This window comes from Diprion similis, chromosome 12 (assembly GCF_021155765.1).
Source record: "Diprion similis isolate iyDipSimi1 chromosome 12, iyDipSimi1.1, whole genome shotgun sequence".
Classification (NCBI taxonomy): domain Eukaryota; kingdom Metazoa; phylum Arthropoda; class Insecta; order Hymenoptera; family Diprionidae; genus Diprion; species Diprion similis.
The window spans coordinates 2,480,468-2,552,556 of record NC_060116.1 but is presented as its reverse complement, the minus strand read 5'-3'; the positions used below and the strand labels follow the sequence as shown (position 1 = coordinate 2,552,556).

Below are 72,089 nucleotides of genomic sequence, written 5' to 3'. Positions count from 1 at the left end.
AGTTAAATCGACCAGACGAATTGGTGTTATAAAATGTATTACGTTTCAGGTTGTTTCCAAAATTCCGAGACTTTTTTACGCTTCCGCGGGCTGTCGACAACGACCCTGATTAACGGGACACCGTATATTTCCAAATTTTCTGAAAATTGCTTTCTAGCGGTTCGGTGAACTTGAACAAGCATTACCAATTTCCGTTTGAGAAAATCTATATGATGACAATTTAACTGGAATCAAGATTCGTGATAATGTCACAAGTCAAAGTTAAGTTTTAAGTAAGTGATACAGGTCAACGTTTTTGGGTTAGATAGTATCGTTACATGATTACGGCATCATTTCGGCCGAGGTTACATAACCTCTAAATTGGTTTTTAGCTGCTTCAAAGGTAAAAACTCGAGGAATGGTATTTTGAGGGTACGAATAGAGTTGTACTAATAAAATCAAATTCTGTTAGAATATCCCTATAAAATTGTCCACAATTTCGACTTCGAACTTTTCGTTCTATGAATGTTTGATAAAGTTAGTAAAATTTCAGCAATCATTTTATCCCATGGACATATTTTTTTCAAAAGTTCCTAGAGTACAAAGTTTGCGCTTTTCGATGACCGAGGTTATGTTTCGGAGAAAAATAGATGTAAAAGTATTACCCAACCAAAAGAAATTGACCCCCATGACTTGTATCTCACTATTTCACTGTAACAATTGAAAAAATCTCTTAATTCAGAATGTGACGACGATAAAGCAATAAAATGACTACTTTACAATTAACCAACGATTTTGAAAGAATTAAATCTCATATAATTTCAGAATAAGGCCCAAGCTATCGATCGAAGATTCGTAAATTCCACGGGGGCCCCGGGATTTCCAGGACTCCCGGACACGCGCTTCGGCCTGGCAGGTAGAAAAAAAATCGGAATCTCTCCCGGATGGTCGCGAACTTCCATCGCCATCCCGATATCCAGCCAGCTCTCGTCCCCACCGCGCTACTCGTCTTCGCCTCCCCTTCCCGCCTAGCCGCGACCTTTCATTTTCTTTTCCTCCGACAAAACGACACCCCCTGTTCAACCGCCGTTGTATTTGCGGCGAGAACGACGCGCCTCGTGCGAATGGCGTTGTATCGATCTTCTGCAGAGAACGGCGGCGGCGGCGGCGGCGGCGGCGTGGAGGAAGAGGACGCGACGGCTAGGGTAGCTCGCAGACTGAGGGGCCCGGAGGGGTAATACGATGGGGGTGAAAGCGAGGGTGGTTGAAGCACAGACTAGCTCGACCCCCCTCGCCCCCCTCAGCGGCATCGACCGCAGCCCAACGCTGCAATGCGACGTTGCCACCCCACCGAGTCTGCAGAGGTCGGAATCCTGGCCCGTTTTCAACGCTTAGATACTATCCTATCGTTTTCTTCCGCAGCGTTTAGTTGTGGGATTTTTTTTCTGACACAGGGATAGCGTCGTTGTTTTTAACATTGGTGGAATTGAACCGCCTGCACCGAATCTGGAAGGCTGTTTCCAGAATTCTAGCGCAACTTTCAATCTCAGGTTGATTAGGGTCGTTGCGGACAAGCGCCATCTTCAAACCATCGTCTTCGTGTTAAACATCTACTCGACTTAGTATAGCTGACATAAATTTATTATTGGAAGTGTGGTAACCGCAAGGGTGCAACAGTGTTATAGCTGGCATCGTTAGTTAGAGAAGAGTTATCCACACAGAAAAAAGTGGCATCATTACAATATTTAATGATTACTTATATTTTAGAGTGATTACGAGAGATTATTTAACAAATAAGTTTCAATTTGAACTGCTAATGCAGAATTTTAATATAATATCACTGATTTTCAGTGTGGTTTTATAAATTACGAAATCAATTCGAATGATAGTGACGCCATGATTACCCGAGCGGATGGTCTCTCGTTAGCTAGCAAGTTTCATACACGTATATACGTGATATACTCACAAATGTCTCTTGCGATCACCTCATTCGAAGATATTACAGGCCCTATTAAGATTATTTGTTTTTTGAATTTATTTCTAAAAGCTGTACTATTTCGCATTTTTTTTTTTTTTTGCACATACGGTTAAGGATTGTTGCTTATACCTTTACAGTGACCACACCCCAAATTTATTCTCGACGTATCACGATTTGAAAAACAACAATTGCCCAATCGGGCATAATGTTTGCTGTGATTAAAAGTCTGGAAGAACTACAAACACGGACCAGTGAAGTGGAATGGATTCCTGTACCGTTGTTCTTCATTTCTATTTTTCGCAAACAAATATGACAATTTTTTCGAATCGATTGCAGAATCGTAGAAATTTCTATACATATATAAATGTCGACACATGCACTTGTGTGTATAATGAAAATTCGTATATTTGTTCTAATAAAAATGAAAACAAGAGTTCTAATATTACTTGTTCTATGTTTGTGCAGCTTTTTGGCTCATTATAATTCCGAAGTAATTTTTCATTTCATCGACTTTCCCTCCTAATTGATGACAATGTGTGAAACAATTTGTGTTGCTTCCTTATGAAAATGGAACGGTATTCGGTGCCCAATGCTTTGATTCTGTCTTTTAGCTGCTCACGTTTGAACTCTAACGAGTCAACATTTTACACTACAACGCTATCGAAATGTTAAAAAACAATATAATAAGAGAAATAGAATTATTGAAACAGACATGAAATCACAGCGAGATAGAGAGAAGGAGAAAGAGAAAAACAGAATGAGCTTCGCAGTTGAAAATCAAAAAACTTTCAACGTGTGTGTATACAGATATGAAATATAAAACGAATATTTATGTTATATACTTGTACATGTGTACATATATACATACATTATACATATATATATATATAAATATATAAACATATATGTATTAATAATATATGTATATAAAAATTAAGAGGCAATGTAAAAATTACGTAACATTTTATTATTTTTCAGCAGGTTTTTCTTTTTTTTTCAATTTTTTTTTTTAGTAAAATATTTGGTACCACTTTGTAGAAATACTTATATTAGACTTTTTCAATCCATTTCTTATTGATCATCTTGTCTTGAGTCTGCAGTCAAATCAATAGTAATACAAAAGAAGACACAGCTAAATTTATTACAATAAAATAAGAATCATATATCGTACAAAAATAAACAATTAAAATTAGAATAATACTACTACTACTACTACTAATAATAATAATAATAATAATAATGATAATATATGTTTGAGTGTGTGTATTGAGTGTAGATATTGAGATTTTGAATATAATAGAAAATAGTTGTATAAAAAAATAATTCGGAGAAAATATATTATCGGATAAAATATGTATTTTGATAATTAGTATCATTACTTAAGACATATATATACACGTATAGACGTAGTTCATGTGTATATAATGCGTATGTATGTGTGTGTATATATACATATCTGTAGATATGTATATTATATAGGACAATCAGGTTGTCTTGTCTCGCATGTGTTTGATTATAATATTTTTTTTTTGTTCTCTCTCTTTTTTTTTCTGTTTCCTGTGTGTCAACCCCGTTAATTCTGTACTTGTGTTTTTTTTTTTTTTTTTTTGTTTACTTGCGATCAAAATGAAATTATCATTATACATAAATAAAATATAAACGCATAATCAGCTCGTATTATATCAAAGTCCCTATTCTCCCCTACACGTAGGCATATATATATACATACAACATATATATATGTATGTATTATATGTATGTCGCGTGCACGTATGTGCAAAAATTTGACAAACAGACGGACGCAGGATTTTTTCATTGCCTCGTGTTCGATTGATCGGCAGAAAAAAAAGACGTAGGCAAATTGTTAGACAAGAATTATGAAGTTATTATACGAGAAGTCTCTCGCGGTTTGACTGCATCGCGATGCGGATTAAGCGTCGCGTCCGAAAACATAATTGCTTTGCATGATTAACAAACTAATTAAGTAATTAATCGACTAAATATCGAGAGCATGTAATAAGGAACCATACAAGATGTGTAAATACAGGGCAAAAGTAAAAGTAAAAATAACAATATTAATAACAAGTAAAGGATGTTATATAATGCGTGACGGATGGTAACACGTATTTGAAAAACAACAAATTTCCTAATCAAACACAAAGATAAATAAGAAAATTGAAGAAAACTAGAATAAAAGGAAAAAGAAAAGAAAAAAAAAACAACAAAACAGACGAGAACACAGGGAGGAGAACATAAGTGCGCATTATATTAAATAAAAATCATATTATCTATATATATATATATATATATATGCATATACACACACACGCCTAAAAAATATCAATAATAATGTATACATATACATATACATATACATATATATATAGATTCGTTAAATTACATAAAAAAATATAGAAAACAAAATAAACTCGTACTTTTTTATGCTCGCAAAATATCTCATAATTATATATAATCAATATTGTTTCTATCAATTAATAGTATAATAATAATAATAGAAACAGCTGTGTTGAAAATTTTGTTTTCAAGTATATTTTGTGTGTTCGTTTTTTGTCATTAAAGTAAAAGTAAAGTGTAAATGTGTATTTGTTTTGTTTTTTTTTTTCGTCAATTTATGGTTTTACTTGTATAATAATTATCAACTCGTCGAATACACGTATTTATTTTCATGTTGATTCTGGTCCTCTCAATTTTTCAAAACATCCGATCGCTCCCTCATTCAATATTCTTATTTATTCTTATTTTAGTTTCTTTTTTTTCTTCTTCTTCTTTCGATTTCAAACAAAATATTAATAATAATAATAATAATAATAATAATAATGAGGATGATGATGATGATGATGATGATATAGAAAAGAAAAGTCACGTATACACGTATGTAATATATCAATGAATATTTTTTTAATGCCCAATGATCGCATTTCGTACGAGTTGGATATATGAACATTGACGAACAATTAAACGTTTACAAAGTAAAGTATATCGATTTAATAAATAATCACGTATTGGCGGTTGTGAGAATCTGACGAAATTGAGCCACGAGAGATCGACTCTCTAATCTAAACAACAATTATCAGAAAAAAAAGTATAGATATATGCAAAAAAAAAACCACAAACATAGGTATATATACATATATACATACACATATTACACGCGTATATGTATATGTATACAAATATATATTTGTCAAGATAATACAAAAACAAGAATTTAACTGTGGCAGTTGTGATATAATATATTATTTATAATAATAATAATAGTAATAATAATATTAATAATAATAGTAGCAATAATAGTGATAATAATAAATTATTATTATGAGTAAATGCAAATGTCAGTCAGTCAGCGTCTCCGCGTGTCTCCGCAAATATAATAATAGTATAGTAATAGTGATGATGATGATAATAATAATAATAATAATAATAATAATAATAATAATAATAATATAAATGTATAAAGAAACACGAGGAAATTTTTTTTTTTTTTAAAGATATATTAATATTAGATATATAAAATGAATAAAATTATTCTTGAGAGAGTCATATATATATATGTATGTATGTATGTATGCATGCATGTATATGTATATATAGAGAGAAGATCGGATAATCATCTGTTTTATATATATATATATGTATATATGTATGTATAGTATATAGAGAAGTATTATATTATCAATATGTATTATATGTATATAGGCTGCAGTGAATAAATTATATACAAAATATAAAAACACAATTATATGTATAACGCGCATCATGACTCGGCGCGAGCAGTTTTATTTGCAGCGGCAATTCAACGCGCGCAAACAGAAACACACACACACACACACATACATACCTACATACGCACACACAGATAGTATTAAATCTCAATCTTATACTCGGCAGTAAATAGATAGACATTTCTTCATAGTATAAGTTTTCAATATTCACGTTAAATATATACTTTTCCTTCATTTCTATAGATCAACACACAATACCTACAGTTTTTATATATTCTTTCCTATCTATAATACATATAGTTTACTAGATAAATCCCTACTAATAACTCCGTGTAATAACTTCCCTCTTACAAGGTATAAACCCCCCCCCCCCTCCCCCCACCCCCCCAGATTCTTATTTTCTCTCTATAATACCGTGCAAGCATATTTTTCCATTTATAATACATATACGTTTATATCAGTCCAAAATCGGCGAATCAACCGCAATCGCGCCACGGAAATAACGCGATCAATCTGCCAATATCGTATTAGCTATATATATATATCGATTACTGTGAATTTCGAAAACTGGAAAGTATAACATAATTCACTGGTCTCGCGTAGATAATATATATATGTACATATATATCTACTATATATATATATATATATATGTATATATACGTATAAAGAAATGCCAATCTGCATAAACGTATCGATGCATGACGTATGTATGCGTGTTCATTTTATACGCAGCGATTGCTCGCAGTTATCGTGTGAATAATATAATGATAATAGTGATAATAATAATAATAATAATAATAATAATAATAATAATAGTAATAATAATAATGATAATGATAAATTTAATAATAAAATGTCAAATATAAAATATTTTTCACTACATATATTAATGCTTTATTAATTTTCTTCGCGACTGCGCTATGCTTTTTTTTTATTTTTTTATTCTTTAATGATTTTTTTTTTTTTCTTTCTTTTTAGTTTTTCTTTACTGCTGCAGGGTATTTTGAAACACTACGCACAACATTCAATATATAATAATAATATAATAACTATATGTATAATAATGCATGTCATATACATTACATAATTGCTATAATTTTAAGAAATATTAATTTCCATATTATTACTGAATTTTTTTTTCCATACGCTTTATTTTCATGCCATTTTGTTGTTAAACTTTTTCACTCCCCGTCACTTGGTTTTTTTTTTTTTTTTTTTTTTTGCCAAGTTTCGCAAGTCAATTTTATATCGTACGGTGTGTTCGCGATTTTCTCTTGCCGATTTCCGAGTAAAATATCGATAGAACGCACGTATAAAACGAAATGGAAGTACCTTAATTTTCATATTATCAAACTCCCTTCTTTCTTTCTTTTCTTTTTTATCTATATTTAATTTTACTTTTTTACTCAGTTTTGTCTTCATGCTCTCCCTTTCTCACTTTTCACTCTACCATTCTGTCGTTCGTTCTTATATTGTAATAGTTATTATTCTGAAATACTGATTCTAGATTTGGGGTGGTTGCCTCGCTCGGTTTTCGCAAATTCACGAACATGCTACACACACACATACACACACAAACACACGAAATTGCGCGCGAACATAAGTTCAATGTTATTATTATATACGCGTAATAATGTCATGAAAGGTGCGTCGACGTACGGCATTAACTAATGTTAAGTTAATATTCTAGCGATAGGTGCCTCGTCATTATAATAGTAAGAACAATAATGATAAGGATAATAATCATATATATATATATATATATATATATATATATATATCATGAATATCATGAATATGAATATATTTTTTTGCAGAGTAAACTAATAGAGCTGAGAGAATAAAAATAATTTAAAAAAAAAATGAAAACCAACAATTGTTCAAAATTTGTGCAAAGTACACTGACATCGAATTTTGTTACCACCAGTTATTCCGTATCAGTTATACTTCGTCTCCTTCGCTCTTTTTGTCTCTTTTTCACATTATTTCTGTCCATTAGATGTATATTAAATATCCTACTAAAAATCGATCAAAAGCAAAAAATTGAGCAGAAAAATAGTACATCAACAAGAGAGAAACAAAAACAAAAGATAAGTTTTTACTATGAGATCGAGTTTGTGGGCTGAGAGCTGAGCTACGTTGTTTTTTTCTTTCCCCTACATATAATATCGTAGAATGCGTAGGTATCACTGTTATCATTATTATTACTATTATTATTATTGTTATAATTATTAATAATATTATTATTATTACTGTGGAATATATGTATGCGAAATTAACTGCATTAAATTGTATATATATATATATAGTTGTTTTTTTTTTTTTTTTTTTCCCGGATAAATATACGAATTTAGCACGTACATATATATAGTTTGAACGTGTTAATTATTTCTTTAAATATTTCTTTGTTCTCTCTATCCATTGTATGTTGATGCCTACTCGTATTCGCGTCTCTGGACCACGTACCCACACCCACCCTATCTTTCGCTTTCTCTCTCGCATATATATATACATATATATATATATATATATATATATATATATGTGTGTGTGTGTGTTAATATTATATACCGTACATTATGCGAAAAGTGAAACGTGAACTAACGTATCTCTTTATCAATGTTTCTATTAGAAATATTGTACGTTTTCATTATTATTGTTGTTGTTGTTGTTTTTTTCTTTCCATTTAAATTTTTCAAATCATAAATTTAATGTTCGCCGTTACGCTTGCTTTTCGCATCACTATGCGCGGGAATCCGAAGTTTTTTAATCGAGAGATAGAGAGCATGAGTTGTAGATTCCAAAGCAGACGGTCAAAATATACGCTGTGACGATATAATCAACAATTTATGTATATAGCAGTGACTTACAATGATCTCGATAGTGATGATAATAATAATAATAATAATAATAATAATAATAATAATAATAATAATAATAATAATAATAATAATAATAATAATAATAATAATAATAATAATAATGACAAGGGCAACAACGATAATAATGATAAATATCTAGCAATCATCTGTATCGATTTAACTTCGTTAATGTTAACGCGCGTCAGTTTTTCCGTGTTTGAAATTTGAAAAGCGCGCGCGTCTTTTTTTCCATCGCCTACTATATGCACAGAATAAACACACCAACGGCAATAATCTAAATCACGTACCGATCCGTTGAATTTGAATATATATATATATATATATATATATATATATATATATATATATATATATTTTAATACAATAAAATGAGATAAAAAATCGATATATATAACAACATTGAACATATTATAATAATACTAGCGCAATAATATACCGGATACATCAATCAAAGAGGCATATATATACATGTATAAACCCAGGACTACGATCTCCGGACGTTTTCACTTTCGGCTGCAAAAAATTTTTCCTTTGCAAATTATGTCCGTTTGAAATTTACCAATTTCGAACGGTCTTAATTCGCGAATGACGAATCACCTGTCGAGAGTAAAAAACGTTTCAGTCACACATTTCCACGAGGAACACATCGATGTCCTATGAAGCGTTAGTCCTGGGTCACCCTGTATATATGACAATATGTTTATATATGTATATATATATATACGCAGGTATATAATACGCACGCCTACACGCACGTCAAAGTACACGAGAATCCGTAATATATATATATATTTTTTTTTCCTTTTTTTCCTTTCCTTTTCACGTTTTATACTATATATAAGCAAAAATCTAATTTAAATATAATAATGATAATATACCTATTCAATAGAATATAATAATATAGTAAATATAGTTAAATTAAGCAACAATGATCATCTATTCGTCTATTTATTATTTTCATTCAATATTCCTATATTTTATTTATAATTCCCTTATACTTTAGTTATTATTCTTTGAGATATGTATCGTAGTTCATATCATATTATCATAGCGTTTCCAACCTAGGATAATTACTGAAAAGCTGGACTTTATCGCCATATAATATTTCAGTTTTTGTCATTTTTATTTTTACTAATTTCCTTTTCATTTCCCAATTTATTTCTTTTTCTTTTATTCTCATTGTTGTTTACTTTTTCCTTTCTATCATTCCCTTCCCTTTCCTTCCCTTCCCTCGATCTTTCTCACTGGTCAAAAACAGCCTGTCTACGAGTAAATTTCTTTTCCATTTACTACCATTCAAAGCCTTTTTCCCTAATATCTTCGCATCGCTTTGTTTTATATTCCAATACCGCTGTAACCCCTGTGTGATAATTCATAATTAAATATCATATGTGGCGAGTTAGGGTTTCGCGAGTGAATTTTTTTTCTTTCTTTACAATTATTATCATTATTATTATTTCTATTTTCAGTTTTTACATAACCCTTTACGAAAATGGCAGTTATCGGTCACAGCCAATGGCTATTTATATATTCATTACATTTTATGTCCTTAATACGTATTATACGATTATTATTATAAATATTAGTTCGTGTTACATATACATTATTATTTTTCTTCTTTTTTTTCTCTTTCTTTCTTCTTCTTCAATATAATAAATTACTTCTTAAACGAAGGTGTCGTCAAGGAGAATTAATATCGATAAACGCGTTACGCGAATTCGCCACATATTATATTTTATACGACAAAAATAAATCCCTGACCTTCCTCACGATTTTTATACGCCGATTTTAGGCACGAATGCATTTCCGATTTATTACAGATCTACGGTAAAATATTTATAAACGCACTTTATACACGCGTTGTAATACGCTATATGTATCAATTTCGCGAGGGTATTAGTATGTATAACGTTGTGTCACAAGTACTTTCTAATAAAGAAAGAATAAAGTCGTTAACGATGATCGTATTGACGAAGAAGATTAAAAATTTTAATGCGGCAAATTACATGCATTTGCGTGCGTTACACCAGACGACGAATTGCCTTGAATCACGGATAATTGCAAGCATCAGTGAATTACGGAAAGGTTTATACCATCACAATTTACATTTCAGTCCATCTCTTTTTTGTCTTTGTCATGCAAACGCCCGGATGACGAAATACTCTTTGCATTGTCTTTTTTTCAATTCGTTACTCCTGCTTCTTTGCAAAAATTCATCGTTTCAGAATTACTAAGCGATCCGAAACAGCAATTTTTACCAAATTTCAAAATGGTCCAGGTATCCTATCCAATTTCTATCCCACCAAAAGTTCAAACACAAAGCCAACGAGCCTTTTCTACTTATTTATAGTAATCAAAATAGACCAAAAGCTCATCTGCTCTTTCATAAATTATTGTTATCATTAATACTATTATCAACGTTATCATTATTATTATTATTATTATTATTATTATTTCTTTATCATTTCTCATGTTATTATTGTTATTATTTATAACTAGCTGCACCTAGATACGTACATGTTGTATAAGCAAATGAGTCTCGCCATCTGGTGTGAATCCCAATACGGTTGAAAAGTATATATCTATATATATATATATATATATAATATATAAATGAAAGTAGAGGAAAAAAATCCACCCAAGTAATTCGTAAGTTGCGTGTCAGAACCTCGGCCAAAGTGAAGGCTGCCAAATGTTTAAGCTTGAAATTTTCTTTTTTTTTTTCGATTTTTTTTCAAGTTAAATTCTTTCGTCATTTTCTCTTATTATTTTCATTCCAAGCGATTTTTATTAATTTATTATAAAATCATTGTTTTTACTTCTTATTATAATTATTATTATTATTGTTATTATTGTTATCATTGTCATATTAATTTGCATTGATCACTCAGGCAGGGATTTCCCTCATGTCTAGCGGAGATTCTAGACAAACTATCACGCCACGTAATTGGCTAAATCGAAATTGCTCATTAATATGTAGGTATATGGACCGTGAATTCAGGGATGAGAAAAAAAAGAAAAGAAAATAAAAATAAAGAACAGAAACGAGAGGAAGTTGAACGAAAAGTCTACCTTACGAAAAGAAAATAATAAACATGAAGCTAATCGCCGTTTATCGAACGTATACACTATCAAACGGTATCAAGTTATGCCTGAAGTTTCTCTGTCTCTCTCTCTTTCTCTCTTCTCTTTCTCTCTCACTAGAGCGACGTTCGTTTTCTCCCTTTGTTTTACAAGCATTTGTGTGTGTGTGTGCGCACGTCAGATGTATATAGATAAACATATGTTTATATGTGTGTACAGACATAAGTGCGGAATTTCTTTCAGCGTTTTATACTTCATCTTCATTTTTCGTTTTCCCTACGACGAAAATCGGCGGCAACCACCCTACGCCTCGTCATCCCCCGCCCCCTCCCCCCCATTTTTCACTATATACTTTTTTTCTTCAACTCTTTTCGCAGTTTTTTCTCTCTCTATTTTCCTTTTTTACTTTAATTACACGTAAAAACTTCTCTTCGCACGCATATATATATATATATATACATATTTATACGAGCATTATTTTTATTTATATATATATATTTTTTTTTTTTGTTTGTTTTTCATTGTTATTCTTTTAATTACTAATATATATTATATAATCTTATATTGAGAATTTTCATTGTTCGTCTAAATTTTCACTAAAACTGGTTATATTAATTTTTTAAATTTTTTTTTGGTTTTTTTTTTTCTTTTTTGCTTTCCTGGTTTTTGCATCCCTTTTCTTATCATTCGCTCCGTTCATTTTCATACTCGAGTTCAGACTTATATATCGAAGTAAACAACATAGGTATCATATCATGTATGCATGTTGTGTTCTGCGTGAGTGATGTACCATAATACACATATATATAACTACACCTATGTGTATATGTATAATGTATACCTATATATAGACGTTGTCGAGTCGGATGATGATTACTCGTGCATAATCCTACCTGTATACATGTTATTATACATACATATGCATGCACGCTTCACGACATCACACACCGGCTGTCTTAATTAAAATTTAAAACATAGAAAAAATATAGAATCCACTTTTACTTTTGAACTTAAAAAATATGCGATTTGTTTTTTTGTCGTTTTTTTTTTTTTTTTTTTTTGCATTTTGCGTATTTCTAGGATTTATCGTTATTTCGCGTTAATATATATATATATTTTTTTTTTTTTTTTTTTTTTTTTTTGGAGCATTCATTTTCTAACACATACACATATATACATATACACGTACTGCATGTAATTGGTGCAATACTAATGAAAAGAGAGCAGCTTCGGTGCTCTGCGAGGGTGACGGAGAACAAAAACTATCAACGATATCGTGAGAAAAATATTTCGACTCAACTTCTTCTCATGTCTTTCGTTTAAAAATGAAATATAGTATAGTGATGTATGGAAATTGAAAAAAAAAAAAAAATAGGCAAATTATAATAACAAACGAGAAAAACGTCACCGTCGAATCACACCGATAATGACGACGGGTCAATTACGCGCGCGCGCACACACACACACACACACACACAAATATTATATATTATATATGTATGTATATATATATACTATGTGCATACATACTTAAATATTATATACGTAGCGGTAAAAAATATTTTTTTCACCGATTGGATTATATTTGAATAATGTTAAGTAGTCTCGTCGGAGCTGCAAATTGAGCATTTTTATATAAGTTTCCATCAGTAGCAACAAGTCAAAGATATCCTAATGATTACTATCTTTTTTTTATTCAAATATTTTCATTTTCTTTTTTAAATTAAATTAAATTAAATTAAATTATTATTATTATTATTATTATTATTATTATTGTTGTTGTTGTTGTTGTTGTTATTATCGAATGATTACCATTATTTTTATTCAATTTTTGTTCTCCTCCCGTCATTTTCCGTCGAATGATTTGTTAGTTAAGCTTTCGTCAATTCATTTGATTCATCTTTTCTTAGTTCTTTCTCTTAATCTCAAATGTTACTATAGAATGTATATATGTCATCCCGTCAATAAAATAGGCGTATTTTAGCAACAAAAACTCTTCGTCACGTTATCTTTTCAACATTGGATTTCATCTCTTCACTTACTTTTTGCCACGTTTATATACCTACACGTAAGCTACATGTCATGTGTATATATATATATATATATATGACAGTCTGACAAGTATATATAATATGCATTTATATAAACATATGCATATGCAAATGAGTGTTGTGTTGTGTTGTGTCTGTGTGTGTTTGAGTGCGAGTGTCATAACGGGGTGGAGGAGGGCGGCTAGCAAAGTTTTATATACATATATAATACGTCTGTGTTGAAAACGAAAGCTCTTTCTACATGCAGTAAAATTCTAAAATATTAATTAATTATCATTAATTATTACTTGATTATTACTCTAGTCAAGAATACACTCACGGGTTAAGGAGTGAGATAAGCCCGTTTCGCAGCCTTAAATCCGTCCACTCGTCATCCGTCGCCATTTTACTAATTTTTTTTTCATTTTACTCCCGCTTTTATCAACAATAATTTGCAGTCATCGTTTTCTTTCCTCTAGCCCTCTGGCAAGAGTCATCTCATTCACATCCCTCCCACCATCGGCATATAACGCGCAAGAATAAAAAATCTAAGACTCATCAGACGAAATATTGTTCATATTTCAGGTAAATATTCACACAGACAATTTAATATCTAACGCGTATAATATGTGTGGGTGTGTCACACTACTCGTAATTGTTGAACCATGTATAGATTATCGTAACAATCGGATATTCAATGTTTTATACTCTAAGTGCGGAGGGGGGATACGTATAACGGGCGTCGCATAGACATAGTAGGCGGGTAGGTTGAGACTCGATCGGTAAAGAAGCGAGAGGGTTAGAATACAGCGAACGTGTAGCAGACGAGCCGCACTGCACGCTGCGGCGTATTTCACCGTCATTAGGAATTATCTATTCGAGATGAGGTGGAAATCAATTGGAATAAGAAGCAAACTGTATCATGCGTATAAACGATTGTATGTAAAGAAATAATGATTAATATAAAAAATAGATTTTAAATGGAATGAGAAAAAAAAATCGACATTTATTAAGGTTACAACATCACCGTTACTTTTTCGATATGATAAGTAGTGTAACGGACGAAGAAATAATGTACAACATTAAGAAGTAACAGCGGCAGTGCAACTCCATGCATGTATGGTATAATATTAGAATCGGAATATACTATGTATACAGTGTGAAGAAAAATTAATATCCCGGATTGATTTGTTTTTTTTTTTTGTTTTTTTTTGGTTTTTTGTGTTTCTTTTTCTCTAAACATATATATTATATATCTTTTCTCACTTCACCGGGTACGTATCTGCGCGTTTCTTACATCTCCGGATTGAATATCTTATTGTGAAAGGAAAAAAAAAATAATTAAAATCCGATTCAAGTCAGAATAACAACTAATAAAAAGAACAAGGGCAAATATAGATAATGTTCGTTATTAAAAATTACCGTTACTGGAGCGATTATTATTGCTGTTATTCCTACTACCACTACTACTACTTCTACTAATACTATACTTGTTTTACGCTTCAACGAAGCATTCCGAAAGAGGAAATATCCGTGAGAATAAAATCAGAAAAGTCATCGTCGTGGACGTATCACTGAAATAATGAAAGTATAGTAATAATAATAATAATAATAATAATAATAATAATAATAACAACAACAACAAAGAGTTGTCGTAAACCCACTATCCACGGCAATCTAATATGTCAACGTGTCGTCGTCGTGGTCGTCGTCGTCGTCGTTGTCGTCGTCTTTTTAAAAACCACCTTATTTATCATACCTATCGTAATATTACATCATATATTTAATTATATATTTCGTTGTATCAGGTTGTGGCGGGAATTTGCAGCGACGGTTCATAAAGTCCTCCTGCAATCGGTGGTATTCTACATATACACATATATGCATATAGAGTGTGTACGTTTCCGTGTGTGTAGCTATGTGTCTATGTACATACATATATGTATATATGTGGTATAATTACACGCATATCCATACATAATAATTATCAATAGTATATATAGTAATTATTATTGGCAGCAGCGTTGCGAAGGCTACGCGATATACATATATATGTATATATATATATATATATATATATATATATATATATATATATATATATATATATATATATGTGTGTGTGTGTGTGTATATATTTGAATTGTTATAATTTTTTTTTGTTCGTCGGATCTAAAAAAACGAATATTTTACATTGTGCGCGAGTTTCCATCGCTTGGAGGCAGCATTATTATTATTGTTTATTTTTTATTGATTGATTTTTTTCACTTTGCCGTATTCATTAATATTATTGTTACTTTTTTCCTCTGTCCAGAGAGGGGCAGTGGGGGCAGGGGGGGTTGTTTCGTGATGCTGGCGATGGGGGGCGAGTTATATGCCGTGTATGGTGTCTGTGTGTATGTGTATAAATATATATATACATATACATATACATATATACGTATGCATGTATATATATGTATGCGTATGTGTTTTTATCCTTTGCTTATTATTTACTGTTATTGTTGTTGTTGTTCTTCTTGTTCGTTTGTTTGTGTTTTTTTTTTTCCCTCCGTTTCGTCAAAACGAATTTTACAGCGTATGTATATTATAATAATTGTTGCCTTGGTCAATGTTTTCAATATCACCCGACAACAATATCGCATATATGATGATTGATGCTATATATGTGAATAAATGTATATAATGTACCCTACATTATAAATATGAATATAATCACACAAACAGCGTCATGAGAATCTCATAATACTATTAATATATCTCAGTTATATAGGTACTCGTCTCGGCGATGTTTGTGGTATTATCGATAATAAACGTACAAAATTTAATTATAATCAAAACTAATAAGAAGAAAATAAACAACGCCTAATCAAAACCGAAACGAGACGCGACGTAGCGCGGCGCAACAAGATTAACAATAATAATAATAATAATAATAATAATAGTAATAATAAAGAAATAAAAATAGAATTATCATTTTCACGTGGATGGACAAAAAGAAAAAGGAAAACAAAGAAACGATCGTGGATGAAAATCGCTCGATGGAGGTTGTCAAAGCCGAAGCAATACATACATGGGGCGCGTAGGAGGAAGGGTGTCTTTGCGTTATTTATGAGAGTATGCGTAGAGCCTGAAGCACCGGCCGTGAGCAGACGGGGCAGCTCGGATCGGAGCTCTCGCAAACGCGGTTGCCGCAGTCAAGACAGAAGAGATTGTGGCCGCAGGGAACGAGGGCCGCGGTGACCTCCTTGTCGCCGCAGACGACGCACTCGCGTCTGCCGATGCCCCCGCCGAGGAGGGAGTCCGTCGGCGAGGCCGGGCTCGCCGAGGCCGGCGGCGAGGGTCTCGAAGGCAGGGCGACCCCGGGGAAGGACCAGATCGAAGAGGCGGCGGCCTGGGACTCGAACGACGGGGACTCGCCGAGGCCCTCGTCCCGCTCTAGGCCCGCGCCCCAAATCGCTACGAGGTCGTTAAGCCCTGGGGCCCCGGAGCTGCTCGAAGAACTGCTGCAGCTTCCGCTGCTCGAGAAGGCGCCGCTCGAACCGTTCGAACCGTTTGAACCGGGCGGGTCGAGGCAGCCGAGGATCGAGCCGAGCCCGCCGAGGCAGAGGGCGCCGAGGAGGTCCGCCTCCTCGAGTCCGGGGCCCGATCCGGTCCGCAGTGCGATGTGGGCCTCGATCTCGCGCCTCGCGGCCTCGACGCTTTCCGGGAGTCCCGTCACCTCGAATACCGGCTCCTTGTCTCGGCTTGGCGTGACGATGTAGGTGTGCGTCTGGTGCTGGATCCTCTTGATCGTCGCTCCCTTCGGCCCGACTACTAGACCCACGACCCTGTAAGGTACTCGAACCTGGATTGTCACGTGCCCCGGGACTGAGGCTGGCGGTCCTGGTGGGGCCCCGAGCAGAGCTCCAAGCGAACTCTTCCGCGACGCGCGTATCTGAGAGAAGTGCTCCGCCGCCGAGAGGATCTCCCGCTTCGCCCTCGCCACGTCCTCCTTACGGCCCGTCACCACGAACACGGGCTCCTCTCCCCGAACCGGTGTCTTTATGTACGTGTTCGTCTTCGCGCGGAGCGCCTTGATCTTGCAGCCTGGAACAGGACAAAGGGGTTGCGAAACATTAATCTCTCGTCGTATTCGTGCTTCTCGTCGAATGTACGCAAATTTCACAAACAAACAACTGTTTCCTGTCATGTTCGCTGCAGAACGGGGGGGGGGGGGGGGGGGGCAGATTTCGTAAAAATTACGAAAAAAAAACTTTGGGCAAGTTAATTTATTGATTATTTTGTTTCATTCTTGTACAATCGATGAAAAATGATGAATTAGTAATTTTCTATGATTTCCTACAAAGAAATTAATAATTAATAATTTCTATAACAAAATACCCATATTTTCCACATCGTTAAATAGCCCGTTTTGAGGATGAAAAATTAAGTATTTAATTTTTTTTGGAAAACATGATTATTTAACTTCACTTTGCCGTTGACCTTGTTCAATTTTATTAATTGTCTTCAGAAGCGGAAATTTTTTGTAGAAAAGCAAAAAATTCCATTTTCCTTGGACTGTTTGTTGTTGAAATTTTTTTCAAATCGAATCATTGAGTAAACTAACTATTGCATCTTTAACTAGACCCTCTGAGAATGTGCATCAATTTTTTCAGAGTCTTTGGACTACTTAAAATATCTAAAATAAGGGTCAGACGCGAAAGACCCAACGTGACAACCAATGTATACTGAAAATCATGTAACAATGGAAACGTGAATTTTCATCATTTCCTCTCGATACATCGAAGATGAACAAGCCCCATTGTCTCAATCAGCAAAAACTATGTTGAATGAGGTAATGTTGTTTGAAATATTTTCAAAAATGGTATCAACCCCATTTATGTATATTGAACACGAATGGTACAATATTAACACGAATTCCATCAAGAACTAATCTTAAGATATGTCAACAATCTGAGAAAAGTTTTTCCGTATATGATTGTAACGTTCAAAATGATCGAAATCTGGCGATTTCAATCCCATTCAGATGTTATTGGGATAATTTGGTTCTCCATAAGGATCACCAGAGATCACCTGCCAAATGTTGCAAATAGTTATTCCAAAACAGATTTTTGTAACGCCGAGACAACAGATGTACGCAACAATTACATTTGCGTATTGTAACTATACTGAAACAAGAGCAGATTTTTTGATTGTTCTCAGACATTTTGTGAGGATTCGTTGATCGAGCGAAATAAGCTTAAAAACATTTGATCGGATCAAAACACTATAGAGCTCACCCACTATGACCATTCTGATGATGAAATTTTTTTTCAAATTTGTAAGATATTATTCGCACTTGCTCAGATTCATTCCTGCTACACATCAGGTATGTTTTTCATTCCTGCTCAACCTTACAGTAAATTAGGTAAAAGGCAATCTATCAGATATGGTTTATACACAAGTGCAGATAGACGTAGAAGTGCCTAGAAGCTGGGGAGTGAAGCCTAAAAATATGGTTAAGAACCGTTGATATACCACAATACCCGCTATATCACGGAAGAATAATAGAAACAAAAGACGTTAGTCTCAAGTAAATGAATCCACCTATCTATCCGCATATGTCATAAAATTATCCATCTGTCCATTTACACGTGCGTGTTCAAGGTTTCCAAAGACATATCGTACGATCGTCCAATCAGCGAGTGACATCATATTTGAAAGATTTTTGTTTATTTATTATTCCACTCTTCTCCTTCGCACTGATTCGGAGAAAAGCAAAAATTTGTCCCGAGAATAGTTTTCCGATGTGTTGAAATTTAGCCGCAAGTATATTTATCCAGATTACGGTGAAGTAGTCACGTGATGTTTCATCTAAATTTCTACTCATGCAAAGACATACCCATTTTCATATTCACGTTGCTCGGAATCAATCGACGTTGCGAAATGTTGAGAATATCGGGATCACGGCTGCACTCGTCTTTGTCCCAAAATGAGGACATTCCACTATATACGGAGATAATTTCTGCACGCAAGATGAACAACTTTTTGATTTATTTACTGCAGAAGTACTTGACCAGTATCCAAACGCGGTCGCGCAAAAAACATGCCGAGGTCAATAATTAAAAAATGAATTCAAAATTGACACGATCATGGTCCAGCTGGCTGAGTGTCTGCACTTCTTGCAATTTTAGCGCAATTTTAAATTACAAAATAAAAATGAGATTTCTAGCTCGATATTCTTCTCGATTATTCAAACCGTTACCGTTAACGTTACGCATTTTACTACAATCTTGTAGCAACTATAACAAATACAATATTTCTCGATTGGGAACGGACATTTTTCTCAAAAATTTTCTAAGTACAATCGCCTGATTTCTGGGGTCCGACGCCATGGTCGGTCCGTCTTTCCCTTGAAGAAGATCCTGACCCTCGCAGGATGCAGTTTATATGGTGTTATAAAGAGAGCCGAGTATAAGTAAGGAGGTCTCGACCCGGTCTATGGCTCGCAGACTACCTGGCCTTGAACGGGCAATACAGGTGAACCACTCGCTCCCCGTCTTTCTTGCTCCCCCTCTCTCTCTCTCTCTCTCTCTCGACCATAATTTTCTCTCTTTTCGCCTCCCCCGCCCTTCTGCCACTGAACCAACGACTCGCTCACTCTCTCTTTCTCTTTTTTTAATTTTAATTATAATTAGTTTTATGTTGGTTATCTTTGTCATATAAGTGTGATTCAATTAGCCAGAAATTTGCATACTTCAAGGAAATTAAAGGGTGGTTTGGTATCGAAGCGCCGAACAAGTCTTTTCAAGTCACAAAAACGTGACTTTCTGCTAATAGTCGTTTGAAACAAGACAGTAGAAACGATATTACGGATGCAATGAATGGTGAACAGATTTCACGAAACGTCCATTACTACCACAATTGAACAAAGAAAATTTCGAAATTAAATTTGTGTCTCTTTAACAAACTACATTATTTCCTCCTATTCATTTGTTTATTTTTACTCCATCTTCTACAGTTTTATTGATTTCCCCAATTTGTCTGTTGTATGTACCTATCATACATTTCTCAAGCGATTCGAGATATCAGACTTGTTATATCTGTGAGTTGGTTGCCGTATTCACGGTGTTGTACGGCCTCCTGTATATCCCAAAGCGCATGAGTATGGTATAACGCCACTCCCGTTGTCCCCATTCATTCATAACATTCGTATGACGTACCGCAGTGCCACAGACTATAGATTTCATGTTATATTATACATATACAGTATACTATACATGCAAAGGAGTGGAGTGGAGTGGAGTGAAGAGAAAAAGAGCGAGAAAAGCCATGCTCTGATATTTTGGTGCGGTCGTACTGTACCTTATAACTCCACGGATTGAAGGTACATCGTGCATGCTTACAGGTGTATTTGTGATCAGGTGCACACAAATGTACGGGATGTTTTATACCATCGATGTGATTGCATGAGCGGTTCAATTTGACTCCAATTTTATTCTGATCTCTTTGCAACGATTAGGTAGGTGTTAAAGGCGCTGGCATTGCCAACTATGATTTGTATAATAATTACATGGTACATGTATACATTGCTTTTAATGATTTTCTGGAGGTGGCTCCGCGTAGTATTGTTCAAAGTTAGAGTCATACAAACTTTTGTACGAGTGGGTTTCGACCTATGGTGTATTCATCAACTTTTTGGGGTGGGGTGGGGGGGCATATTAATAATTTCTTCAATTTTGGTTTAATGATGCAATATACATATATATATATATATGTATACACATCACTGTATGATTTTATGTTCTTTCCTACTAATAATTCTAATTATAAAAAGAAAATAATACGATACTGTACCACCTGAGTGATTTTAATTATTAGAGAAGAGAAATATAGAAGATGACGAAATTTACAAAAATTTCAATTGTTGGGAGTGAAAACGGACATGTAGAAGAAGAATTTCCGAAACACGCACCGTGGAGGCAACGTGACGCATATAGAAATAACATACATATATTTCGATGATGCGTTATAAGTTATAATAATATTCAAACTATAAAAAGTTTCTTGTTCTTTAATCTTCAAAATCCGTTTGAAAAGTGAAAAAAAGAAAAAATCAAAACTCAAAAAATAACGAAAATAAAAAAAAAACAATATCCTCGTAACACTGCGTGAATTTTTTTGTTTACACCTTCCCTCGTCCGAAAGAACGTAGAGAAAGCAAAAAAAAAAACAAACAAACAAAAAAAAAACATACAGATGTATACCAAGAGCTAAAAGAACGGACCGCCGAAGTAATTCACGTGCATATAATACGATATATATATATATACATATATATAAGACGAGCACCGACCAGGTATACGTACAACAAAAGTAATGAAAAACTATACATGCAGAGCCAAGAGTCTCGCGGACAATGGCCATGCGGAGAGCCCCGGGCTTCACGTAGTTGGTCGTCGGACTTCTCCTCCGTCTGCAGGTCCCGATTCTCGGTTCGGTCGCACCTCACCTTGGCTGCGGCCCTTCAACTGTCTACGACCCACGCCTCCCCCCCATCCTCCACCACCCCCTTCTCCTCTTCCTCCTCCTCCTCTTAGCCTTGCCACGCAGTCCGCTGCACTACTCTTCGATGCACCATCCTTGCTGCACGTTCACCTGCCCACGATCCCTGCGTTACCCACGGCGTGCCTCTCTCTTCCTCTCTCTCTCTCTCTTCCTTCTCGTGTGCAGGACGGGACGAGAGAGACAAGGAAGAATGAGAGGGAAAGAGTCGGACGGGAGAACCCGGGGAGGAAGAAAGGCTGGTTGGTAAACTCTCCTGCGGTTCTGGTCTTGAATACTGCATACTGTACACTGCACCGAATGCCTAAGCTTGGCTTCTCGAAAAGTGGTTGCTCTGCTTGCAGGAAGAGCGACAGAGAGAAACAGAGGCTCGACGATGGGGAGCACGCGATGATCCCAGCCTATTAAGTTTGGACGCCAACTCTCCACGTGTGTAACATGCAGCCACCACTCATGGACGTGTGCCCTTCAGTTAACAATAAGCCTGTTCCATCATTTCGCTTGCTTTTTTCAAGGTTGTTTAGTGTTTTGGGAATCCGATAGTACAGTCGACATCTAGTGATCACCCTCTGTACTAGAAGTACCTGACCCATATTTTGTATTTTTCAGGTAATAGCTGACATACAACAGAAACGCGATGTTCCACAACTTATGAAAATCTTGTCGTTCGCTGCAATTTCTGCAAAATCAGGGGAGTTACCGAAAAGAAACGGTGAAACTCATCAGACCAAATACCCGGCAGAGAGTATGAAAAAATAATTGAACTCTATTGGTCGGAGAGATGTACAGTATTATTCATTAACGTCTCACTCTTTGAGCAAACTTGTTTTCGGTACGAAGCAAAATGCCACTTTGATTCTACACGAATTATGTGACAATGCATCCTATTCTCGCACACCAGCAGCATCGCAGTTGAATGTTTAATCTGTCAAACTTCACTATTTCCTGGCGGTATAGTAAACGAATTAACAGACATGTGTGTGCGTGTGTGTGTGTGTGTGTAGAAAGTGAAAAATGTGATTTTGAACTACCATCGCCATACCTCCGCGTCATCGGTTTAAACGACTAAATCGCATCAGTATTCAACGCAAGGTTGCACTCATTGTCATTATCAAAGAGTTTTCTTATCTCCGTCAGTCTTGTCTGCACGTTGTCCGATAAAGCTTGATAACTGCGCGTATATTCGATGTAACGAGAAGCTGCACGTTGTTTGTATGATGAATGAAGCAGCTTCAGTTCCACCGTGACGCAATATGAGACTGAAATTTGAGCGATTCTTAAAATTGTAAGAACTGCCGGTAGTCAGAGATACGAGCGGCGAAAGAGAATACGAAAAGGAAATAGACCAATTAAGCGTGGAAAAGCAGGAACGACGTGGGCGGAAGGTCTAGAGAGACACGGGCCAAAGCTAAAGCTGAACAAAGAAGAAAAATCGAAGAAAAAGCCCGACGACGCGGATCTCCTGGGTCGAAACAGCATAGAGAACCGAGCAATTATGCTTCTCGGGATCGGGAGAACGCCCATCGAATTCCTCAACGGCCTTCTCCAATTCTGACCTGAAACCGCAAGAGATTCTCGGCTGCTGTAGTGGTCTACGAAGGCCAGAGAGAGAAGGAAAGAAAGAGAAAGAAAGAGAGAGACAGAGAAAAGACAAGAGAAGTGCACGGTGCCTCGTTTTCACCCGGAAAGCCGAATAGTCGAGGAAATTTGTTTAGGACGGTACTGCAGGGAGTTGAAACAGTGCCGCGCGATAGACGCCTGCCTCTCGCACTTGACTATATTTCTTTCTCTATCTCTCTGTCTCTCTCGCATCCGAGAGAGCGTCGCGGCGACTCGGCTGTCCGTCGTCCAGTGGACCGCGCGAGGCATGCAGGCAACAGCGGCAGCGGCAACAGCAACAGCAACAGCAACAGCAACAGCAACAGCAGCCGCCGCGCTTCGCCCGTTCTCAGGCAGGTCAGTGATACTACTGCGTCAAGTTGAAGGCCAACACCCCCACAACGCGTTGCTCCGGCTTTCGACGACGCCGAGCCTGCGATCCTATAGGTTTATTATAAATACAACCGATGCTCGATACCTCATACTCGCCCCGATCATTCCGTTAAATCACGAGATAATAATACCACGTGACAATCGACGGGTATTCTCATTGGACGATACGTATTTTGTCTTCGACTATAATTATGTGTATACGAGTAATATGAGTATGTACTCGTATTCGATTCGAAAGCAAAGAGAATAGATCGGAAAGAAAGAATAAATCGGCTAACTCAACTCCATTTGTTGAACCGGGAACACTCGTCATCGATTATCTTTTCGACAGTGTTGACTGGTCCCCGCGTGACGGTAGGTGTAGATTCAATAGCACGGAAATTGGTGAACAGTGACGAATTGATAACTTTACGTAAGATTCTCTCAATATCAGATTATCAGAGGAATAAACAGCTAAGGCAGTAAATAAACACAACAACTAATAATTCGTTTGCAATGTTTGCATGCGATAAATAACATTGACGCAATGTAACATTTGATTAAAAAATCTTAGGTACTGTTCTGCAAATGTCAAATGACCTTGAAGTAGTTGGACGATATATTTTATTACGGTTAACTGAAATTCATACGATTCCAAAATCGATCACTTTTACATCACGAACTCCAACCACATTCCACACGCATCACGGAATTCATGTAAACAATGCAAAAAATCTTTGCAACGTCGTAGGTGGTTTAAATTCAACAAACAATTCTTTTTTTCTTTTCTCTTTAATGCACTATACTATACCCGTCACAGAACGATAATATGCGCTTATCGACAAAATCAAAACAAATTTGCTTAGGATTCAATCAGCAAAATTTGCTTGTAACCTTACGCTTAAAGTCGCACAGAGTGAGTGGCCAAGCGGGGACAATAAATTACAGCATCTACTCGTAGGTACATCATAACATTCGGACGAAGCGAATTATGCGCGATGCCAACGGATATTGTGACATTTGACAGGGCTGTAGGGGAGCGCAGCGGTTGACTGACCAGCAGCCTGTCATTGACCGCAGGTCACCTCCGAGCAATTTGAACAACTCGAAGACGACGCTGGTATCATCGCTAATGGCATAGTGCCACAACGCCGCTTCGCAAATGTTCCACAAACAAGACTCCGTATAGGCATAGGTGGTAGCATCCGCGGCGAGGTCCGCCATTATGGACCCCAGCCGCGGTGCGTTCGTCCATCTATTCATCCCCGCCCTCCTCTTCGCCCTTCGCCGTCTCCGGCCTCCTGCTGCTGCCTTTCGGCAAATACGCTGCATGTCGCGGGGCAAGATTGCAGTGTTTTTCCGTTCTTTCCTTCTTTTTTCCCCGAGTTTGTATTCAGGTTGTACATTTAAATGTGTGTGACGAAATATGCATAGATTATACGCGATACGCAGTGTACGTCGGTTCGTTGGGGTCGGAATAAAGCGGATCATTGTGTGAAATGGACTTTGATAAATGCGCGAATTGAATTACGGATTCCGCAAAAGTTGTGAAAAACAACTACTTTACTTTACAAGTTTTGTGTAGGATAAAACCAAGCCACTTCAAACAGAATTTCAGAAAATGTAGACAAACCAAAGTTTTAGAGAATTGTAGAGTGCTCACCAAATTTTCTTGGATAAAATTTCATCCCTGTTGGAGTGGCTCGGTTTTGACTCCAAGCGACTGGCATTGAAACTCCACAAAAACTCGAGAATACGGAAAAACTGAATTATTAATATTTTATAACGATTGCTTTTCGAGTGAACATTGTTTTATTTCTTTCAACTTTTCCTGAAAATTATTCTGCTCGCAGTAGCACAATGAATACAGAATCTGTAGAAACGCAAAATGATAAACAAAAAAGGGAAGAAAAGAAAAACGTGAGATGTGATATACATTAGACTGTCACAGATTATAGCAGCGTTATTTTCCTTCTGGAACAAGCTCTGAACTTTATCTGTTCTTACCGGACCAAAAATCCTCACGAAGAGTACGATTCTTAGCTCGAATATAAGAGATGCCCCATACAGTTTTCCAGAATAAGAATGTGATACGATTTCACAGTTGGATCGGATTTATTTCAATATAAATAATAACATATTTGTTTTTGTAGATCTTAAAAGATCGGCTTTGGTAAGCCAGTTAGAACAAAAGGCGCAGAAAGGCCTGATTTTGTTAAAATTCAGCTTCAGGTTACCCTGACGTAAGAAAAATAGGTGGACAGAAATTTGAAGATAATTTGATAATCTGGAAAATTATGTTCGCGTATAATACAATAGCCGAAATTTTTTAAAATTCCTTAAGAAACTGGGTCGAGGTGTTTTTTACCATATTGAATTAAAATGCAAAAAAATCTCTTCGAGATGATTTTTCGTATGGTAAAACCAAAAAATTTGAACCTTGTTCGTTTAAAGTAAAAGAAAGAAAAAAAAACTTCATCGCCCTGATTCGAAAGAGTCTAATTAAGCTGCAGTTTCGATTTTCGAACGAATCAGCACGGTCTTGAGTTCGTTGGCGAGCACACGCGAGAGTTCCTTATACTCGTCGACGCAGAGGCCAGAGATTCTTGTTCTCCAAATAGATCGATGACACCCGCAGGAACCATCCGACGCTCCCGCTGCGCTCGCTTCGCTCTCTTCTCGGCGTCGCGGCGGTGGTCGCAGACTCTGGCTGCAGCGTCCGGTTGTCGCGCGTTTCTCGCGGATGCAGCCGGCCCAGAAGCAGAAGAACGGACGCCTCTGAAATAACCGCGAGTCTGCAGCAGACGACGGAAGAACACACGCGGCCGAAGTGCATCGGACGCAAGAACGTACCGGCAGCAATCGGCTCGGCCGCCACGCGATATCCTCGTCTTGTGTGCGTGCGAGAGTTAAGAACGACACGACAAGAGACACGACACGACGCGACGCGACGCGGACGCACGTCGGTGGGGGTCGACACTATATTAAGATTGAACTCCACTGACACCGTCGCCCGGCGTAGCCGCCTCCTCGAGAAACTAGCGGATATCTATCTATCCGTCGAGTCGTAGGTGCAGTCGTTACATCCGCATGTCCGGTCTTTCCTTCCTTCATTAGTTATCGTGACAGGCGTCGGCGACGATGCCGATGGCTGCCAAAGTGCAGAAGACTCTTGCAAAATAACAATCGTCATAGTTTTATACACGCCATAAATATATTACAAAGTAGTTCGTTTTAACCCTTTCAGTCGCATTGGGACGATCAACGTCGTATCTAAAAAATTTACATGTCCTAGCCTTAACACGGTTTATTAACAACTTCAAATGATCTTTGGTACTTCGTATAACCCTGAAAACCCCTGAGTAAAAAACTTCAGGGCAAAATATTGAGTCGATAAATGTATGACCGAACGGGTTAAAACAACAGAACTTTTTTTTTTTCATATATATACCTAACTAAATTTCAATTTTCGGTCAAACTTTATCGATCCGAACTTCATGATACTTTTATTTTCGTTCCAATGTGAAAAACTTATTGTATATAACAGAAAAAAACATCATATTTAGATCACGTATTGATAACCATCCATACTTGATATACGCTGGGTTAAGTGGTGGAAATTGTCGACGGTAAAAAAGTTGTAAAAACTTCCAAATTCTCTAAAAGAGCAAGATCCGAAAAAATGTAAATACTTGGGTTAATTAATCCACAAAGTTGGGTTTCGAGGGACCCGTAGGTAGACCAACACGTGCTTGCAAGTTACATCGAGAAAAAACATCGCCTACGAAGAGGCAACCCGATTCCCTTACTTGCCTTGTAGAGGAATGTTCGGTTGCCTATCAATAGGCGTCTTTTCTCAGGCAAAAGAAACATATATTTGTATATTCTTTGTGCGCTGTTCCCACAAAATAAAAGTGCATATACAACAAACGTTGATTGGTTAATAATAAATGAACCGACGGTGTCAATTCTCTTTTCAACGATGCCATAAGCACGTTAATATGTCAATTATAGGCAAATATTTTTTATTGCTATAACAAAGATATTATTTGATGCAAATTGGATATAAATAATAGTATAATAATGATAATAATCACTGCTACTTCCCGCCATACCGGGTAGCGCATGTCCCCAGAAGTCTACAGGAGAGTTGTGCGGAATAAGGTAAGAGATGGATTCGTAAGAATCGTTTAAAACCACAATTGTGTCTTTGAACTGGTATTTCAACGAAGGTTTTCAACAAACCCAAAGTTTTAATTGAATCTTATAACGAATTCAGGTTACCATCGTTACGTGTAGAAAAATAACGAAAAGGCGAAGCGTTCGTTTCACGACGTCTGGATGATTCTCCCCTTACCGATCGAAAACTCTGTACCTTTTGCAACCCCTCTATGGCGTTCTATTATATTTCCAAGGGGTGATTACCGAAGGGGCGGCAGACAAACACCGGCTCCATGCGAATGACTCAACGACAGGGGTATCAACTATGACATGGCCCTAGCTACAGCTGTCGTGAGAGGAGAAAAGTGAGAGAGAAATGCTGATCGAGAAAGGGAGAGAAATATGACCAGAGCCTGAGAATACTTTGGCGAGATTGTATCGATTCCGAACCCCGCAGAGGGCGACGCTCGTCGCATATAATGTAAATAAAACAGCATTGGATGTATACATACATATCGGTAGGGTGTGTAATACCAGACAACCACCTCCATCCCTCTAGCCACCCCGTAAGCCCCATGAGACTGGCGAGACGCGACGCATTGTCGCGTGACGAGTTGAAGTTTAACATAACTATACATTCGGGAAAAAAATCTTAACGTTGTGCGATTAGTCCGAAGTAACTTCGCAGGAGTTCAGTTTCATGAATATCATCATGTTCCAATTTACTACAGCGTACTGAATCCCACAGATAATCGTAAAGCTGGACGATACCGATTTTTCCTAAATAGAGAAATTGAAACTGTGGGTTCTATTCACATTCAAAGCAAACAATATTAAAAATTAGTAATACGATGGCGGTAGAGCTTGCATTGCACGAAAATTTCTCGTCGGTCTCACGCAATTTCTCGCCTTATAGGGCAATCGAATTTCTTCTATCGTCGCATATATTTCCAGGGTTTTGTAGGGCTTTACGACTAGACCCTGATCGAACTTCCCTGCCAGGATCTAACTTGAATTGTTCGAGTGCGATCCCTGAAACAAAGCTACCGTCATGTTTCTGATTTTTTTCTTTAGGAACTTGATACAAAAAACGTCAGTAAATATCCACTTAACCTCATTTTCTCTCGCGAAGAGTGCGGACCCGCATGTCGCTCGTAGTTCTACAGAGTTCTTCAAGCAAAGGCTGAGAAGGGGAGAGAAATTTGAGTCTCAACAGATCGTTTGGTAGCAACAAAGAACCACATGACACTCTAACGTGTCTCTCTTCCTCTTTTTTTCGTCTTTGTTCCGCGCAGCTATATATCAAAAGTAAAGCAGGAAGCTAGTTTCCGACAAAATTCAAACGTCGTGATAATCTTGCAGACATTTCTCAGAATGTAATTCATGTATCGAAGTATATCTAGTTGAACATGTGGTACAATTGAAAAAAAAAATAATAATTGTTAGCTCAGAAACTGTATGAATGAACGGACTTTGGAAAAAAAGGACTTTGGAAAAAGTTGGCACTGACCAATGTTTCAGTTTCATTAACAGTCATCGATATGTTCACATAATTTATCGAGGAAATGTTTAGTATGAAAATAGATCCTGTCAAAAGGAGTAAAGTTTTCTATTGGAATAATTTATCTTCTCAGATTTGTGATTTACCGTCACATTTTAGTGATTTTTTTCAAACAAACGGACACGTAAACAACATCGGACTTACGGTAATACAATATCGAGCTGCTGACCAAGGATATTTCAGGTCCTTTTCTGTACAATTTATTACACGATATGGAAAATGAGTTCTTGTTTGGCGACAGATTCGTACCTCGTGTATAACCTATATGTGAAACTAGCCAAGTAACATTTAGCAAACTAATATTTTTCACTTAGCAAAATTAATCTCATAAGATATAAAGTATAAAGATAACTGAATGAATTTGTGAAAGTTGGTAAAATCCAAAATTTCCTCCTATACACCGCAGCGTTTAAATTACTTTCTCCGCATCTCTATCCCAGCATTTTCCACTGACTTCCTCCCTTTATCTTTCGATTCTCACTACAAAAGTACAGTCGGTTTCTCTGAGGCTAGCGATAATACGGGTCGCTTCTGACCGACGACGGTTATTTATGGATTCCCTCGTCGGGCAGCAGCGGACTGTACTTTGGACACAGCTTCAGCAGAAGGGAACAAAAACCAGTCTCTCTCTCGTCTTCGCCCTCGCTTTCGTTGCACTATTATATGTATACCCTCGCACACGTCTCCACATCGCGGTTTCCAGAGCTTGCGTAAACCGGTGTGTGAGGCTTTCACCTATGCACACATATATACATATATCCAGGAGAGAAGAATTTAATCGGTCTGTTCGCCGAGCGGTTAACCACTCCTGAAATATGCTGGTGTATGTACAACTTTTTTCTAAAAATTTTATCCGACCCTTGACTGCTGAGGGAATTACTTTGAAATATTAGATATATATATATACATTGCACCACTCCTTCTTGATGAAGTCCTTCGAAACCTATCATGGAACGGTTGAAATGACAATTAAAAATTGCTCAGTAGTCCGACAATAAATTTTATCGAATTGATGATATGAAAATTTCTCAAATTTTTATTCTGATCTGAGATTTATTTAAACAAGTACGTGATAACCAAGTTAAGGACGAGTAAGCATATCCACCGCGTACTGGTTTGTGCTCATGGAACAGCCTTTGTCATGCTATATGCATGATCCGCAATACAAGACGATAGCGATATCGCCCGCCAGGTCTGGTCAAGGCCTTGAGAACTTGCTGCATGCTCGGTTCAACAAGGCATTGCGAATAACTTGCAAGCCCGAGGAGGTAGGTTATGTGCATTTCATGCGCTGCGCACGACTTGCCGTTTATTTATTTCCCTTCGCATCAACGCCAGGCCGCTCTCATAGAGTACAAGGTATAGTTTCGGGGCAGATGTACAACAGGATTCAACTTTGTCTGTTCATATTCGTGTAATACTATAACGCAAAGATATTTTCTGCGATATCTGAAATGACACAAATATAATGGGAAATGTAAATTTGTGTTTCCATTCTGATAATGCTTTCATGACTTAGCACAAAATAGATAAATCGACAGAGAAAACTTGAGTAAATTATCACTTGATTTTCGAGAAAGCAGAATAGAGAAGAAAAAAAGAATGATTTTCTGCTATTTTACGATAAGTTAGAATATCCGAATTCAATCTAGGTATGTAAGAATATCTTCAAATGCGCTTTCAACGTTCGATCGATAAAACTACTGCGTGCTGCAGCAGCAGAAGCAGAGGCGGACGTATGCATTCATGTACACACGTGTATGTACATAGAAACAAGAGTTTTGAACTATATGTATATATACATGTGTACTTATATACGGGGGATATGATCACGTCTAAAAGACACGATACACAAACTCGACGTTATAGAGGTATAACATCGTGCAGAGCGTTTTATCACCACATTTCAAAGTGGGAATCAATTCTAGATTACATCACGCATTCATTACAGTGTATTTGTTAGGTATAAAGCAGCCCGTTTCCACGCACAGCGTTATCATCACTAGATCGTCACAAAGAACAAAATTCCCCAACTTTTCTTAAGCTGGATAAAAATAGGAATCATATGTTTCATTCCATTGTCCATTTGATAGGGCAAACAAAAAAGGGTCTCTCTGTCTGCACTTGACACCAAAACTGGTTCGATATGAAATCCGCTGTTTTCCTAACACTCCCGTAACTTTTCTCCAAAACTCAAGATTCCTCCGATTGCTTGCCGACGTTTTTTAAGTTGAAATAACCACGTCATCAAAATCGAAAATGATTTATACGGGGATTTAGTGCTTTTTAGTTGCTAATTTGTTGCCCAAATTTTTATTTTGTTGCTCCAGTAGTTTCCCCGAAATCGAGGGCGATGTCAAGTTTAAAAAGAGTTGGCAAAGCCTGACCAACGAATGACGGAATGATAACGAAAAAATGATGAGAATTTGTTGCTAATAAGTTGCTCGAACAATACACTCATTTCGAACCAGAAAAATCAACCCCTGGTCCGAAAACCACTCCCGAGTAGTTTCCTCCCCCCGAATCTAAAAAATTGCTAAAATTGTTGGAAATCTCATAGATTCGAATATAACAACAGAACTTGCAGGAGTTTCGTAAAAATCTAAGAAGTAGACGGTACATTCTTAGAGCAACGAGAGGAAACGGGGCAATGTATTGATCAAATACGGAACAACCCTTAAACGTGACCGCGACTCATAACCCCGCTTTATATTGACTTAATAGTGAATCACCGGTCGGTGTATGGTTACCTCGGTATAACACACACGATCAACGCACCCCGTGGTAACTTTCCCTGCGAGAATTGCTGCTGCGCACAATCAAGTCAAGTTTTCCCGCCTGGAGTACTAGCCTCCTGCCTGCCTGTCCAACCACCACCCCTCAACCCCTGCGGTTACCGGGTATAACGAGCGACCGCGATTTCCAAGGTAGGTAACATACTCTTTTCAGGTTCCATACCACCGTCGATGCCGATCCCGTGGGAACCAGAGCGCAAACCGTACCCACCTCGGTGTTTACTTGGATCAATTAACCCGTATAATCGATCTTCTCCTGCAGGCAACACTTACGCGTAGCGTGGTAATGTGCATTGATTGTGAGTACAGGCCCAGACACGTGTGCAAATGCATAAGTGTACAAGTTTCTTTTTCATGGTATGTTTTTTCTGTCCACCCGTTCACAATCGCAGGTTACGCTTATATTGGAGTCTGTGATTCCACTCCGCCTTTCTTGTAACACGTTGCTTACCTACATCCACTTGTATACATTCGTAATACATCGCAACTATTGCTCAACTCGTCGTTGTACGTGTGGAGAAGATATGTGTCGGGATATGGATGAATATGATGAAGATGGGCGACAACGAGGGAAGATACTTGAATAAAAGTTTGCCGAGGGAAGGGAAAATAAGGTTTCGCTACGCTATTGGTTTCTATGGAAACCATTCGAAGGATCTGCAGCAGTAAATATGGCGGCAGCGGTTATAGCGAACCCCAAAATACTTGGCGCGCAAGGGTGGCCACCCTGTGCCGCTTCAGGATAACGATGTCAGTCCGAGCCCCAAAACCGCGGCTCCAGCTCGTTTGTCATGCTACATCGTGGCCAACACACATACACACCATACACGAGTGCTTTATATTTACTCATCTATATACATGCATAGATGTGCGATACTCTAAGCGATCTTTTGATCAGCTTTAATCTTCGTCCTGCACTCTGTCGAGGGATTTTGCAGCTGTAGGGATTCGTCAGTTCTGCATTATTCTGTACACAAGGGGATAACAATAGTATGAAGGATTTCAAATTCGATGGTTTCATCTTTTGAGGGTAGGTACATGGCCTTTGATTGCGATGTATCAACATTGGTCACTGCTGGTTGTTAAACGGCCGATGCTTGGTAATAGACGTGTAGTCAGTATTCTAATGTAATGTCGTGACCAGTTCTGCCAACATTGGCCAATGTATAATTAGCCAGGCTCGATTCGTGTTCCTGGTCCAACATTCTACGCTCTAACGGCCCGATATCACAAGGTGATGTCAGACTCAGTTACAATTGTGACGTCGCGCTGTTATTGGCATGTAACACTTCAACGTAAATCAATTCTATTGTTTCTTGCCTCACTTGTAATATAGTACATCGATGATAACTGTTTTCGTCAGATTTCCAACTTGCTAGGCTAATTGGTGTGGAAAAAATTAGAAGAATCTCTGTAAAGAGAAGGATATTTATTAATCGAAGTCAACGGACGATGATGATCATTGCATTGGCCACCAATATTGTGACAATCGCCAGCCAGCCTAAGTATCGGGCCGCTTTTCAAAATCTTTTGCCGATATAAAATCCTGTACGGGTAATAATGATGGCAGTGGCCCCAACCTTTGTACAATGACAAATGCATTAATAAATACACATACAGGCTTTCAATCCAGTATTCAATTAGTGGAAACAAAATGAACTTCGATTTATCAGAATAAAAAAAAAACGATATTACGGTTTTGACATGACAAGATACGATAAGAATGTAAAACGTTGAAGGTGTTGGTATGAATTTTTTATATTACCAAACAGGTAGTCCACTCAAACCTCAAAGTTGAATTCCGGTTTCCTCCCGGATTCTTTTAATATACTTACAAGCTTTAACCAAACTACACCTCATTTAATCTTCCCACATATTTTTTTTTCCCTCTCTTTCAGAGTGGGGAGAAAAAAAAGGCGCTTTCATCAAAGAGACGTAAGTCTAGTGAATGAACCGTGAGAGTTTGTTGTTTGTTCAAAAGTGGTCGGTCGTCCTTCCAAGAGATTACCTTTGCTCGAAGCTGTCGAGCCGCAGAGCCGGCAGGTATGGTATACGTATGTGAAAAAAATAATACACTATACCCACTCGAAGTATGGCTGGCCGAATGCAAGGCAAATGCGCGTTTCCAACGCATAACAGGGACGGGAGTTCACCAACGCCGAACACTGCAGGACGACACTATACAGGATGCGACGAAGTAGGCAGGTATAGGGCATGTGTATAGCCATCTTTGACCAAGCATAATTGGACCTCTTTCTACCTGCTTCGCAACCAGGCGAAGAAAGAATTTCCTCGGAGATCCGCGTTCGAGGACCTCGCCTTGTAGCAGCAACAGCAGCAGCAGCATCAGGCATGAGGTTAGAGGAACGATAATCAGGGATGGAACGCAAGTCCCCATAGCTCCAGTTCGCAAAAATTGTTCACTGAATCATTTGAACTCTGATTCCAGAGATGTGTAGACTTTTCTTGAATGGTTTAGGATTTTAAATCAGGTTTAAAATTTTTCGTGTAAATATGACAATTGCGACAGTTTTAAGTTTCCTGACTTTTCCACGACCACTGCATATTCCCTATGAAATAGTATTCCAGTGAACTACGAAACAATCAACATTTTTTGAACATTAGAAACGTTTACTCTACGGAATCCAATGCACTGATATTACGTTAGATATATTACTGCAGAAAGTTAAAACCCTGCGAGGGTACGCTTCAACCATGTAACACCTTATGAAACTGTAGCACATATACGTAAAAAAATGTTACGTAAATTGTGCAGCCTTTCGGAATATCTCTTTGAACGTTGGTGGGCGGGAGCTGCCTTGAGACCGAGACAACCATGTCATCAGACAACGTCTCGAACGAACTCATTGCGAAATATTCGCTCCACCGACGAATGCTATACACGTTCGCAGTCCTGCCTCTCGACCTTTCTCCCTTCCCGATAGGTCACGGTTAAGCTGAATAATTCGAGGTCGTTGCTGGTGCACCATCGACGTTTTTCACGCCGGAGCAAACCAACAAGCATCACCTTTTTCTGCCCTCTTCTTCAAGCTGCAGTTATGGTGTCTGTACAATTTACACTGATATCTTGAATAATTGAAATTTCTGCACTTTGTATAGTTCCCGTGTAAAAAAACACGCGCGATTCAAAATACAGACCAAATCGAAACTTGGGTTTTATTTTTACAGCAATTTTTCTCAATTATTAAACATCCTTCACACCATAGTGCTAGTAGTTCTTCGATTGCGTGATTACAGAGTTTCAACGCGTGTACACTGGAAGAAGAGCGTAATGAAAATTTTCCTCAACCTTCACTTGAGGTCAAGAAACCACCACATTATGGGTAAGTCAAACCATATTAATCAAGATTGAAGTCTTACACAACCATGCATGCACCATTTTTTCCTCTCAGTAGGTTCATGAAACCGTCAATATCTTCTACACAGGTAATCGAAACAGATAATAAGAAAACTCTCAACCCTCTTGCTCCCGCGCCTCTTTCATCATACTCGAATAAAATTTCATCCCAAAAATGGTTCGGCGGCGCTGCAGACGGACCGACTCGTTCTTTGCCGTCCGTGGTCACTGCACGGACCTAACCTCATACCCGCCAACCAACCAACTTACCTACCTACCTACCTACCTAAATATCTACCTACACAGAAGTAAACGAATCGGATCGAAAGGAATGGTGGCGGAATGTGTTCACCTTATACCGATCCAACCACTAGTTGTACTTTGGCGGCCGAGGGCCATTCGAATGCCGCGTTCTGTTGTATGCGTTTTGGTAGAAACGTCTCGCTTGAACCTCGCGATATACCTTTCTCAAGGTTTATAAACTCTCCCTGCCATGGCAGAGTGTCCAGCGAAGTCGGTAAAGAGCTATCGCATCGATGGAACCAAACTGGTTCATGCTTTGTACATTTTTTTTTCTCCTCAATTGAATCGAAAATAATAAATTTATGGTTTCTTATTACATTAGCTCATTATTATAATTATTACGCTATTTATATCCTATAGACATGTTTTTATATAATGTAAAGTACATACTCAAGTAGATTGGTATGGAGAAACTTTGTCAGATCAACGATGCATTCTTATGATAAAATAGTTATTCTCCAGCTTCGAGATTTTATAAAATTCAGTAAACCGTGACGATTGAAGATCGATCTGAAATTGCAGAACTGTGACGATTCTTCTTTCAATGTCCCGTTACTTTAACGTAACCAACGTTATCCTGTCCAATAATTATTTGTATTTCACGTAACCGTCGAAAATTTCTTTATTCTTAGGCAAATTTTCTCAATTCTTTCCGGTTTTCCAGATCGATAACAAACCAGCATAAATCAGATCTTATCTCATTTCCAGAAATTCCTCCTGTCTTCTTCAAGTTACTGTATTAAACTGTCTTGACTTTTGGTGAGAACCTCACTACTTTTTCCCTGCAGTTTTTAGCATCAGCGGTATCAACGAAATGAATTTTGTTGGGCGCTGGCTCGGCATATTTCTGTATCTTAGAAGGAGGGACCGACTCGCCTTTCCCGTTCGGGATTTCGCCCGGTTTAGACTTAAGCGAGACAGAAGGTTCTTCTTCGTTCGTTGTGGTGTATAAAGAGGGCCGGCATAGCGAGCGAGACGCGAGAGCGTTACACCCGTGTAGTTACCTCCGGCCTTGGAGCCACTGAACCACTGTGTGGTTCAACGATTCAACGTTTCAGTGGTTCTCAGCCGGCGGCGAGTCGTCGAGGGTAGCGAAGAAGAGCGGCGACTCGCGTTTTATCATCATTCTTCGAGAATCGTCCGCAGCGCGATGCTCATTCGTCTCTTTAGCTGGAGCGAGAAGGAGGCCGAAATCAGAATGAGAATGAGAATGAGAAGAAGAAGAAGAGAAGGAAGAGAAGCCGGGTTGCGGCACCGTGAGCACGCGGACCCTACTAGCCCAGATTGTGATGGGGTCCGACACCTAGCCCAACCTACTAGACAAACTTTAGATAAAGTTATTTGTTCGGGGAAAGATAATAATTTTTTGACTACGCAGGGTACGTATAGAAAAAAAAGATGTCGACTTCTAAACGCTAGCGATTGAAATCTCAACACCACACCTTATACGACACGACTCCTACATTTGGTCGACAATCCCGTTTTTCGTATTGCTTTCTCTGTCTCTAAAACTTTTCGTGAGTACAAAATCATATGTCGAGTTTATTCCACAGGTGAAATTTGATCATTAAATGGATAGGAAAAAATTTGACACTTTTTCAACGTGATTGCTTTTCACCGTGAAAACTTATTCGTATTAAATTACGATCTAAAAGTCTGAGTAATAATGAAACGTAAATTTGAACAAATCTTCATACGTCAACGATGAACTCGATGCACGTGTTTCGAATCAACAAACAATTTTCTGAGTAGGCTTCGGACATTGAAAAAGCTGATCGGAACTCACCGGACAGTGGATATCCTACTGCATACCTTCAACCCACAGTAACGCGTTATACCTACTGAACGTTCTTAGAAAACGACTGTCAATTGTCACGTATGTTACATAAAAAACGACTGCGCGTAAGGAAAAAAATATACAAACGACGAGAAAAAAGGAAGAAGAAGGTAAAGGTATGTAAGGTAAATTGAAATGAAAGGTAGAGATTTGAGAGGAGGCTAGATTTTACCGAAATGTTGGTATAGAACCGCGGCACCTAGAGGTGCTTCCCTCTTTTTCTGTCCCTTCTTCTCTCTCTTCATATGTATAATAATACAGCGGAGAAAAAGGTATGGAAAAAACAAACACCGACTAAATGAATTGAGATTAAAATTCTCAACACGCGCTGGCGTCTTCCGCTGATGCAGGCTACCATGCACCTCCGTCTGCACCGTATCTCTCCTCGCGTCTACTTGGAGGCGTCGATATAAAAGTTGAGCCCAATTTTTCTTGTCGCGTCTTGTACCAAAGTTACTCAATTTTCTATCACTGCTGTAGGAAGTTACAGATCGACGAGTTCAGTAGCAGTTACAGTTGCTGCTCACACGCAACATTTTTATGTCTGACAATGAGTGGAAGATAACGCGGGAGGTGGGCAGCCCTACGGATGATAATAATTTCTCTTGTCATCTCCGTAGCTCATTTCCACAAAAATGTTCAAAATCGAAATGGCCATATTGATCATTTTCTTGCGATATCCAAAGACCAAGAGAAGCAAAAATTAAAATACGTATCTCGATGGCCACGTTAAGGGTGACCATAAAAAACGGTACTTCAAATATCCTTAATTGTTCAAATTTTTCAGTAAAAAATAATTTTTTTCTTTACACTTACTAGTTTACAATCATAATTTAATATGAATTTCGAGACATATTGAAAAGCATTCAAAGCTCCAAGACTCTCGAGATTCTAACACTGCCCCATTACATACTTATGTTCATTTATCGCGTTATTCTAAGATTCAGAATAATAAAAAAATAAAAAGAAACAATAAACTATCGTAGTTAGTAACGAAGCGAGGTTTTTCTCCGCTCGTTTATAATCTCTATTCCAAAAATCATATCCGCTAATGAGTAACACTTTCTCACATTCTTCGTGTAATTCCTTGAAACTCTCATGTAAATTGACATTCGCTACTGCCGTGGCGCTGACCTGAAGTATATTAATATGATTCTGAGGACACGCACTAAAGGCAGCAGCAGTTGCCGTTCCGGTAAGCGATGTGTGAACTTTTTACAAGAAGAGGCAACGACGACGCGACGAAAACAACGTGTCGAAAAGACTAATTGTAAGGCTGCAATCGTGCAATTGACCCGATGCACCGCGCAACAACAACAGTCAGAACTTCGTTCGCAGAATTAATTCCAATCGAATTTGTTTGTTTCAAGAAGAAATGAAAAAAAACAATCAAATTACGATAGAAAAATTCTTTAATTTTTCACAAATTGTTCTGCAGAATCGAAATAACAAATATTTTCCTTTTAAATATACTATATACGTATAATCACGAAATATATTTCGTGATCAATGCGGCAAAAACAAATCTGGGTGCGTGGTCGATTCAGACGTTGACGTAACATATTTCCAAATGTGGAAGAAAGAGCTTAACAACCTCATTCGATACGCAATTTTGACCAAAAAAAAAACTCCAACAAAATGTCATTTGACGCAAAAATAAAGAAATGGAACAATGAAATATAATTCCACATGATCGCTTTAACAAATTTCTACAATTCATGCAATTCCTTGATTTCTTCGTCAAATGAAATTTTGTTAGAATGTTTTTGTTCAGAATTGCGACGACAACGTCTAAATCGACCAGGGTACCGTCTCAAGGCAAAAAAAAAAAAAACGCTGCCCAAATATGACACAGTAAGGTTTAGAACATTTCCACACGACAAACACGCACCACGGAAAAAATGTGTGAAACACTAGAGCAAGTGCACTTGCTCTATCGTACGGGTAAAAAGAGTTGCAGGGGCGACACCAAGGTTGGCCCTCCACCACGTGTAGGTATGACATATATATATATATATATATATATATATATATATATATATATATTTGAAAAGGCATAACAACACACGAGACTTCTTCGACCGAGTGAATGGCAGACACAAATAAACGATGTTGAGAACTTAATAATAGTGCAGAATGTGCAGCGAGGACGAACTGTTGGTTCGTTCGCCGTTCGCCGCCACTGCATCATGGTGTTGGTGTTGCAGGTATTCCCTCGCGCTTGACGTCAAAGAAACAAAGGATCAACAAACGCGGCAATGACCCGACCGTTTGTCGTTTTTGTCATTTTTAAACCATGTAAATATAATACGCCCGCCTTTCTTTGTCGTCTGCAAGATCGTTGCCATTTAAACCCGTGGACGCGTATGTACAAACATATGAACCAACGTTTAATACGCATTGCTTCTCGTTGATCGGTATTATATTTTTTTACTACTGTGCATGATTATTTTCAAAAGAAACAATAATTGATAAAAAAAAAATTAACAATATTTTGACTTGTGTTTTTTTGTAAATTATTTTAGAAGTCTATTTAATTGAAAAATTAACAGTTTTCTGAAGGAAACTAAATTCTTACTATACATGCCAGTAAATTATAGCTTATATTTTCATAAAATTCTTTAAAAAAACAATTGCGGAACTCCGATAAGCAGTTCATAATTTATGCCATAATAAATTGCGAAATCGTTCGACAATCACGGACAATCATATTTACGCTTTGGGTGGTGGATTAATATCCGGTACGAGTGCAGCAGCGGCAGCATCCAGATATCAAGTCATCGTCAACGCGTAACGGACGGTTGTGGTAAATCGCACTTGAACCAATTGCGCTCTCTATCTCTATTTCTATCTCTATCTCTATCTCCATCTCTCCCTCTCTGTATCTCGTTCTGCAATCATCGAACTAATTAATTCCCCGGTGAACGAGTTAAACGACCCCGTCCGAGTTCAGAATCTGACCGAGGTTGTGATATTATTGTGCATATCTACGAATTACAGTACAGGTCAGGGTGTCTACTCAAGTTAGGATCTAAATTTTCCTGAGAATTTCAGGATATTCCAGGTGACTTTATGATTTTTCCAGGTATTCAAATGCCGCTAGCGCATTTATTTGAATACAACTTGTATGAAAATTTTCCTGAACATACATGAGAAGTTGTCAGAATTTATTATTATTTGTCGAAATATACTTGAATGATTTTTTTTTTTCAAATGAATACTGGTTTTAAATTTGCAAAAGTGAATTTTTTGAATCGATTACTTTTACAAAAATACACGAATTCCAGGATAATCCAGAAGGAAAACAATTCCCTGAGTTTTCCAAGACTTTCAGGATTTTTTAAGGAGATAGACAGCCTGAAAGGTACATATTATGCGATTTAGATTCAGCCGATAATCCTTTTCCTCGTTCGTCGGAATTGGCGCGAGTCTAATTCATATAAGCAAGCATAATATCTTTGATACGTTGAACCGCCGTGCTCGCATGATTAAAAAGTATTTTAAGATGAATGACGATAAAAGAAGAAGGTGAATCAGGAGAATGGATGGGAAGGATGAAAAGAACAAAAAAGAAACACATAATCCTGGACAGTTTTTCACCTCGGCATATATATATGATATTACACCGCAGGTGGTATAATGCGTTTTGTATAATGGTGGCAATATAAATGTACTTGATAATGCCTGCGCAGGAACAATTGCATACACGGAGATTAAGAAACGTAGATGATTAAAGTAGGTATGTAAGGAGGACAAAAATTGATGAGAAGTTGAACGAGAAAAACAACAAGTACAATATTAAAAATGATAATAAAAAGAAAATAGAAGAAAAAGGAAACCGAGAACAGCGCAACTCATTTTCCTCCTAATTTTGTTAGTACAAGTTAGTATCGAATCGAGGTTAATTCTCTTCTCAAGCTCTCGCGCCGTTGTTGATAGTTAGTACGACAGTGTTAGAATAAAGGTGATTAGAGAATGCGGCAGTTAGTGGCTCGTTAGTAGAAAAGGGATTTAAAAATTCTTTGCATCTTTTCTTCTCCTCCCGCAGTTTGGCTCTCTTGTCAAAACTTGGCTAACTAACGTAGATGATTTCTGTTTTTATCCATTCGCATAATATACTTCATTCGAAATATGAAAACTTGAAGTTAGTAAAACAAAAAAATTTCATGATGATAATAACAGAATTTCAATTATGATGAAAAATTTGATCTTGACACAAACATGACGTGAAATTATAATTTCGAAATATTGATTATAATCTCGAAATATCGCAATGAATGTGAAGTTTATTTCATATAATTTTATACACTCGTATCCCTGTGCGCGACAAAGCCCAATTTTTAATATCGATAACTAGAACAAGCAAGACTTGGGGCTAGATGATGTGTGGTACATAATTAAATTATCGCGTGTTTCACGTTAGGTTCACAGCTGACGATGCACGGTACAGCGGTGCATATATTACACTTCACATACACATATTTGTGCATCAAAATAGGGCAAGTAAAACCTTGGGCGAATTATGATTATGGATCGTTGAAGGAAATTAGTTACAACCGTACAGAATTTTCAAGTTGGATCTTAAAAAATTTGCCGTCATTATTTTATAGCTAGAATTCGAACCTCAACATATTCCAACACATTTCAAAATCAGTGTACAATTAATGCTGATATTTAAAAATTTACAGTCCAATACAATGTTCGATGCGCAATAAGAAGTCTCATCTGAGAAAAGATCTAGGTACAATTGAAACATGGAGCGCTGTTGTAAAATACACGTACCTCATTGAATTTTCCCAGAAGAAAATAAGATATTGTGTATACGGTGCACTACGTGTAACCCGATCTTTACTCAACATCAACGCCGACAATATATTAAGTGGGTCATTGCCGAAGTCTTAAGGTGAGACTTTGCATTTATTAGAATAACGACACACGCCCGAGACTCCCGCAGATTTTTTTTCTACTGCCTTTCGCGAAATCCCGGTGTATTGCACAATCATTTGAAACGTATTTTACCGTCAACATATAAATGAAATAAATTCGGAATTAAAAACGAAATTACGGTAGTTGAAGTACAGATAATAAGATAGTTCTGTAAAAAAAATTAATAAGGTTAATTTAAAAAATTTACTTTGCATCAATTGGCCTTAATGAGACGAAGAAGATAAATTACACAGGGAAATTTCAAAAATTAAGAATTTAGGTTTTTGGTATATTTGTTTGATCTATCTAACAATACAACGGCGTAGAACCGTGACGATTCATTTTCGAATACGACTGACATCTACGACTAGTCTCTGCACAAAATATTAAATATTAGAGCTTTACAATGAATTTTTCCGAAGGCGACTCTCTTTGATGTACTCCAAATATTTGCACACACCGAGAAGAAACGGTGAAACTTAGCACAGACAGAGTGACTGACTGCGCATGCGCAAAATAATTTAAGTCTATTGCAAGGCAGAGAAGCCAACTCACTCGAAAATCGTAAAATGAAATTATGCTCTTACGATGACTCGTCTCAGCGGGCAGTTAACGACGAAAATTTGCAAAGCTCTCTCGGACCACTACATAGAATATTAGCAGCCCGGTTAACTTAAAAAAAATATCTTCCCCTACACAATCTTCATGCGCCGCGTTCGATGACTAAAGTTTAAGGTGGCCAGCCTGATTAAAGGACGACAAAGTGTGCGCATGCTCAGTCGTGCGTTCAATCTCCAAAGTTTCATCGGTTCCTCTCAACGTTTGCATCAGCTTAGGACCTGCTGGAGCGGATTCAGCCGCGGCTTGGTGACCGTGAGGGAGAATTTGTTCCTTCGAGATCGAGAGTGAGCGAGGAGAAGACGGATATAGACGCAGGTGAACGGTGAAGAGACGGTGAGAGGGAGACGAAGAGGGAGGGACCGGCGTTCGTGAGTGAGAGGGAAAGCACGCGGCCCGCAACCGGCTCTCCTCTCCTCCGCCTCCTCCTCCTCCTCCTCCGCCACTTCTTCGTCCTCCTCCTCCTCCACCTCCTCCTCCGACTCCAACAGACACCGCTGCAAGCGGTTTAGACTTGCGGATGAGTCGACGGCGGCGACTAGCCAGCCTAGCCTAGCTCTCCCGACCGGCTAGTAGATTCTAGTCCGTGCCGCAGGGTATAAAGAATCGCTGCACGCCCGTTGCGTACACAATCTTGACCTAGGATACGCACCGTCGCCTGTATATAACAGAGCTCGGCCGGTCCTCCTCTCTCTGGCTTCTCGTATACAACGATATTCACTCGCTCCTCTCCTCCGTCTATCTTCCCATGCTTAGCTGTGCGTGCAAGGGCGAGACGAACGTGTGAGATAAGAGAAGAGAAAAGAAGAGAGAATCGAGCGTCAGTCATTACCTTGGAAATCAATTGCACGATGTATTAACTCATTGATTAAGAGATTTCTATTGATTTTTACCTCATGAAATTTCATTCGATTTTAAGTAACTTAGAGTGATTTCCATTAGCTTCCAATGTTGTTGACCACTGATTCTTAGTGAATTATTGATCAAACGATATTAAAAAAAATGATAATAAATCACTGAAACCTGCTATATGTCAATGGAAATTACTTGGCAAATTGGAAATCAATGAAAGCGTGAACTTATAAGGTATAAATGAAAACAGCCGACAGCACCCGACATCGATGTAAAAGAATTAAAACCATTTCATGATTCCCAACGCGCTCACTTGCCGTGTGATACATCTTCAGCCCTATTGTACAATAATTCCGAGTGATTCGCATTGGTTTCAATTACCTCGATGAATTTCTCGCCATTTCAAAAGACATTCGAGTAATTTAATAGTCGTTTTGATGTAAAATTCAATTTCTAACTCTCAACTTTATGACTAAATGTCTCAGTTGAGTCTGCAACATTACCATGAATCGAATTCGAACAACTGAGTAATAGAAATATAACAAAATCGTCAACGAGTCGTTCCCTTTTTATATTGTTCGTAATTAAAATTATACACATAAAAAAAGAATTTACATCCAGTAAACACTGAATTTTATTCCGAAAAGTAGTCGGTAATCTTTTATTGATTTCAAGAATTTCCAAATCGTTTCCTCGATTTTTATGCAAAATATAATTAATATTAAAACACGAAACTCTGTGGTAAAACTATAATAATAGGCATAAATAAATGCACATGACACTGATTCGTGAAATTACGTACGATAAGCGTAGGATACTTCTCCCTCCCTCTATACCTAACACCTACACCTATTCGCGCGCATATCTATAGACGAACGGGAGCATCGACCGGCGTGCATCAATCCTTCTCTGCATGCGCAAGCAACGTGGTTCGTTACGTACGCGAAGGGTTTCGGTTGGCGCGAAAACGGGCACATTGCACGAACCACGTGACGCAGAGTCAGTCAGCGAGCGGGCTGCGCGCGCAAGTTACGCGTACACGTGCAGACGACGCGACGGCAAAATACAGTGTCGCAAATATCGCAATTCGGTTACATATTTGCTTCTACTTTCGGTGTATTCTTCTCCTTTTTCTTAATTAGTTTTTTTTTGGTTTCATTATAATGAAATCGGTATATATTATACAAATTGCAAGAACTTGACTCGTGTTTTTACTTCCCACCAAGCATACGAATTTTGTAATACAATAACGTACTCAAGGTAAGGTTCCTCGTGAATTGTTGAAAAATATAATCCTTATTTTGTACATATAATGACAAAAATTTTATTCGAAATAATATATTTTTAAGGGAAATGAAAAGATAAGAAAAAACACAAAGCTGGAGCCTTGATATTATTTGTAGCCGGTTCTACGATCGTTCCTCCAATTAATATGAAGGGTATACATATTCGATAGCATGGAATAATCGTTTCTGAAGAATTAAAATTGTAATTCATCTCTCTAATGATATAAGACTTGTTTTAATATGATTTGGGAATAAAGTTGAACAAAGACACTTTCCTGACTAGCATCTCCTCCGTCAGCATACAAACCTAGACCCCGATCGAATTCTGTGACTAACAAAGTTTTAAACTCTCCCAAATTTTCCAGACGATTGCCAACTGCGTACAAATTCGGTTTGACAATAAGAATTGTCACGATTTTATGTACCAACAAACTAATTGCTACACCAAGGCTAAAGCGCCATCGATAACCTACATTATAAGCATGGATATGCGGTTATCATATGAACAGTATGACGGTACACGTTACGAAGAGGGTGTTTAAGTGTACGGTGGGCGAGGTGCGGCGGGGGGAAAGGGAAAGCGATGGTGGTGTTCAGCGTCCGACTCAAACCACTTCCTCGGCGGATGTGCGGTCCTCGAACAATCGGACACCCGAGGCTGGGAACTACGACGACGCCTGCGAGGCTATACCTACTTCGGTAGGACGGGCGAGGATAGCCGGAAAGAAACAAGGCAACAACAGCTCTTCAATTCGTCGCACGAAGGGCGCGTCACGCGCCGTAAGAGAATAGTATGTATTGTGTTACTAGTGCGGAAAGCGGACGATTTCCTACGAGAGTGAAGTTTGCAGCGTCAGCCACAGAGACGAGTGACATATCTATTTTTTCTAACAACTGTGGAAGAAAGTTTGATTTGAGAAGGAAACGAATGTAATATAATAATTTAAAGGATATACATCAATGTCGATCAAGAGGTTCAGAGGCAAAGGCCGGGCTTCGTCAAACCTAACCTAAACGTCCTAAACTCGCATACTTAAAATTGAACTCAGCGGAACGCTGTCACTGACAGAACATAAAGTCCGTGCGTAAAATTAACTCACAGGGAAGTGCGCCTGCGCCAAGAAAGCCCTAGTGTGTAAAATTGTAAGCTATAAATATGCGTCAGCTTCGTTTTACCGCATTGTTCATAAATCGGGGATTATTTAACCTTTCAAGCATGTTTTGGAAATAAGATTTCAAAAAATTCAGAGAAAAAAATGAGTTGGAAAAGAAACAAAGTTCGTTGCGGCAGCGCGAGATCCTTGAATCTCAAGAGCAAATGCGACGCTCCACTCGGTCAGGTAGGTGGGTAGGTAGGTATATGGGACAAAGGTTCCGAGGCGAGAGAAGGTGAAGCAACGGTGACGAGACGGGACGAGACGAGACCAGACGAGTTACTCGATACCGCCCCCATCCCGGGGGAAAAATACTACAAGGCCCCCGAGCGAACAAAGAGATTTTGTAGTTCGCTACTTCCTCTCCCGGGTCAGAGCGAGCCAGATACGCCCCGATGTAACAGGATCTTTCCTTTTCGAATTACTTCGAGTACGTAGTCCTTACATTTTGATATCATCATTCAATAAGCGTGCGTGCGGCCCAGGAAGCCATAACCTACATACACGGCATCAAGATATTTGTTCCCGCATAGCGCGTCGAGAGAAACATGCAACTATCGATGTTCACCTATACAATCAAATTGTACGAGTTTTTAAATTTGTTTTCACCTCATCGCAAGCTTGGCTGAATACCTCCCTAGTAAGGATATTTATGTTCACCTGTATTTAACCTATAAACGTGACAATTTTATATTTATAAGATATAGAATTATCATTTGGATAAAGATGACCAAAAATAATATGCTTGAAATGACATCTTGAATTACAAGTTCCAATTCCTGACACCGACTGTTTGGATAATTAATCTAAATGTTTTTCTTTCCTTAGACACCATATTGCGACGGATAGTATATTACGATCCCAAGAGAAGAGTCTTGTGACAAAATAAGAACCTGACACCACTGTACTATAATACCCTGACACCTTGTGGAAAGAGTCGGTATCTGTGGTATTCGTTTTAAGCATGTTCACGATTTGCGCAATACACGATGCAGCTGAACCACGGCTTTCACATATACACTCTCGTTTTGGCGCTACCCAATGTCACTTGGCCACACCCATTTACGTTGAATCCCGATACTCTTGGGGAAATTAAACTTGTCGTGTGTGTGTCTCATTAAGGGACTCGTTGAGGCCAATTTAAAGATACGAAGGAGACCCCAGAGACTGGCCTCATGACTATCAACGCGGCAGCACCCATATGACAAGTGTCGAAATTTACGTTCGGGAGCTCAAAAAGCGAGGTTTGTAACTTCCGTGAATTTGTGGCAAGGGACTCACAAACTGAGTACTGAATGCCTCGATTACTGGCCCAACTAGTAAACGTAACACGTAATCGCGAGGTCTGTTCGCTTCGTAGGACAGACAAACTCGTTATCCGTCATCTTTCCTGCGAAAAAATTGATGCGATATAGATGTAGTGCTAAAGCGTCACCAGAACATCTGATTTCCTTTAGTAAACGAGTTTCATTTTCAAATTCTCGATAAATATTATGATTCCCTAGTATGTTTCATCCTATAAGAGAATAGTTTGTCAAAAGACAACGATAATACAAAGTAGCTAATCTTACACGAATTTCCTTCGTGAGGTTCGAATTCAGATTGTAAAAATCTGTAAAAACTACGAGGCTGACGAACATACGAATACATTGAGCAAGAAATCACTATTTTAAAACCTTCATAGAATGACTAAAAGGGACTTGAATTTGCAAAATACGATTGTTCTCTGCTTTCTTTACAATTTACCGAATTTCCGCCAATCCTGAAGCGAGCTCAACCTCGTTAAGAAGAACAAAGTTTTATTACTGCCGATTTACGGTTGTTAACCCTTGTGATTTAGCTGCTCGCATATGTAGATATTAAGCATATCGGAGAGCACCCGGTAGACAAAAAATGAATAAATAAAATTGACCAACAACGAACAAGGAAAGAAGCAGATCAGTGAATCAAAAAACGATATGAAAAGAAGAAGAAAAAACATACGAAGACAAGGAAAGAGAGAGAGAGAGAGAGAGAGAGAGAAAAAACAGAAAGGAATGGAAGAAAAAAAAAACCGTTAATTTCATACGTGCAGCAGTAAACATCTGCTACGCGGGGGCATGTTTCACGTTCGGCAGTGGTTCTCATGGTTAGTACTCGGTACTAGCCACACCATGCGTAATGCACCACATGTTTTGGCGAAGGCGGCGGGACGACCACCTACCTCCTCATCCTCTGTCTCGAGCAGCATGAGAGACGTACTCTTGAGGGTGTAGTAGACCCTCCAGTGCATGTATAATTATTATACGGTGGCAGTGGCTGCAACAGCAGCCCCATACGGTCGTAGTGGGTTGCGGCAGTGATGACGGGAGGGAACCAAAGAACGAGCGGGTCGACGGTGGTCGAGTGGTTATCGGGTTTCGAGAGTATAGTTTGAGAACGGAAAGACCTTGTGGATCGACGGCAGCTGCGCCAGGGACTGATAAAGGCGCCAGGGAACGGGCCCAATTGCTTTGGGCCCCTCGACAGCCGTAATCCACGCGTTTCCCCCACGAGGCAACACCCGATATATAATTCTAGTAGAAAATCATCGTCATTCTCGCCATCCGTGCCGTCGATGGTAACCTTTTACCGCCAATTCTTATACGTCGAAAATTTCTTCTACCATTTTGTTGTGTGTGAGCAGCGAGAAATTTTATAAGATTTTGCATTGGGTATATTAATTTTGACGGTAAAATGATAATATATAATTTTCTATAAATCATTAGATGAATAGAAAGTTATGACGCCGCATATGCAGCGTACCATTGAGGAAGTAAATATTTTGTTATAAAATAAACTCTTGGAATTTACTCCAAAAATTTTAAACCTTGACTTTCGTCGAGTTTTCCAACTTCGTTTAAGTTAGTCAACTCTATAATCGGGTATATAATTATATACTTTATTTAATTGGTTTTCGATATAATCCAGTACAATTAAGGATTTCCTAATTAAAAAAAGAAAAAGGAAATTTAGCGACAAAAATAACTCACTACCAAAACATACAGCTGTATACAAAATGAACGGAAAAAAATCAACAAGTGTTACCGACCGATACGACCAAGCTGTACGATGAAAATCAGCAGCAAACTGCTCGCTTCTTGCCTGACCGTCTTTCGCGTGTTATTTCCGATCGAAATAATCACCAGGTGACTTTAACCGATCTGTCTGACCTTTCCGGCTTGTATTTGTACGAAGAATCAGCCAAGAGAGCTAATACCAGCTTAATTGCAAGCATTTCCGTACTTATATTGATCAATGATATATTTTCCTTTCTCATTCTTCTTCATCTTCTTCTGTATTTTAGACTATACACAATATTTGTTTACCGGAATTATAGCACAATACGAGAGGCAAGAATTAACCCGCGTATAAGTTACAGAAATATCGAAAAAGTATTTGTTTCCTCTGGAGATTTTCCATGTTTTCGCGGACAAAAATAAATTTAGAATATTGAAAATATTAAGTAAATAATGAAATGAAAGGTTTGACGTAAATGAGTAAATGGACGAACAAAAATGAAAAGAATCAGTAGCTAGCTTGAAATCCAGGCTGAAAACGATGCCAGTTATGAACACGTGTGAGCCTTCACCCAACCAACTCCCCCACATCCTATACACATAACGTTTTCCGATCGCGCCAACCGCCAAAATTACATTTCTCGACCGGATACCTCTCATTTGCGGTCTTCAGTGTTGTGAACTCTCGCACACGCAATGTCGGTTTGAAAGGAACCGAAGAACCTGGAAGTACAATAACCGCGACAAGGCGAATTTTATAGCTTATTAAACAGAATTTGTTACAGGATACCTATCGCACAGGTTATACGTGTATAAACACGTATCAATTTACGACTAGCTAAACTTAATATCAATTTCATTTATATTATTTATCGAAATCTCGCCGAAGGCGGGTCATCCAATGTGCTGTGGATGAATGAGAAAATTCATCACTATTCAAAACGGTTGACACTCACACAGAGAATGTCACGTGGTCGCGCAGAATCCCAGAAAACAGGCTGGCTTCAAGAATGCATATGAGATAAACGAACATCTGTTGACCAGGAGGAGGCTGCAGCACGGCGATGCAGTAGCAAAGCTGCGAGACACGAGAAAGAAAGGAAAAGAAAATCGAGACATCGTAGAATATCAACCTGCGCACTATCTATTTCTCTACAATAAACTCACTTCTCTCTCTCTCTCTCTCTCTCTCTCTCTCTCTCTCTGATATACATATCATTCTCGCTCAGCGCGGAGTAAAGTTTTGAAAAATATTATCCTTAACTTGTATACACGTGTGCATCCATCTGCGCAGTGACAAGTGCCACGGAGAAACGACGAGACGAACTAAACGCAAATACAAATCTAAATCTAAATCTAAACATGCCCTTGTTCAAAAGCACGCAGCTGCATAGGAATCCTACAAGTTTTAACGCGGTAGTTTGAGCTCACCGTGAAAGTATGATACACACATTATCTATGTCCTTGAACAGGCACTCTTAGCCCGCATGAACTCTTGAGGAATCCTTAGCAAAATAAATGGAACGCATGTCTCTAAAGCAGGTTGGATTTCTAGGTAGGTAGATATTTCAAAAAAAGTAAATCTTCGTCAGTCAGAGTTAAATGTCGTTAGTTATAGATGAAATATGAAGGACTTTATATAATACTATCGGAATGAGAGACAGCCGCGAATTTCGTTACACGTATAGGTATAAATCTAAAGCCGAAAGAATATTATGTGATCACAATAATAGTAACGATAATAATAAAGATTAACGCGAGTTTGTACATTATTAGTATCTCCATCAATACATGTTTGTTCGTATTTGTCTGCATTCCTGTTTACGTACATACATACAAATGTCCGTAAACGCCACACCGTGAGTGGATAAACTCTTGCCACGTTTTAAAACTATGTAACTTCATCATCGGCGAACCCGGGACTCAGCGTGTCTGGCGACAGAGGCGCTCATTACTGCTTCCGGTCAGAGCGAGCGAGCGAGCGAGAGAAAAAGAGAGAGAGAGCGAGTGAGAATGGAGGGGAAAAAAAACACAGTCTTCACGAATGTACACATCTTTGCGAATGGAACGCACTTTTATGCATAATCGAAAATAACTCGCCCGTGACGAATTCGAACACAAAAATATGTGAAGTAAATACACAACGCAGCTGCGCCGACCGAGTGTCAAACGGACGATACAAAGCTTCAGCGACCTTTCTCTCGCTCTAGCTATTCTGTTATTTCCGATCAGTACAACGTGAATTAAGGCATGCGACACGACGCGAGGAAGTAAGGGGGGGGGGGGGGGGGGAGGTAACTTGATTTTCGCTATTCAATGACCAGTGTATTTCACCGTCTCTAACAGCTAGCCGACGCGTATCCATCGGTAACACAACGAATCAGTGTCACACTGTTCGTTTTCCGTATAGCATGTTCCCCGGTCTAATATTAGACGGTCAATATTAGCAGTAAGGTTAGTACGTTTCACGTGGTCCCGCCGAGCACATGGCTTCGCTTCTTCGTCTTTTCCTTTGTCGACGCGATGGACGCCCCCCTCTCTCTCACACACAGTTTTCGAGAGAGATATAAATAATAGAAGTCTAGATACGCGCTCTTCTCTCTTTTCTCCGTTTCTTCTTCTTTTCCACCCCCCCCCCCCCCGACCCGACGCTCATACACTCTCACTCTCACTCTCTCTCTCTCTCTCTCTCTCTCTCTCTCTCTCTCTCTCTCTCTCTCTCTCTCTCTCTCTCTCTCTCTCTCTCTCTCTCTCTCTCTCTCTCTCTCTCTCTCTCTCTCTCTCTCTCTTTTAGACAGCTCGGCTCAACTCTAGCGCATGTCTCTCTATATCCACGAGCGTTTTAACACGTTGTGCGTAGAGTGTGTGCGAGATATTCGGGCAGCCGGGCGCAGGTACCGTAAAATAATGCCATCTCATCGGCAGCGCCGAGATGATGCTTATACGTTTAATCGTTAGCCTCAACACTGCATACGCCTGCCGTACGTACGAGGAGGCGAGTAATCGTGTTGGTCTGTTATAAAGTTTCGGCTGGGTATCGTAGCTATGCACACAAAGGCGAACGAACGAACGAACGAACGAACGTACCGCGGTCATATACCTTTAACCACGCCGCTCTGAACGGGTGAATATACTACAACCACGGTCAGCCGAATGACCAATTACGTAATGTAGAGACGCGATACGCCGCGACGGCCGCGGTCTTGTTGTGTTTTTGGTAAACCTCTATCAGGCGAACCGAACGTTCATTCTCAACATCGGGTAGATTCGAAAATACGGTTGACCGCAACCCGGAGATGCCGATTGGTCCGAGTTGGACGAGAATATGTTGCGGAAGATAATCAACCGACTGTGAGGGGAAGAGAGGATGATATTGGCAGGTTCGATTCTCGCATAAAAAAAAGTCTTTGAGGCGTTATTGAAACGTTGGGATAATGAGTCGACTCTATTCAATGGCTATTCTATTGCCTAACGACTCCCGCGCTCGCGCTGCGACGAACTGCGACTGTCGGCCGAGGGGCGTCTGCCTGGGAATCTTAATCTCATAATGAATTACTACTTTCATTGCCATCGTCTCGACGCTGAATGTGTACGTGTACACACAAAGTTCACTAATTTTCTTAACAGCTTATTTATGCATTTTACGTTTCATTCGCGGTGATGAAACTTTTTGCGATGATACATTACATGTGTAATACCGCTGCGCCAATGCGATTGGCAAATTCGTCGTATGGATGAAAACGCGCACGCACCGTGCAAAATTGTTGGCAGTGAAAGTTTCGCCTCCCGAAACGATCGCGCGATCGGGAATAATCATCGTCGTATTATTCATTGGATATTTGTTTTTCTTTTTTCTCTCCTTTTACTCTCAAACCACGGCCTGGGGTCGAGCTTGAGACCTTCGAAGCAGGCTCCTGACCGAACCGCGACGTCCAAGTACGAACCTCATTCGAATGTTGAGTCGTGCGAAGAACGATCGAGAGACTTACTCGTCTGGCTAGGCTACCGAGAGATAAACAGTCCGACGACGAGCAAACTCACTCCTCACTCACTCTGACAGTTTAACTATCAGCCCTGCTGACCGACACAACAATTATTACTTCTTACCGCTTTGCGATACATGTATGTACATGTAATATAGATGTAAACAATACATCTGCGCCGTAGTACCTGACATATAAACATTAACGGTCATTTTATCAGGCAGAATAACAACGGTGCGAACCTATATGCGAAAATTTCGCAAAGTATACAAAATAAAAACTGAACCCAGAGTCTGACCTACGGCAGAAGTCCCAGGGGCAAACAAAAGATTTGTGCACGGAGATTTTGAGTCAAATACACCGATGCTGATCCACGGTCATCGCATGCGATAGAGAAAAGTCAAAATATACTTTCGCTCATTTTATTACGAGATAGTCCCGCGTGAGGATTGTACAATTTCACATATTAAGGAGCTCAGAAAAATTTTCTCAAATGGAAACAAAATAGAAAATCAAATTTACAGACCAGAGTCTGAATATCATCTGTGAATTTCAAATCACTTTGAACTGATTAAAAATCTCACATTCGTTAAATTTCATTTCACGGTGATTTACTTTGTTGACGACACTATTCTCGGCTGCAAAACCACTAATTTGTAAGACACTTTTATTAACTCCTCACGTTAGTACCGATAAATACTCAATTTTTCAAGATTAAACTGACATTAATATTGTTGAAAAGAAAACCTCAGAAACATGAAATTCTCCACCGTAAAAAAGAATTAAAAAAAATCAGTCTCAGTGATCTTGTAAAACAAAATTTCCCCAACAAACTAAGCTATCGCGGAGTGACTTGAAATAGACATTCGATATCTCCCCTCTGGTTTATAATTCTGATATTTCCTTACCTAACATTTTTAGAATAATCTTCGTACCTTCCGAATACATGAATTCGATAAATCCTCAATGTGCGACTATCTCTCAATGACATAAAAAAGAAAACGAATTGAATTGCCACTCGCAAGCCACAAAGAGACTTGTGGCACGTGGCGGAAGAAAACGAGCGTTAAACGACGTGCCTAACACTCGCTAAAGAAGGAAAGAGATGCTAAAAGTGGCAGGAAAGGCTCGTTTCAGAGCATGCTTTACCCTTTGCAGACGATAACAAATTTACGCGTCGTTGACGGGATAGGGGGGGGGGGGGGGGGGGCTTGGTTTTAATCTGCCGGTGCAAAGTGGCCGCGTGGCCGCGTGTTCGCGTCTTTCGTTTGGAAACACCTCCGCGGGTTGTTTTTCTTCTCAATGAGAAAAACCGGCATTGAATCGTGGTGAAGAAAAGCAGAAGAATAACTTTGCCTACCTTGTCGTCCAACGATTTCGGCGACATGTTCGCTGCTCGGAACCGGAACGCACTCGGTCATGTTTTGGCTTTTCTTGGATCGAGCCTCCTCGAAGACGCTGGCCGGTGTCGCGAGGTTGTCCTCGCCGTTGGATCCGTTGTTGCCCGGACTCCCTTCGAGTCCTAGCATGGACAGCTCGAAGGCGAGTTGGAGGGCTCTCTGCTCCTCGAGGGAGCCGGTGGTCGTGCCGCGATCCATTTCGCTGAACAAACTGGTCGGCATTTTCGATAACTTATTTCTCGTTATTCCCTCGCGTATTTATCACGCTCCTCCTCTCTCTCTCTCTCTCTCTCTCTCTCTCTCTCTCTCTCTCTCTCTCTCTCGAATCAGACGCGAGGTATCCGCTCCTTGTGTCTTTGTCCTCTGTAAACGACGCGAATGTAGATACGTAAGTATTTCAGAACTGAAAAACCGCGGCCGACCGTTGTTCGCTCACTATCGACGTTGGTTTTATGTTCGAACAGCACAAGTTGATGGATAGCAACTTCTTTCCTTCGAGTCCTCAAGTTTTTTTTTTGTTTTTTTTTTTTGTTTTTCTTTCTTTTTTAATTAAATGCGGGTATTTGTACGATGCATTCACACGCACACATGCAAGTATATATATATATACTTATACATATACGTATATTGAATTATTTATATATAAATATAATAGGTATGTATCGTATGCTGATTATATCAGATCGCAATTACCACGAGAGATGCATATACATATACGCACGGGGCACAACCGAATAATATTTTACGTTTCTTTATTCTGATTGTTGATTTAATACAGTTGCGTTTCGTCTTTATGATTCTTCTCGTAGTTTTATATTCGTCGTCGAAATATTTATATAATATGCATGTATGTATATACGTATGTATGATGAATGAACGATGTATATGTAAAAGTTATTCACTGTACAAAAATAAATTATAAACTTCTTCCTTAAGTATTTTTATTTATTTATTTTTTCTTCTTGTTGTCTTTTTTTCGCAAGATTAGTTTTGTTTCGTTTGTTTGTTTGTGTTTGTTTTATGTATAATAATGAGAACGTTCAACGTAATAATAATAATTGTAATTATACTTTAGTTGGAAAAACCACCCGGTGAGTGAAACGTTGTTTATATCATTTGTTTTTAATCCGTTCGTTTTCGAATGTGTTTACTCATTTATTTGTCTTTCAACAATCCTCTCTCCGTTTGCTCATTAATTTATTTACGTAATAGGTTTGTTGTTGGTAAGCTTTTTATTTGTGTTCTTTCTGTTTTTTTTTTTTTAATATTGTTATTAATATTTAGCTTAGAAATCTGTCCTTTCACGGGTGCAGTATAACGTACAACGTGGTCGCCGTGTATATTTTGGTTAGTGAGATGGTGGTCACGTTGGCGTCACCGACCGACTGAAGTCTGATCGCTGCTCGACGGGAAGACAGGCGCGCGTGCAGCCCGGGCGGTTCTCCGCCATGTGCCAGACGCCGGCTTTCCGTCGCTCTGATTGGCCCGACTCGTCACGTGGTCCGATCCTCGCCACCCCCTCCCTGAGTCGCTCTCAGCCCGCCCGTCTCCTACCCTTCGCAACCGGCTCGACGACGCTCCGCAACCCCTATCCCTCGTGTACCTTCGGGTGCTCATTGCTCCCGCTGCCCGCTCGGTCATGCAAGAACCTTCTCGAGTCTCAACTGCAGGGCGCACACCGCTCAATCCGTCTATCCTGCAAACGTATACCGCGATTTGTACCACCACGTGTAGGTACATGCTGTGTTCCAAATGTTTCAAAACATTATAAATTATGTCCCGCAACAGCTACTTGATAGGTGACGAAATTATGAAACCATTGCCGATTTGAACGATGATCGTTTACCGAAGAAAACAAATTTGGGAAACGCAGGTTTGCATTGGAAGTATACGGCCGGTGACAGATTTCATGATGTAACGAATCGCTCTGCGATTTTTAAGCACTTTTTTTTTAATTTTAGGACAGATTTTTATACGTTTTATACACGCTATGGCCCTTTTTGGCGCTTGCGAACTCTCGAAGGAATCAGTTTTACGAACTGCGTTGGTTAGCGTATATCTTACTTAACTCCAAGCTTGTGCGCTATCAGTCATACCTTCGATGTTTCTCGGATCAAACTTTCCTTCGCAAGTCCCGGAAAAACATTGCGTGTGGCACATGTGCGGATAGGCGATATCCGATTTGTGTGATTACAGCGCTGGCCTTTGCGGCTAGCGCTGCAAACTTCACACCGATCGGAAATCGCCCACTTTCCGCATATGTCACGCAATTTACTTATCTTCTGTCTTTCTTCTACTTCTGACTTTTCTGTTTTTATACAAGAAGGGAAATTATTATAATTATTATCAAATGTATTAATACATCTTCACGTTTCGCCGTCTAGAGTATCATCTCGGAGCAGTCCGAACATTTTCAGATGAATGAATGACGACGAGTATGTGTGTGATCGATTTTTTGATATCCCCAAAAGAAATACACAAATTCTAACTATTTTGACCCTTGTCAACTGATTGGATGTTACTTTGGCAAAAAAGAATGCATTTTGAAAAACCTGCGATTCTCAAAATATTTTTTAAGACACTTAAGAGGAATATTTTTTTTTTGTTTCTAATCAAGTGGATGCACATAAGTGTTGATTGCACGACTCGGAAGAGTTTTAAGTACAAATACATAAAAAATTCATGTTGAACAGAAAAAAATGATACGATACGTATTTAATATGTTCTTGATGGTATATTTTGTGCTACGCATTTGTTTAAGTATCGAATGTAGATATACACATCAAACCTCGAGTCTGTAACGTGACTGTGTGATTAATTTGCATAATTTTTCATCCACGCATTGCACGTACGCAGTGTCTAAAGTATTGACAAAATTGCGATACGTTGATGATGTGTGTATTACGCATAATTATCTCTACATCTACGTGCGATGCACGCGCTCGCGAACGAGCGATGTATACATATAGGTGCATGATACACGAGGCTAGGAATCTATTGAACTTTGTCGTGACGCAAAGAGAGGTAGCTAGCGGCTGGCTGCATGCACCATGTTTGCTAAAAATAGAAACTCGTCCGCCCATATATATGTGTATATAATATGTATTACAGTACGAATGTATGTGTATATAATAGTAGCGGGAACGTTGCCGCTAGGAAAATTCTGAAAACCGAGACAATTACATATGAAATTAGTTTGAAACCTGTCGAACAAGTAAGCCGCGCGCGCCTGCTCTGTAAAGCGAGAAACGTATGCCTGGTAATGTGAAATAGTGAAGCGAGAGGGAAAGTGAGAGACAGCGAGCGAATGAGGGAGATAAGAAGAAACGGCGAACCGGAAAACGGCGGACACAAGCGAGAGGGCGGTCGTCTCTCGGGCTGCGTCGGGCGGCGCAGCGCTGACATGCACAAGTGCACAACGATGCAACACACCGACACGCGTGCAGCTCCGCAGAAACGCAGCCGTGCCTTTGTCTCTCAGCTCGCGAGGCGTGCGTCTCGCGATGAGGTTGTGAGGCTTGCACATAATAACGGCGACGCGGGGCCGCGCGTGTATAATAATTATAACCGATTAATTGGCGCGTGGAACAATAAACCGGAAGCCATCTTGCGAGGATGTCGATCGATAAACCCTCGGCTTCTTATCCCGTGCGATTTGTCCTCAGTTTGCCTCTCATCGGCATTACCACGCTCTCTCACCTGCCTTTGTGCGGATGACACGCCGCCGGACGAAGGAGAGACGGGGAGTCGAGGAATTCCGTAGTTTAATCAAATAAGGCACGGACACGCGCTCGTTATCCGAACGTCTAGGCCTTTCGATTGCGTCGTTTGTCCGCGTGGCCGCTGTGACTACAATCCGAGGCTGCGACGACCGGAGAAGTAAGGCTACGTCCGCGACGGGATAACCGACCGACTCGTCTCGCCTCGCCTCGCCACGTCGGTCGGGCCTTGGAGCGGTTGTTAGCATTGCATTGCTTCCCGCCCGAGCTCAGACCCGGCGTCTCTTCTCAACGCCCGATTGTTCCGCGCTACGAGCCGTTTCGGAGATCGGAAAATTCACCTTCGTAGAATTATGCTTATTCGCGTATATCGATGCGCTTTTACGAGTATGCTGTACACGATCATCACGTACCTGATGCACAGATGCGGACGTAGCGACATTGGCTACCTATGTATTGAGAGAAGGGAAAAGAAGCGTATCGTTCGTAGTTATCGAGCACTGGTTTATTACGATTTGTAATTAATTACACTTTGAGTAAAAGTTATGTGTCCAATTTTTAAATACAGTAGAAAACTTGCTGTCGTTCGAAATATTTCAGAAGGAGGAAATATTTAACAAAATGCTTCTACGACGTATCGGATATATGCCAACGTACGAAATATTTATGATATATTTACGTAGTGAATATATCGAGAAATATGTCGGAAACATTTCCGGCGGATGTGCAGGAAGAAAAAAATTAATAGAAACCAATATTTTTAGACTATCGTTAGGTAGATTTTGTACGTTCGGTAGTTTCTTCGTTAAACGATTTCTGGATGTCACACGCGAAATTTTTAATCGATGAAAATCTGCATCCATTTTAGCACCGTGGGCCTCGAACTTCGGATCTTCAATTTATGAATTCAGCATGTTAGTCACTAGGTCTCAGGAACTCTTGTTTTTAACTGACTATCAGTGAAAAAGAGGTTTCTACAAGTTATCGTTGTAAAGAGGAACCTTGCATGAGACCAAATACCAGAAGTGTTTGTACACTTGCAGCCTTACACTGGTATTTAAGTACATTAATACAATTAAACTCTTATTTATTTTGAAACGCCCCTGAAATGTGTCAATTACAACGTAACATTTGGAATAATTCTGAAATATTTCAGAAATATTCAAAATGTTATGTTGCAGTTGACAGGATTCCAAAATATTCCATGAACATTCCAAATGTTATGTTGAAATTAGCGTATTTCCAAGATATTTCAAAAATACTTTAAATATCATATTGCAATTCGCATATTACTGAAATATTCTTAGAGTTATGTTATGAATGTGAGGCTTTCTAATGAATTTCAAATATTTCTGAAATATTTCGTGCCGTGTGGGCAGGAATTTACACATTTAGGTTTTTATATCGTTCGCAGTTGGCATATTTCGAAGAAAATTATTGTTAGTACCTCAAGGTTTCTGAAAATAATTGAAGCTTGCGGGATCAGCGTAGTTGTTCGAAAATTAACCGCAATAATTTCTATTTCTTTTACTTGATTCGCGAGTTCTAGGAAATGATGATAGCCGTAATATATAATTCCGTCTTTTACGTAATTTTCTCAATGCTTTCCGCACTGACTTTTTTCCTTCGTTCTGTATACCTACCAAATTCCGTGAAGATTTTGTGCTATCATCCAATTTTCCGTTGATTACACACAGTTGACAAAAACAATATTCCGAAATGAGGTAAAATCAGCCTCTTCTAACCTGATTTGGCTCAACGATCTTACGGCCGAACATTCTTATGAATTCTATAAATTGCAATTGTACAAAATATTTATCCCAAGATTTGTTACTGCAGCATGAGTAAACAAATGTTAGAATTTAATCAAAACCAAAAGCGTTATTATCTTGTGAGTAAAATATAACTATCATAGATAAGTCAAAAATGCATGTTACCATTTATTATTTCTGACACATATTCCTGACACGAGTTCAAGAAATTTTAAAAACAATCCCATATTTTTACAACAAAATTTTACAAGAGTGTGAGTTAGCTGCGTCGAATACGCACAAAATTTATGGCAGTTCCACTTTGCCGTACAGAAATTTGACTCTTGCTCTACTTCTTTGTAAAAAATCTGCAGTCATTTAACAAACATTTGCAAAAGTATCCATATAATAGTAATTATAACTAGCACATAGCTGTAATACTTGTGGTACAACTATTTTAACGCGAACCCCGCGCGGGATACCTAATGATTTGATTAGTTTGGATAGTTCGGACATGATGATCTATCCGGATCCATTGCTGGAGATTTTTCAAACGGTTCCTTCTTCTTTTTTCCTAACTTTTGATTTAGACGGTTGAACCGATTCGTCCTAAAAGTCCATATAATATTTCGGGAAGTGAGCGATGATGTCCTAACCCTCATAGATTTTTCGCTCCATCTCCGTACCCGGTGAACAGCCCGTGGCTACGACACTGTGTGCTGCCTTTGTGCCGCACTCTGAACTCTACTCCGCGGGTATTTTGACACGGGTAGGCTGCAAGGGACGTTTCCAGGCGGTTTTCGGCGACGGGATATGTCGAAGGAACGTCTTCTACGGTGCAATTAGCGTACAGCTCTAGGCAACGTTCTTTTGGCCAGGTATACCTTTCGTCCTCGCCCATGCCTCGGCCTCCTTTCAAGGTTGCTGAACGGATATCTACCGCTTGCCGGTTCGTTCGGTTATGCGCTCAATTTGAGCGTAAAGATGAAACCGCGATTAGCGTTGCCGAAAAATTCACGATTATTTGCAAAAGCTAATAAATTATTTCGTTCAATCAGAACTCACGTGATAAATTACAAACACATACCATATGAGTATGTCGTACGAGTGCCATGTTTGAGTAAACAAACTTGATACACAATTCTACCGGTTGTCTTTGATTTTTATAAATGTTTTTCTTTTCATTCATGATATATTGAGTGTGATACACGTCGAGGGAAAGAAGTATTGACTGTACACATAGGGAGGTAGATTCTGACCGATTCAAGGCCACCGGTATCGTCTGCTACTACCTATTCAGTCTGCGTAGCAGACGACATCGGTGGCCTTGAATCGGTTAGAAGCCACCTCGGGAGCTGTACATGTTAAAAGTTTGTATGAAATTTCAGAGAATTCCGTGTGGAATACGAATCTTGCAGAGATAATCGAGATAAAAAGATACAGGAGGCTCGAAAGAATTGAGGTTTCTTCCTAGCAGTTATATGTATAACGATAAGAAACAGCGAGGAAACGGTGAAACTGCGCAGATTCATAGAACCACTGTTTAGGCATGCGCGAGGTTAGTCGAATTCTAACTTCACCTGTCAAACGCGGTTTATTGAGGTTATGTGTGTATAGGCGATGCAAATTTCTCTTGAGTTAAGCAGATCTCAAAGAGTTGATACAGGGTTGCCGTTTCTAGTACAATTGTACTTTTCCAGTACATTTCAACCGTTTTTAATACGTTACTACACTTTTAGAGATATTTTAGTGCATTTGCATTTGAGAATTTAAATTGTGAATTTTACCCGATCAACGATCAGCTATACTACCGTGTTGAAGAATATTTAGTATGGAAGAGATCAAGTCTTGAAACTGTATTTATCGCGAAACCATTTTCGATTAACTGTTTTTTTTGTGCCTTCCTGACAAGTTTGCAAACAATGAAAGCACCACTTCGCGGAAAAAAACATAACCTCACAATATTTGAATTTCATCGAGTACATTCTATCACCTAGTGCATTTGTTTCACAGAGCTAGTACATTCTCAATTACCAGAGTGGCAACCCTGAGTTGATATTTACAAGTCATGAGAAAGGGCTTAGCACTTAACTTTTTTGCTAATCAACTAATAGCGGCTACGAGTCATCAAGACCATGTAATTTCAATTCGACCCTTGACACGGGAAAGTTTGTCATTATATCATGCCCTGTTCTAAATGAGTTGGCTTCCCTGCGTTGTAGACGCAAATATTACCTCCGTATCATTTCGTCGGCCAATAGCGATTTTATTATTGAGCGCATGCGTATCGAATTACTCTCTGCTGCTAAGTTTCACCATTCTTGCTCGCTATGCATGATAGAAAAATTGAACAAAGTGAAAAGAAAAGATTCGCAGGATAAAAGTAATAAAATTACATTCAAAAGTTAGGAACAGATGAAAAAGTATGTTTTTATTTCTCTACAAAATCCCCTGTAGAAATTTCTTTTGCCACAAATTTGAAGAAAAAAAAACTTTGACACAAACGTATTTACCTATAACAACGGATCTATCGACAGAACGATACGCATAATCGATCCAGATCATTCCCGAATGACAATTACATCGGCAAGTCGTTTACCAGTCGTTATATGCACGCAGGATTGTTTCTCGTTTGAATTTTTGTTCACTTGTTGCGTTTTTCAAATCTCTTTTTACGTTCGGTACAGACTGAAACCGGTTGATCCAGACAATATTCATTGTCGTTGATTTGCAAAAGTTGAATTAGAGATATTACACGTAACGCTAGCGCTGTTACCGAGCGTCTGTTACACAGTAACCAGCTTTATGTCCCGACCCAACACGGCCCGAGAAGAATTTCTTTCGAATTCGATCTGAGAGAACCGCATTGCTGGCCTGTGAGTCGACGGCTACTCGTTCACCGCCTCTACACTGCACACCGGGGCGTATCTGCGTGCTGCATCGTGCAGAGCACCAGGATTATGCCTATGCAGATGGAAAATCGCAAGATTTATCCTCTGCGGACATCGTGAACTTCCACGTCACTGTAAAACTTGAGCTGTCTCGGTTTGTTTTGATCAATCGGTTTACTCATTTTCATAATGATCCAGCTTCTGGGATCATGGCACTTGCAGTTTATCCGAATCGCAATTTCAGGGCCATCTTCGACGTCAATGACATATGCAAATTCAAAGCATCGTAAGGTGAAATATTTTTCAGAAATTCTTCGTGATAGATTTTTAAATTTCGTTAGAATTGATCTGAAAAATATTATCCGTGATGTGAAAATATTTGACAAAATATCACAGGATTTTATTTCATTCTAAAAGATTTCCAGCGATTTAATAGAACTTCAACGGGATTTCAAAAGGTTTCAAAATATTTTAAGCCGAAAAATTTTACTGCCTCACGCGCACCAGATCTCACAGGTAGATTATGGTACTTTCACGGGTACCTCTTACCTGTACGTATTTATCAGGAGGTTTTATCTACGGCTGGTGGCCGAAGCGTGATTAACTATTTAGGGTACGTGTAAGGAGAACCAGAATAGTCGCACAGTGTTCTGCGAAAAATCTCGTGTACCTACACCGAGCTAGGCTAGGTGTACATATTTACAAGGTACCGAAACTAATTTCTAAACAAGAAAGAGACAAAGAAAGAAACGTCTGCCTACCTGCTGCAGTTGAGCTGCCTGTCAATTGTTCGAAAATTAGAACCGATAATTTCCACGTATACCTTGAAGAGGGTCCTTCAGTTCCCTGCAGGCAGGCGGCTCAGTTTTACGTCGTGAACGCCAGGCAGCCTCGTAGATTTTTCCTTGACTTCGTACCTTCGTACCTCCGTTTTCCTCGGAATTGCCAATTTAATGCGTGTTGATAACTTCAATCCGAATGTTTAAGCTGATTTGTTAAATTATCAAGATTTGTGGCAGCGAATTGCTTTACTTTATATACCGTGACCATTGATCTAAAAACTTGTGTGCTCGTTATTAATGTACGTAACTTGACGGTTGCATTAAAAAAATAAACTCTTAGTTTACTTATTTATTAATTAAGTTCCATGTTTCATACACTGGTTATATTTGCGCTATATTATTTACGCAGTATCGGAAAAGCGAAAATGCGTAATTTTTTCGTTTCTAAGTAACGATATTTAATGGCTGGTGATAAATGGCGATGATAGTGAACGATTTATAAAAATTACTTATATAAATGACGTCCATACATATTTCATTAAAAGCAATGTATTTTACGATTAAGATGGTCGAATCGTGAATCAAATTGTAGGCTCTATAACTGTATTGCAAAATTATTCACCCGAAAAATAAAATTTTTCTTATCTCTTATTTGCACGGTTCTTAAATTGTTGTTATTATAACCTGACGCGATTATGATAATTTTCAATGGATATTAGTAAATTAGAAATTTGTTTTGGAATTTGTCTGTGCAAAAATCACAGAGTCATCCCCGATTGAGGAGCGCTGCGATTTTATTTCAGCCTCTAATACATTTCACTTCATATAACGAGGAAAGTGATCAAAATGGTGGCATTTTAGGCTAAATATACCAACAGAATCTACGATTTTACATCGTGATTTGGAAAATACGTGCGCTCTCGAAGTGAGCGATCGGGTTGCAAAATCAGCGACGGAATCACATCGCGAGAGATTTCCTCAAGTAGTTAGAGTATAGAAATGGAAAAATTATGAAAAATATCCGCAATCACATATAAAGCCGACGTATGAAGAAAAGGGGCGAAGATTCGAGTTCCCGTTCATAAATTACGTCATTTCACCGGCACAGAGTTGACTGTTATATAATACGGGTAAAACTTGGGGGGGATGATTCTCCTTCTGCACGGGCTCCCGAAGGTTGGCTTTCCGTGACGGGAATAAGGAGCGAGAAAATCTCCGACGAAAACTCGGTGCAGCTGTTGCAGCGAGTTGTGTGAGAACGCGAACTCGTCGTCGTCGCCGTCAATGGCTTTCAATCCGAACGGTGCGTCAACGCACATGTGTTGGTACACGCACATACCCACATACACATCGAACTTTTTCCTCAAATTTTTCTTCTTCCTGTTCGATCGTGCGTACAATGGGGCCCGTCCGGTCCCCGCAGCGAAAACTGAGCTGACGTATAGAGTCCGGGCCTCGTGTTCGCGTTCATAAAAGACGCTGCAAGCCATGGCACGCACACGACGCTGCTTGCAGCCTGGTTCCTGCAGTACGAAGTGGTGGGCGACATGGGTATCGGGTATACCCCTGCCCTCTGCAAGCAGCCCGCGAGAGAAAGTTAGTCAACAACGATGATTACGTGGCTCATGGGATTCGGTCTTCGGTATATTGGTTGCACATATGCGTTTTATATGTTGGTTATAAATAGCCAGGCATACACGAAAGTTGGGGATATTTATTAATTTTATTACGAAACAGTCGTATATTGAGTTTTAATTAATTGTTATATTATTGAGCTTTGGAAAACTCTTCGAAAATAAACAAGAGCTTACGAAGAGAAAAAATCTATTTTATCAAACACGTTTTTCTCTCATGTTCAATTTTTCGAACATTGGATCGATATTGATCATCATCAGCAAATGGTAATGTTGAATTGGCTACTGAAATAAAAGGAAATCTGTTCGGTAAACTGGTAGAAATAAAAATCGAGTCCAATCGAAGGGACCTGCTATATTTTGAAACATTCTGAAACAAATGACGCATCGATATACAAGCTTTTCCGTTTGTATTTCTAATATCTTCTGTTTTTGCATCTTTACAGTGTTCTTCGTAGCTTACGAATACAATAATTTGATAAATACTCAATGTAACACTAGTTCGTGATAATAATGATAAAAAGTGGAATTTTCAATGCACATGCCGTAAAAAGAATTAAACACCGCAGTTACGTTTTTAATATGCATATCGTTCGGATAAAAAAGTTTTGAACTGCTTATCGTGGATTAAACTGAACATAAAGAAACAGATTACTTTCATGACAATTGAAATTGTACATCTTGTTAGAAATACAAATGAGAGCGTAAAACACCGATGCTAGCAATTGGATCTAAGGAATTCGCATTTGTTGAGTATAAAATATCGTCGTCATCATTCGTCGGTGGAATTTAAGTAATGGGTGGATTTGTTTAAATATACCTGTTTACCGTACAGATGAGCAATTTGAAAAATGTTATAGCAAAAGTGAGATGGAAGTAGATCAAGTAAACTGCTGGCGTGTGTTCAAACTGTGCAGATTGAGTGGAAATTTACAAAAATTATTACTCGTTAGAGGTGATCCCTCCCGTTTTCTAAGGTTTTGCATCGAAAAGGTACCTCGCAAATCCTTGAGGACGAGGATAAACGAAAGGGTATATCATCCCTTTGTAACGTATACTGACAATAGCTCAGCTAGTACGCCATGCGTATACCTGCATAACTAAATTGTTCTCTTCAAGGTATTAGGTACACGATGTGCATGGCTGCTGGACCTTGGGACTACCCAGGTATAGCAGAAGTTGCTTGTTTTCAATAAAATAAACAGAGAAAGATGAAAGGCAGTCCGTAAGTCTGATTTTTTTACTACGATCAGTTACCCTGTAGTTTCACGGGATTGTTGAGTCAACTGCGTTTTCACAGAAACCAATGAAGCCCTCAGTCGGCTGTATAAACTTTAGGGTAAAATAATAATTTTACAAACAAATTAAAGAATGTGTATAAGCGAAAAAAAACCGACTCGAACATTTCGGACAGTTTTATAGACGAATGATCGAAAGTATGCGTGGAAATTGGAATGGTTTGGAATTTATCAATTTTTGTATCCCTCGCGTGTACCAGTCAGGTGAAAATTTGAATATTCCGAAGTATCAAGAATAATTATACCGGGTATCAAGATAGGATACATTTCTTCTTATCGTAATGGTTCCATACACGTTCCAGGAGTATATCAACGTTATAAGTTCGGAATATTTCTCCACATCACCAAATTTGTAATTAAATATTTGATTCGAACGATATCAGTGCGTTCTTTGCTACATATGCGGCAAAACTGTAACTCATGCAGAGTTTCTGCAAAAATTTCGAAGCTAGATTTATATTATACGTATGTATTCGTTAGTGATCGTGACATATACTATTTATTCTCAAAATTATTGTCTACTAAAGCGTTTGAATCAAAAAATCTAACTAATCTTTTGATTCGTGTAGTACGACACTGAAAATGTAAGAAGAAAAGAAAGAAATGTCTGAGTAACTAGCTTTCTCCCGATGAGAATCCTTGGTTTCCCAAATATTCCGAAATTCATCAGACTCCCGGTGTGTTTCCGGATGGATTTTGCGAGTATTTCGTCCTACACGGTTGCAGATGCATCAATATGGGGATAAGAATAATTGCCTGCATCCGAAAAACTGTTCGCGGCACACGACAAGCCTTTGTCGTCGCCGGAGCGGAGTGTATACCTATCAAATCTCTCTTTTGCAAGGCCCAAACGCACACTGCGTTCTAGGCATAGGTGGTTGGGTAGGAAGTTGCGTGTGTGCAGCGTATCTCGCGTTGCACGTTGCTGTGTGTGCATCGGGACTGTCGGACAAAAGAGTCCGGCGTACCGTCGGGGCCCAGAACTCGTCCAGGTACATGGCGAGGGGATCAAGGATCGTGGTTCAGGTACGCGGCGCGAAGCCAGGTACGCCAGGTGGCAGCCTCTTTTTTCATCGGCGATCGGCCCGACGAACAGCTGTTTCCCTTAATAAAGGAGCCCTTCCCCAAAATCATGCTGCCGCCCCGCGCCTCTTACTGTCAACCCGACGCAGGCCGCCTCTGTAGGCCCCCGGGGCCTCATGTCCTACTTTAAAACGCCGCTCGTAATTTACCGAGCATATGACTGACGAACCGGGATTCGAGTGAGTGTATCCCCAGAATCTTGCCCGTGTCTTCGTAGACCTTCGGATACAGAAGACCTCGGACCCAGAGGAATGGGTAATTCCTCCACAAGGTGAGTTCGACGCTGCCTGCAGTGTCGATCTTCGGCACTTTTTACTGCCACGTGTTTTTTTTTTTGCGAGGACTGAACACCATCCCTGTGAAAAATTTCATTTGTATACGGTTTATATTAGAGAAAATTCTGGTAAAATAGGTATCGTCTGCACGATAATGGATTAAATATTGTTGTAATAATGAGATCTTGCGAAACAAGTAATTATTTAGTCATTTTTTTTACGGTATACTACATTTTCTCGTAATTGCTAGGTTAGATATGGTTCGATTAGGTACTTACGTTTCTTTAGTTTCAAATGCTGGTCGATTTCAACGTTTACGTACAGATCTCCGGATATCGAAGATCACGTGTTTTAAACGCAAAAAGGGCTTAACAGCCCCATTCTATACACAATTCTGAACTAAAAGACTGTAAGAAATTTTCATTTAATGCAAGAATAAAGAAACGGCACGAAAACTACGAAATCGCAATAGTAAATTCGTACTTTTCGTGCCATTTCTTCATTTCTACATCAAGTAAAAATGTTTTGGAGTCTTTTCGCTCAGAATTGTGTATAGAATGCGGCTGTTGAGCCCTTTTTTGCGTTTAAAACACGTGGACCTTGAAGATATGTACGACAACGTTAAAATCAACCAGGGCACCCCCTTAACAACAATCTACAGTCCCACCGACATCAAATTATCGCAATAGTTATCTACTACAAGAGAATAAATCACGAGGGGCCATTATCGAAGAGAATAGTAAGACATATTATTAGACTTCCTTGTTATAGCTACAAAATTCATCATCATTTTGTACGCAAAACTATATTTTTCGTTTATGGTACAAAATAAAAATAGTTAAGGATTGAATAGTAACCACAACTAGAAATATTTAACGGCGTGAGCTGTGCAGATCACCGTGTGGTAATACTTTTAGTACATTCATTCAATTTTCGGTAGGTAGGTAATTTTGTTATGTCACATGGGATTTTGTTTTTCGTATTTTAAATGACTTTTACATTTTGTCAAAAAGAACTCCACTTCAATATTTCGAGCCGACTGATATAGGTATGTATGTGTGCACGTGTAATGTATGATGCACTTCAACTCGACTCAACCCGGTCGAAACGTTGATATTTCGGAAATGGTTCATTCTTTTTTTCAGTTATTAAGGACTCTCTAGTAAAAGTACTGTAGATTTAATGATCCATTATTCAGCAGCATAGTTTTGACGGGATAGAGTTTACAAATTTCGAGATCTGTATTTACTCACAGTAAATTTTCAAGCGCTTGTAACTCCGCATGCTGCTAAACAAAAATAAATCTCATATGCGAGTACTTGCATTGGTAAGTACTGCAAGTATGAAGTACCAGTCGTTTCGACAAACTTATAAGCGAATGCTGTATCCAGTGCTTATCGACCGAAAAAAATGTCACTTGTTTTCATTATTATCAGAGCATGCTTCTCATGAACGTGAAAATGCCACATGTAGCGCAGCGCAATTCTACTTGCAGTACCGAAAAAAACCATTCAATAGTATATTATTGTAGTACATTACTGGGTTTCAAATTAGTGATTTCGTGTAACTCCTGCGGACCAACCAGTGTCTATTCTAGTTCTATCATCAACACGGTGTTTGACATACACGGATTATATTCACATACCATTCGTTGGGAACTGGTCTGTAAGGAATAGACACTTTTTGTGATTTCGTGGATTTACCAAAAGCGATCTATCACTCGTTTTACGATACCATTGTCGAACATATTTACGCTGCAAGAAAAGTATAAGCAACATATTCATGAAAAATGGTGTGAAAGAAGAACAAGAAGTATCAATAAGAATGGGAAAAGGTCCAGGTTTGACTGTTTCTGGTGATGGAATTTGGCGCAAACGAGGCTACTTTTTGCACTACGGCGGCGTATCAACGATTATTGGATACTACTCGGGAAAAGTGATAGATTTAGTAATTAATTCTTCTTATTGCAAAGCTTGTTGAGTATTGGAGTAAGAATCTTGGTACAGTTGAATACGAGCCGTGAAAAGAAGATCGCGAAAAAGAATGTTACGCGAATCATGAAATGTTCGCTGAAGAAATGGAAGTACATATTACAGTAGATGCATTCTTGAGGTCGATAGAGAAGTATACTGTTCGTTACATGGATTACATCGAAGAGGAGGATTCAAAGATTTACGAAGGAATTGCTAATGCGAATCCATACGAAAAAAAGGTGATAAAAAGGGAACGTTTGGGTCATATGCAGAAAAGAATCGGCACACGACTGCGTAACGTCAAAAAGGCGAACAAAGGTCTTGGAAGTAAAGGAAAGCTAACCAACAAACTAATCAAGGAGCTAACGGTATATTATGGTCTCGCTCTTCGAAGGTTCTCTTATTTCAAAGACGAAATAAAAAAGCCACTTGGGCATCATTCGCCACAAAAGCTCGACCGACGAAAAGCCACAACATAAGAATTGTCCTCCGGGAGAAGACTCGTGGTGTTCCTGGCAAATATCAAAAGCAATCAGCAGTTTGGATGAATATACGCATAAGAATGGTCTACCTCAATCCGTTCAAGATGCCATTCAACGTATTTATGAGAACTTCAGTTCAGATGAATCGTTCGAGCGTCGTTAAAGACGCTTTACTTAAAACAGTTATGAAAGCGTCAACTCCGTCATTTGATCAATAGCTCCAAAAATAAGTTCGCGCGGTGCGGTTATCGTCGGAATTGCTGGATATATTGCTGCGAGCACTTTCAACAATGGCTATAATAGCATCATGTTGATGGTGAATACCATGAATCTACTAATCGGAGATTGCTGCTACAATTTGTGCATGGAAGTCGACCAGGAGTGTTGCGTTAACGCAGATGTCTGAGTTCAAAAACCATGAAATAGGCTTGAGTAGCACGTAGAGTTTTCCAAAAAGAAGGCCAAGAGCTCAATTAGCTGCCGAAGGGGTCATGTACTTAGATACAATACTGTTAGAATGACATTATTTATTAAAAGTAGAATTTCATTTGTTTTATGCGGGTTGAAAATGACTTTGAAAAAAAGGAGTCCCCACGGTGGACGCGGTGCTGGGTGTACATATTATCTGAAATATTTTTTTGTAAATTTGCTTCTTATTGCCTCATTTTATTCGTTTTATAGCAATTTGTATAAAATATTCTATAAACGTCGT

At 38.7% G+C, this 72,089-nt stretch overlaps 1 protein-coding gene across 2 annotated transcripts; it reads right to left on the bottom strand.

Moving 5' to 3' along the window:
* Positions 1–15,842: 15,842 nt before the first annotated feature.
* Positions 15,843–56,860, bottom strand: LOC124413355 (RNA-binding protein MEX3B). Of its 2 annotated transcripts, none has more exons than XM_046893881.1 (3): positions 55,813–56,860; positions 55,450–55,782; positions 15,843–17,788 (listed from the first exon to the last, which is right to left on the bottom strand). In XM_046893881.1, the coding sequence occupies exons 2-3, from the start codon at positions 55,709–55,711 to the stop codon at positions 16,809–16,811; spliced, it is 1,242 nt and encodes a 413-aa protein (XP_046749837.1). In that variant the 5' UTR covers positions 55,712–55,782; positions 55,813–56,860; the 3' UTR covers positions 15,843–16,808. The 2 variants fall into 2 exon arrangements, with proteins under 2 accessions (XP_046749837.1, XP_046749838.1); XM_046893882.1 differs by having other exon boundaries at positions 55,450–55,770.
* Positions 56,861–72,089: the final 15,229 nt, after the last annotated feature.

What these genes read in the sequence shown, in the direction of transcription:
- LOC124413355 (XM_046893881.1), bottom strand. Translation starts at nt 55,711, where the DNA reads ATGCCGACCAGTTTGTTCAGCGAAATGGATCGCGGCACGACCACCGGC. An exon ending in CGAAATCGTTGGACGACAAG is followed by an intron (nt 17,789 to 55,449) that starts GTAGGCAAAGTT and finishes GTCCTGTTCCAG; the next exon opens with GCTGCAAGATCAAGGCGCTC.